Source organism: Myotis brandtii, unplaced genomic scaffold, assembly GCF_000412655.1.
Source record: "Myotis brandtii unplaced genomic scaffold, ASM41265v1 scaffold592, whole genome shotgun sequence".
Taxonomy (NCBI): Eukaryota; Metazoa; Chordata; class Mammalia; order Chiroptera; family Vespertilionidae; genus Myotis; species Myotis brandtii.
This window is the reverse complement of record NW_005370232.1, coordinates 226,107-283,733: the sequence shown is the minus strand read 5'-3', so window position 1 is coordinate 283,733 and position 57,627 is coordinate 226,107. Positions and strand designations below refer to the sequence as shown.

General features: G+C 39.0%; 1 protein-coding gene and 1 long non-coding RNA gene across 2 annotated transcripts; one reads left to right on the top strand and one right to left on the bottom strand.

Annotated features, from left to right (window-relative positions):
• The first annotated feature begins 24,073 nt into the window (after positions 1-24,073).
• Positions 24,074-24,509, top strand: LOC102257557 (protein S100-A7). Its single transcript, XM_005879336.2, has one exon. The coding sequence runs from the start codon at positions 24,141-24,143 to the stop codon at positions 24,444-24,446; it is 306 nt and encodes a 101-aa protein (XP_005879398.1). The 5' UTR covers positions 24,074-24,140; the 3' UTR covers positions 24,447-24,509.
• A 6,520-nt stretch (positions 24,510-31,029) lies between these two features.
• On the bottom strand, positions 31,030-35,230 carry LOC106728337. The gene is made up of 3 exons (XR_001364637.1): positions 35,220-35,230; positions 34,288-34,289; positions 31,030-31,114 (listed from the first exon to the last, which is right to left on the bottom strand). It is a non-coding gene; the product is annotated as an uncharacterized LOC106728337 (long non-coding RNA).
• Between the last annotated feature and the right edge of the window lie 22,397 nt (positions 35,231-57,627).

Here is a 57,627-nt window from a genome sequence, read left to right as displayed (position 1 = left end):
GGCCTTCACCATCCCAAGTGACTTTTAAAAAAATCAGGTGCCTATACTTGTATATAAGGGTTTCTGGTACCAATAATTAACCAATCAGATGCAACCTTATTATGCAACATGACAATTAGATGTAACTCTATTATATGACCTATATATTTATGGTTCAAAACAGGGCATTCACACTGTATTGCTATTATTGTGTTAGGTGTTGTCATTTTTTTTTTTTTATGATTTGACTATCTAAGGCAGCAATTTTCAACTAGTATACCCCAAGAATCTTTAAAACATGTATTACCTGACTATTTTGTCAGGGCCACTGACCTCTTTTCCCTTAGATTGTAAGATAAACAAAATAACCACAGCCACCACAACAATAGCTGTCTGGTGGGAATGAATAAAAATTATACCTATTTTTTTTGTCAGATTGGCAAAAATATAGTATATTTTTTGGTGTGCCACAGAATTTTAGTAATTATTTTATGTGTGTCATGAGGTGAAAAGGATTGAAAATTGCTGATCCAAGGGAAAAGAGTTCAGTGACCCTGACCAGATAGTTAGATATTGCATGTTTAAAAAATTCTTATGGCGCACTGGTTGAAAATCGCAGATTTATAACAATAAAAGCAAAATACATTTTTAAATCTTTACTTCCCAAGTTTTCCACAACAAACATGAATTATTGGTACAAAAAGAGAGAGAGAAACATACTGCCGAAGAATTTCTACTGCAGGTGTTTTTAGTTTCTGCTGTGTTTTTGTTTGTTGTTTGTTTGTTTAGTGTTATTATTAAAAGAGTATAAATTACTTCCCAGTGACTTTTCCAGCTTAATAAGGGATCCTAGGAATTTCAGTTCTGGGTGAAGACAATAAGCATAAAATCCAAGATTCATGTGAGTTTTCCCTAGACTATGAGTATAAAATGTAGTCAGTCTGGCAGGCAAAGTGCAGCACAGAAGGATGTTTATACAGGAAACCATCAGTTCTCTGCATTTGGGGCTGCCTAAGACACAGTGGGTTGTAGTATTACATCATAGGTCCATCTTTGAGTGAATATGATTACACTGTAGGTGATACATATGCTTTAAACATAATTCTCTTCACACTCCAACTTATTAAGAAATAAACTTTTAATTTGGAATAATTATAGGTGTACAGCAAAGCTCCAAAAATAGAGAGTTCCTATGTACTTGTTACTCAGTTTCTCCAGATGTTAACATCTTACGTAACTCTGTACATTTGTGATGATTAAGAACTTAACTTTATTATATTACTATTAACTAAACTACAGCCTTCATTTGGATTTCACCAGTTTTCCTATTAATGTTCATTTTCTTTTCCAGGATCCAATCCAGTATATCATATTGCATCTAAAACGCTAACTTTAAAAAAAAAATTAAGAGCAGAGTTAGGACAATAAAGACAGACCTAATGGATAGCAATTCATATTTAGGATCAGGAAGAGAAATTGAAATGGCACAGATGTAAGCCTTGGGAAAACCTTGACTTCAAAGATGTAGCCATCATTTTGTTGTCCTTCAAGCAATTTGTGTTTCTGATGCTACTGTCAGGTCATGTGGTAGTTTTCTTTATTATAGGAATTTAGCAAGGTTTCTTCTTTTGTATTTTTACTTTTTTCGTATTTTTTTAAATTAAATTTATTGGGGTGACAAATAAGCAATTTGTGTTTCTGATGCTACTGTCAGGTCATGTGGTAATTTTCTTTATTATAGGAATTTAGCAAGGTTTCTTTTTTTGTATTTTTACTTTTTCGTATTTTTTAATTAAATTTATTGGGGTGACAAATGTTTATAAAATTATATAGATTTCAGGTGCACAATTCTATAATGCATCATCTGTATATTGTATGGTGTGTTCACCACCCCAAGTCAAGTCTCCTTCCATCACCATTTATCCTCCCTTTACCCTCTTCTTCTTCCCCCACCCCATTTCCTTCTGATAATCACTATACTGTGGTCTATGTCTATGAGTGTTGTTTTTTTTCTTATTCCCTTCACTTTTTTCACCCAATTTCGCAACCCCCCTTCCCTCTGACAGCTAACAAAGGTTCTTATAAGTCAAAAAGATTGAAAGCCTGTTAACTGTGATATACTCCTGAACTTAAGTGAAGGACCGTACCTCAGAGATTGATCAGTATCATCTAAATAAAAATTAGTATATAATATTCTCAGGTATTGTTATCATCATACATAGATAGTACCTTATGCATCTCATCTTATTCCAGTTTAGCCCTTATTCCCTGACCTGTAGCTACAGTAAGCATCACAATGTTTCTTTAATTCATTCACTCATCTAAAACAGGTATTGAGGATCTCTGTGTGCTAAGCATTGGGCTGAGCTATGTGGATCCAACAGTCTTTTGGTTGAACCCAGACAAGATAACCAGGCTTTACTATGCAGTGGGTAGGGGCTGATGGAGTGCTGGGAAAGAAGCAGAGAAGACATGAATGAGGCAGAGGAAACCCCTGCAAAGGACATGAAAGCATGGAGTTACATGTTCTTTTGAGTGTTCAGGCCCTGCCTAGGAGATGAGAGAGGAACTGGAACTGGAAGTGTGGGTGGGGGCTCAGAGTGACAAAGGCCTCCGATGCCAGCCTCAGGGTCTAAATTCCTCCTGAAGAAGACAGGACATCAGTGATCAGATTTTGGTTTGGAAAGGTCCGGAGAATGGATTGCTGGAGGAAAGAATTTGAGGCAGAAAAACCAGAGGGAGTTTGAGGGAAACTATGGTTCACTCAAGAAACCAGAAAGACCTCCTTCCTCTTATTTACTTGGCCAACAACTAAATCACCTATGTCGGAGAAAGATAAATATCACATGATCTCACTCATTTGTGGGATATAATGAACAACATAAACTGATAAACAAAAATAGAGGCAGAGTCATAGAAGCATCGAACAGACCGTCCAATCCTGCGGTTGGCAAACCACGGCTCGCGAGCCACACGCAGCTCTTTGGCCCCTTCAATGTGGCTCTTCCACAAAATACCACGTGCAGCGCATACGTACAGTGCGATTGAAACTTCGTGGCCCATGCACAGAAGTCAGTATTTTGTGGAAGAGCCACACTGAAGGGGCCAAAGAGCCACATGTGGCTCGCGAGCCGCGGTTTGCTGAGCCGCAGTTTGCCGACCACTCTAAGAGGGAAGGCAGAGGAGGGAAGGGGAGGGTAAGAGATCAACCAAAGGACTTGCATGCATGCATAAGAGCATAACCAATGGACACAGGCAGTAGGGAGAATGAGGGCATGTGCTGGGGGGTGGAAGCATCTGGGGAGAGGTCAATGGGGAGAGGGAAGAGACTTGTGTAATACTTTAAACAATAAAAAATTTAAAAAGAAGAAATGCTACTTCCTCTGAAAAGCCTTTCTTTTCTCCTCAGACACACCTAGTCACTCCCATAGTTCTTTGTTCATATCTCAATTAGTATTATTTATCAGGGAATGTTGTAAGGATTGTTTTGGTGTCTATCTTCCTACTACAATGAGCTTCTCTAGAAGGTCAGGGCCTGTGTCTTATTAATCTTGGAATCTTCAGCATTTAGGGCAGTGCCTGACACAGAGTATGTGCTTAAATATTTAATGAATGAGAGACAGGATGAATATTTGTCAAACGTGGATGTAACGCATGAGAAAGTTAACCTTTCCCCCCAAACTGAACATTCACTATTAGCCACATTAATTTTTGCAAAATTCCATGCACAATCATTTAATTATTTCAATTGAGGAAATAAGGAAATGAGACTCAATTAAAGAAGAAATTGTAGGTCTTCAAGCAATTGATATAGATTGGAATTGGTTATGACTAGATAATCAAAATTTGTGAGTTAGTAAAAATGAGAAATGTTTATGGATGAAAACTTGTTGCAGAATATATTATAACAATGATATTGTGTGATTTACCTCAACTATATTATGTGGACAGAAAATTTTTTTTAGTTCTGAGGGTTATCCATTAGGGTCAAAGTCTCTGTTGCTGCTGGGTGTTAATTAATTATCTGGGAAAATAACTGAGTTTAGTCTATTTGGATTTTTGTTGCCTAATTTATAAATAGTCACGTGAACCACGGGTCACAAAAGCAAATGGCTATAGGGGCCAGGCAAGTAGCAGAGTGAACAAAGGTGACTGGTATAATAAACCAGGATGTTGGAAAGACTTGTGAATGAGAATCGTGCCTAACGTATCTCAAAGTGACAGCCCTAACTCTGATTCAACAGATTGCTGATATGCAGAAACTTGGGGTCAGTTTCTAATTTTTTTTTATGAGAAGCCAAATATCTAGGTTTTTATGGAAACTTATCTACTGATGGGCACTTGGGCTATTTCCAGATCTTGGCTATTGTCAATAATGCTACAATGAACATAAGTGTGTTCGAATTAGTGTTGATATATATAAAACACATAGACATAGACAACAGTGGGGTGATTGACAGGGGGAAAAGGGGTGAGGTCTAGTTGGAGGTCTGACAAAGTTGGGGGGAAATGGGGATGGAAAGAGACTTTGCTTGGGATGATGGGCACACAGTGCAGTGTGCAGATGGTATTTTATTGAGTTGTACCCTTGAAACCTGTATGGTTTTTGTGTACCAATGTCACCCCAATACATTTACTTTAAAAATTGATGCTGTATGGGTGAATCCGCTTCCAGCAATGACAGCCTAGGTTGTTTTGAACTAACAGAGAGGCTAGAGAAGCTGGACTTAGTATTAAAAAACGTTTAAAAAATGTAAAATCATGCCAAGCCAGCAAAGCTGTGAAGAATTGTGAGGTCAAGATCTGGGAGAGAATGAAAGTCCCTAGAGGTGAACCTGGAATTTGGGTCCACTTTTCTCCTAAAGGTGTTGGCTGATTCTGAAGGCTGTCGCCCAGAGGATGAAAACTGAGAGAGCTTTGGACAGACTCATGGAGGTGGGACACTGAAAATTGGAACTGAGTGTTTGCCAAGGTGTAAGGCAGTCAGTTTGGCCATGGAAGGGTTATACTGAGCAGAAACAGTGAACTGGAAATAGACCAATTCTCACAGGCCTGAAACCCAACAGCAGATGATCTCCATTTTCTGATTCAGTTAAGGCATTTAGGGGTTATAGTGCCCCTAACCTAGCTGCCTGATCAAAGTCTACCTACATTCTCTCTGGAGGAATATAGAATTACTAGAGGCCCAACGCACGAAATTTATGCAAGAGTAGACCTTCCTTCTCCAGCTGCCAGTACCGGCTTCCCTCTCAGCCCTGGCTTCATCTGGAAGGTCGTCTGGTCTAATTAGCATATTATGCTTTTATTATTATAGATACAGTCTCTTGACAATTTTCATATAATGTCTGATGATCAATAATAATCAGGAAAGCAAGGAGATAGGATGCAACCAAAGCCCAAAAGAAAAACCGACAAGAGAAAGACTCACAGGTGATCCAGATAATGAAGTTTTCAGACACAGACTTAAAAACCACCACCACTTATATTTAAAATATATCAAAGGCAAGATGGAAAATGTTGACAGAGAACTAGAAACAATAATAATTATCCAAAAGAAATTTACAGAATTAAAACTATGTGGGCCATAAAAAAAACCCCCAATAACACACACATATATAGGATATCAGATTTTGAGCATTGCTCTAAACATTCTGAATGCAGGTGTAGCATAATGACGCCAGTGCAATAAATTGAAGATTGCCCTCATTTATAAGATAGCATAAAACATTTAGCAAAAGTAATGAATTCTTACTTTGTGGTCCACAAAGGATAGCAAAGATTATAGATATCAAAAAAAGTTGAGAGAATTGATGAGGTTCAATTAGCTTCAACAATGAGTTGGACCTTCAGTAACTCTTACAAGTATGAATTAACCAATCAAGATCTCCAATCCAACAATCATACGTGAAAAATTTTGATAGGGAAATGCTGAGAGATAGTATAGTAGGTCTACAGAATCAAATACATCCAGGTTTGAAACCTGGGTCTGCTTTTAGTGGGTCGGTGAGTTTGGACCAGTTACCAAACTCTCTGAACATCAGAGAGTTAAAAAATATGGATAATTGATTTGTTGAAGCTGTTAAAATTAGAAAATGGCACATAAAATTCCTGAGCCCAGTAGATCCATAGAGTAGGCATGGTAGTTCACTCATAGAGTTGTTGGCACAGAGAGGGTTTCCACCCAATGTTCTTTCCTCTGTGGAGCACCTAGAGCCCTTTGCACCCTGGTGCCTCCAATCACATGCATTTCCTCATCCTATCCTTTTATTCGTTCCTCTTACTTTATCTTGAGAGAGAGACAGAGAGTCTATTTCATGTAATTAATTACCACCATCTGGTATTAATATATTTTAATATGTTATCTGGCATATATTTACATATATATATGATAGTGAGTATACTTTAAAACAGCATTGATTTAAATTTATTCTGAAAGGATAAAAAATGACCTTTTTACTTTTCTCACAATATGTCCAGTATAAAATATCAGTATGAATTGTCTGTTCAAACTGAAAAGAGAGCGGGTTACAGCTTCATAATTGTGTGGCTCATGGCCTCCCTTGTGATAAGCAAGACGGCTTAGCAGAGTCCTCAGTCCTCAGCAAGGCCCCCAACTGCTTCAGTCAATGCACAGAATGCTGGCAGAGGAAACACTTAAATTCATTATCTGAAACCTTTAGTTTTTTATCATTTTTACACCTTCTTCTTCTAAGTGTAAATTTCTATTATACCTTACCATATTGAAAGACAAATATCATGAGTTATGCAAGATTCAAAAATATAATGTCTATATTCCAAATTATTTTTAAATACCCATAATAGGGGAAATGCTATTTGATAAGAGACTTTCAGTAAACCAAAGAAACATATTAGAGAACAATTTTTATATAAAAAATACATTATATGAGCACTTTTTATTTTCAGTATATGTACTTCAACCATTAGTACTTAGGAGAATTTTAATGTGTTCTTTCTTTTATATGAAAAAGATATTGAACCTTTCTTCTTTACTTAAAACTATGTAAACATTTTGTATATGATCTCTTTTTATGTGTTTTTGGCCTCAATTTTAACCTCTCCTTATTATAAAGATGGTTTTCCTACAGATTAACATAAAAATGGGCATATTCTTAAAGAATGGATTTTGTATTATTTTCTGCACTAAGATAACAGTTTCTCTTACAACATGCTTTCTAAAGGTCAGGGTAAATTCTGTTGAACAATGAAATTTTTTGTTAAGCAAACAAACTATATACAGGATGTCCCCCAAAATGTAGACACACTTTAATAGCTGATAGCTCTAGATTCTATTACATTTTGAAAATGAAATGTATTTTTAATAAACACTGTATATACACTGTGTATACATTTTTGGGGACACCCTAAATATATATAAATAAATTCAGAAGAAAAATATTCTTTTACTACCTCTTGCTAGTTCCTTATTGGAAATAAACTGTAATTCCGTAAGTATGCACTTGACGATTTATGAAAACCAGGCCCTGGGGGAGTCAGTGAGTGTGACAGTCCTTGCACTCAGGGTGCTCTTGGGGCCAGGTGCCCTGGGCCCTTCCAGTGAGCCGAGGGTGTTGGAGGCGGCATTCTCCCAGGTTACTTTGTTTGTGTTTTTCTTTTCCACCTCTCCTCCTACTCCTTCCCCTCCTCCTTCTTTTGAACAAACTTTCATTTTTAGAATAGTTTTATATTTGCAGAGTCATTGGCAACAGGACAGAGATATTCCATATACTGCACACCCAGCTTCCCTGTTATTTATATCTTACCTTGGTATAGTACAGTGATGGCGAACCTATGACACACGTGTCAGAGGTGACACGCGAACTCATTTTTTTGGTTGATTTTTCTTTGTTAAATGGCATTTAAATATATAAAATAAATATCAAAAATATAAATCTTTGTTTTACTATGGTTGCTAAGATAAAAAATTTCTATATGTGACATGGCACCAGAGTTAAGTTAGGGTTTTTCAAAATGCTGACATGCAGAGCTCAAAAGGTTCGCCATCACTGGTATATTTTTGATATTAATATCAAAAAATGAGTTCGAGTGTCACCTCTGACACGCGTGTCATAGGTTCGCCCTCACTGGTATATACAATTAAAAGTAATGAACCAATCCTGATGCATTGTTCTTAACTAAAGTCTACACTTTAGCCAGATTCCTTTAGCTTTCACCTAAAGTCCTTCAATATTTTAGAATCCCATTCAGAATCCCACATTACATGTAGTTGCCATGTCTCCTTAAGATTCCTCCAACAGTTTCTCAGACTCACCTTGTTTTTAATGATCTTTGATAGTTTTGAGGAGTGGTTTGTTTTGCTTTAAAAAAAGACAAAAGGACTTGATCATAGGATGATAATTATACCTCGTGATTATTTGTGTAGTTGAGGCAGGACTCCCGCCAACTAGATAACCCTGTGGTGAGGGCTGGGCAGTTTCTTCCTTCAGCTCCTGAGCCCTTCAACAGTGCCCTCCTAGGCTCTTCTCTCAGCCGCTCAGGGCACCTCCAGGCAGCAGCTGTATTTCAGACCACTTTCCTGACTCTGGGCAGTGAGGTTTGGCCTCTCCAGCCCTTTTCTGGTCTACCTCATTTGGATTCTAAATATTTCTTTATGCCTAAAGTTCTAATCAACTCCTTGTGACTAGCAATGAAGTCCAAATTTTTATCAGTAGATCTTGTGCCTCCTTACTCAAGGGCAGTGAGAACTCAAGTCAAAACCACAACTGCCTGGTCTCTGCTTCCTGGAGTGCAAGGAGAGGAGTTGTTTGCATTCCATCCTTCTTCCAGAAAAAAAGAAAAAGAAAAAAAAGACAAAACAGTTGAGTTTACATTTAGGAATAGATTAAATGTTCATATTCCACTAGACATACTCACAAAAGCAGAATTAGCCTTGTTAACAAAATGCTGGAAGAGCACAAAGAAGGGAGAAACTAAATCTATTGCTTAAGAAAAGGAAGAGGGGCAAGAAAGAGACCAGCAGAGACTAGAAAGCTTCTCATAGGTAATATCTGAACTGTGTCTTCAATAATGTGTGATGGGTAGTGCCAGCATCTCAGACAGAAGTAATGAACTGAGCAAAGACATGGGGGCATGAAATAGCATAATGTTTAAGGAACTGCAAGTCATTCTGAACTGGTGCAGAGGGAATACGAGGGGGTTGTGGGATTGAGAATGGAAAGGTAAGTAGAAATCCATCAGATTGGGAATGTTGGATGCTGTGAGGTTAGATCACCTTGCTGGCAGAGCAGTAGGGTTTAAGATCTAGACCAGAAAGTCTAGAAGGTCCTAGGATAAGAAGGTAAGGAGTTCATGCGCTCAAGGAAGATGTCTATCATCCCAAATGGACCATTCGGTAAAATGGTAAAAGAGCACATTTAAATCTTGACTTTAAGTGTTCCTGGCTTGCTGAGCCTGTGGGTTAACTAGGAGTTGGCAATGTAAGATTTAAGACTAGGTTTTTGGAGACCTTAAAACATTGGCTGCCTGGACTGAGATGCTCCTTGGTCAAAGAGAAGTCCAGGAGGCTATTTGCCCTCTAGTGGCAACCACAAAGCATTTTCTGCTTTGCTAGACATAGGACTAGAATGTACAGTACAGAACAGATCAACTCAGGAAGTTAGGGCTCACTATAGCATACTTTTTGAGCTATTTGAATTAGTACCTAGATTTGAATATCTAGCTTAATACACAAATCTAATGTGAATTAGTTAAAACAGAAAAAAGGTAATGTTTAACAATAAAAATCCATCATACAAAATACTAGGTTATTATCACTCTTATTGACATTACGTACTACAGCTTTTCAAAATTATGCTTGATAGAAATGTCGCATTGTATTATAAATCATATCTTTAAGATTTTAAGTATAGTATTTAATTATTATTAATGTACAATATAGGAAAATATTTGGAGGTAGAGGGATAAGTTTTAGGCTCTCTGATCTGTTCATTTAGATTTTACACTTGCCATCTAAAGAACTTGGCTACACAATGTAGCATTATAGAGTTTCCAGTTCATTTCTTTTTCTTTTCCATATAAATGGTTTATATCCTATTGATGAATCAGTTTTTAATTTTTAAAATGTTCAGTCTTCTGAGAAGAAATGTTTTCTCCTGCCTTTGCTAAAGGCATTTTACAGAAACATATCATTATTTATTTATAAGGGTAAGTCTCCAGAATAAGGTAACATTACCACTGGCCTACTATTGCCTGTACACACATCAATGCATTCATAATTGATGGAATAGTCTACACTAGTGTTGCAGCTGGAACAAACTTGAGGTCAGATCTCTGAGAGAGCAAATGTCATTATATTTATTAAGAAATAAATAAGGGCACATGTTTAAAATTATCTAAAGGAGACCTATATATCAGATGGCTAGGGGGGAAGAGAATGAGGTGTGGGAAAGAGGAGAGAAAGCAAACTAAGGAAAACTAGTCTAGAAGAATATTTTGAATCATGCCTTGCTAAGAAAGTGGGTTTTGTTTTCTTTCTGACTTGTCTCTCTTGTTGGGGCAGGTTAATGATTGACCACTATGTAGCCTTTCTTCCCCCCTGGCAGTTGGGCCATCAAAGAAACTGAAAGTCTTTGAGAAACAATGGGAGTAAATTGCTTTAGGAAATTCTGATCTGATGAACATCAAACAGGCAGGTGAGGTTTTTCCTGGAATGCTTCTGCACAGGTTTCCTTCTCTGGGAAGTGAAAGTATCTCACTAGGGAGTTCTCCATCCAATGGATGATGAATGATGAGGATGTAGAGTGATTGACATAGAAAGAAATTCACTCCATGTGGCTAAGGGGAGGGAGAGGGTTACAAATTGCATAGTATAATGCCATTTTTATACAAAAATATATATTTGTGGATAGAAAGCAATCTGGATTTGCTCTAAATGCTAATAGGAATTTTCTCAGGTTAGTGGAATTGTGGATAATCTTAGCCCTTGCCAACCCTTTTCCAGTTATCTATGTTTTTAAAAATAATTTTTAAAAAAGGATACAAATGTTTTCTTAGAAAAGATAGCTATATTGTAGGTAGCTAATACATTTATGTATGTATATATGATTGATTTGAGTTTTAAACTTAATATCATGCTAGAGCTAAAAAAAATCAATGCTAGTCTGACTTTAGAGTGGTATAAACTTTTTGAATGTGTTAAAGTAAACAAACAAAAATATTGATTTATTTTATCCTATAATTTTAAAAGCCTCTATAGGGTTTAAAGTGGAAATACTGTTTAAATAAGGATTAAAGACACATATCAACCTCAGATAAAATATTTACAATATACAGGACCAATTAAAAATGTTTAGCACGGCACCTGAAACAAGGTAGGGGTTTAATAAATATAAGCCATTATAATTTATATTAAGAAATATAATCTATTTTATTGCATATCTGTAAGAAGAACAAAAATTACTCAAAATTGGACAATCAAAATGAACTAACAAGTTCCTGATCATGCAATAGCTAATAAGCACATGGAATCAAGTACAAATCAATAGTTATAGACATGCTTGTTAAAATTATACATGTATATACAATTTATGAATATATGTCATTCATTACCTATCACATGAACAAAAATTATTAAAAAAAGAAAAAAGATAGTTTTCAGTACTGGCAAGTTTTCAGATAAATAGATACGTATAGGATATGCAAGTGAGAAAATGAATCAGTACAAACTTTGTAGATGGTCATTGGTCAGTAAATATAAAAATCTTAATACAGGGTGTTCCAAACATGTATACATACTGTAACACCTGATAGCTCAATTTGAAAATGAAATGTATTTTAATAAACACTGCCTTTATAATTATTCCAAGTGTGTGTATACATTTTTTAGACCCAATATTTGTATCTTTCAACCCCACAATCCCATGCCTAGAAATTTATCTTAAAGAAACAGCCAGGAATACTAACATATATTCTTTAAAGACACAGTAATTTCACTTGTAGCGATTTAGCCTACAAATAAACTCTCACGTGTGTAAAATGACACAGTAGTGGGGTTATTTTGCCAGGTTTGTAATAAGAGATTAGAAGCAACCTAGGTCACCATCACTAGATATTGTGGAAGAATAACAAAGTGAAAAGGAATATGGCCATATAGGGGGAAATTTAATATTTTTAAATTTAAAAATATATGAAATAGTGTACAAATGAGGAAAATAGGAATTTATTTCTATTTGTTTGTATAGTATCTATTTAAAAAATGCTCTGAAAGGGTACCCAAGAAATTCATAACAGTGACTTCTGTAAGGTGTGAGTGGATTAGGCAGATAGATATAGGACAAGAATGAGAGGAAGAATATTCTCTTTTATTTAATTTTTGAACACGTGAATACATTCTTTTTTAACTAAATGAGTGAATTGGATTTTTAAAAAGTCACAGAATGCAGCTATTAGTGTATGTTAGTGTATAAGCCAAGTACCTCTTATTTTATTGATTTTTAAATTTTATTCTGATCCATGCATCCTTTATCCCATGACCAACTGCTGAGCCGCATCCAAGCAACAGTACCCGAAGTACCTTTTAAAAATCCAAACTGAATAAATACAATACCTGAAATTAACTGTGCTTATCTTTCCTCTTTGAGGACAGGAAAAATCCTTTTCTTCTCTTGGCATCCTCACATGAAAAAATACCTGACACATAATAGATAATTCAATTAATTTTAGAGAAATTAACAAATCAATAAAGGTTTAAAAGTTGTTAGTCACCAAGGAAAATGTCACAAGGAATTCTCACTTCTAGGAGATTTATTTTCAACAAAAAGTAAAAATATTTTTGATAGAAGACTGAAAATAAGTTCCAAGGGCCCAAATAGCTATTGTAAAGTACTTACCTCTTTTATCAGCTATGATCCTAAAGAGGCTGTTCATATAGATTATTAAAGCCAAAATAAAATCAACTAAAATAACTGCAAGGCAATACACTGCCCCACTATGGTACCACATAGGTTCATAAACCACGTTTATCATTTCCATTCAATAATGAGACCAATCTTTTTTCCTTTTCTTGCCAATGAGGGATATTAGGATATGTTCACAACTCAGCCAGGACAGTTAATGAGGGATGGAGGACAATGAGCTTAGAATATGTCTATACACCATCAAAATCCCCCACAAAGCATACCACATATTAAAAATGATCTAGTGCTAGTGTAATAGTTAACACTAGGGGAAATGTTCGGGGGCAGAAATGCAGTCTATGGAATGAGCAGGTGACTATATATTAGATTAGTGATTCTCAACACTGGCTGCACATTATAATCAACTGGGGAGCTTTAAAAAATACTGATGCCAGGGCTGCACTCCCAGAGAGTCTGATTAAATTTGTGTGGAGCACAGCCATTCCTTTTTTTTTTTTTTTTTTTTAAAGACCACAACTGGGGAGCTTTAAAAAATACTGATGCCAGGGCTGCACTCCCAGAGAGTCTGATTAAATTTGTGTGGAGCACAGCCATTTTTTTTTTTTTTTTTTTTTTTTTTAAAGCACCTGAGGTGATGCTGATGTGGAGTCAGGGTTGAAAAACATTGCATTTGAATATGAGAACGATGGAGGGAATTATTTTACAGGAAAGGATGACTTAATCAACTTGCTCCACCCATTATAATGTATTCAGAAACAAATTTTTTTTAGATTAAACCCTTCCCTTTATTTTCTCATCTCCCGAACCCAGACTTTATCCAAAACTCCATGTCTGGACTATTAAGTTATCTCCTATAAGTCTGTCTCTCTTGCTTTCACTCTTACTTCATATTTCCACCTTGCATAACAATAACAAATGTTTTTCCTTATATCAACAACTCTGCTATCTACAGAATGTATGCGATCTAAATTTCTCAGCATGGCTTCCACTCTGAGCTCTCACATCACCTAATGAAATCATTTTGCTGTTTAGTTTATTCACCTACATCGAATTAATTGGGATTGATAACTTCTAAAGTACTTTTCAGCTCTAAAGTTTTAAGTTCTCTGGTTCATAGTCATACCACCCACGCCACCTGTAAAGATCCAATCTTCCACTGCCCTACTTACTTCCTGCTCTTTTCCCCCTCCAGTGCTGTTTCCTCTCCTGAAAGTGTTTTCTTTCCCCTCAGCCTAGTAGATCCTCAGTCACCTGCCTCAAGTACACCTCCTCTAGAGGCTTTCAGGAAATGACATCACTTTACATCCATCATATTCTTACTTTAAGATCTCTTTATTACTTTGTAGTGTAGATTCTCACTCAAAGTTTGGTCTGGGGACCAGCATCACTTGTATGCTTGTTATGCATCCATAATCCCAGCCTTCACCCAAGTCTGCATTTCAACCACATGCACATTGAGTGGCAATGGCTTATAACAGATGATTAGCATCTTCTTTTGTTTTCTAGGTAAGAATCCTATCTTTTAACTTTAACAAAAATTCAACTAAAATTTTTAGAATTTACTATTCGCATAGCAGGTATCCCTGAACTGTGTGTTGAATGAATGAATGAATAATTATTGTATTTACCAAATACAATTATAGGAATAGTAAACTCAAAATGTATTATTAAAAGTTGATAAATAGAATGATCGGCTTATGGAACTTTAGGGGTCTTAAGAGAATATCTCACTAAGTCTCCTTTTGCAAATGAAGAAAAGGGAGGCCATGAAAGGGAATTGACAACAGCAGGGAAGGCAAATTTAACATCTATAATCTTCAGGCTACATACTCTCCAGTGTTCCAGCTTCAGTAACAATGTATCACCAATCTTGAACACCGCCAAAAAAACAAGCGAGCACCCAAAATAGATGTGTAGGGACTCACAAGCCTTTACGCAAAGACTATTCCTCATATTTTAGAATCCTTAACTCTGTGTCTGAGAGCGCGCTAAAAGCTGGGGTACTGAAATGACCATGACCTAGTGCTTAGCTTTCTGGAGATTACAGTCTAACGGACAGCAAGGCAGGGCAGAGAAAAACAAAACAGCAAAGCAAAGGCACTGAAAAATTGAAGCCCCTTGGATTCATTTACCTAGATCCTCAAAAGCACTGTAGTACAGCACAATGGAACAATGGAATAATAAAATGCCCGAATCATGAATTTGGTACATTTCTTTCTTTCTTTCTTTTTTCTGTTTTGAGCTCTTTCAAGCCCTCTGATTTCGTGTGTGTGTGTGTGTGTGTGTGATACCAGCACAATGCAGGGCACACAGTGAGGCCGCAATGAATTAATTTAACACTTTCAAAGTCCAACTTATCTGCAGAAACAAGTGTTGTTTTCCCTTTCTTCTTGAGTCAGTGGCCTGGTCGCAGTGAGTGGAAAGCAAATCCTCCCTAACTGAAGCCGGCCCAGCTCCGGGGCCTCCCTGCCTCCCTCCGTGGGGCAGCGGGCAGAAGGCAGGCTCCCCCCTCCGCTGGCGCCGGCCGGGCGGTCGCCCTGACAACGCAGACGCCAGCCGGCACAATGACTTCCAGCTGGAGCGGCCAAGCCTGCCGAGCGCTTTCTCGCTCGCGCTGAGTTTAAGATCTCGGGGTGGGTTTCTTTCTTTCTTCCCCCTCCCTCCCCTCTCTTTTTCCGGCTCCTGTGGGTTCCCCCCGCCGGGAAATGAACTCTCTCTAGTTTTCTAGGGCTTTGGTCCCAGTCTCTTGTGAAGCGCGCTTGTAAGGCGCCCTTCCTCTGTCGCTGGCTCCCGGGGCTCTGTGTTTTGCTGGGCAGCATCCCACGCTGGGCTCGGCAGGCCTGCTGGCGGTTGGGTTCAGCCCTTACAGCGCTAACACCTGCAGAGTTGAGGCTGCTGCCAAAAGGCGTAAAGCAAAAGAGGAAAAATTCATTGCCGTAATAGTGAAAATGGTAAACCTCAGCTGTCTTAGAGAAGAATGTCTGAGTAGGTGTTGATTACCTCCCACAATCACAAAACTTTCTTTAAAAGAATTTGCACCATCCCTCTTAAAACGCGGTGGTTCTTATTTTGTTTTGTTTTTTACGACAGTTAGGAACTTAATGCTTCTAAATGGATAAATATTTCCAGAACAGAAAATAAATCTGGGAAGTTGTGTTGTAAATTAGAATAGAGTGTGTGAGGATCATATTGGGACGGAGGGAGGAGGAATGGAAGGGGAGGGCAAAGGAGGGAGGAAAGGGAAAGGAAAAGGAGGAGGGTGAGGGGGGAAGAGAAGAGATGGTACAGTTTTGGAAGTTTCTTCCCAGTAGGGCAAATAATTCAACACACAACACATTCCCACCCTCACTCCAATCAGATAAGAATCTTGAAGCCCTGAAGGGTGGGCTGGAGGAAGGGCGAGTAGACATTGCTGTTGACTAGAGTTGGGTGGGAGGTAATTGCTTATGCTTCATCTTACATTTTTGCCAAATCTCTTGCTTCAAAACAGCTGCATTTTTGGATGTAAGTTCACAACTGAGAACTAAGCGAAACCCACCCATGGATAGCATAAATCTGCATTGTTGAAGCTGCTCATCTGCAGGATCAATGAGCCCAGATGATGCAAACTCCCTTCCAGCTCTTGCAAAAATACCTCCAATAAAAACAAGCACTTTGGCCCCTTTCTACTAGTCCAGATTTCAGCATATTCTTTTGTGCTTTGTTATTTATTGTTTATAAATTTGGTCCTATCCTCAAACAGGTTTACAACCCTTTGAAGGCAGAGAAAGACTCTTCCCTAAACTTTAAATCTTCTGGTCCATCTGAATAGATGCACAGTGAGTATCAATTGATGATGGTACTAAGGAATGATTAATAACCACACAAGACATTTAGTTGGTCAAATTATCATTTATTGGCTCATAATAATCCTTGGCTTCTATGTTTTCAACACACTAGAATAGTTTTATACGAAGAGACCTTCCTAGGTAGTAGTTGATCATTAATAAAAGTAACTAATATATTAGGATACAGTCCATGGTCAAGATAGAAATATTTACTGTTCACATATTTCCCAGGGTTAAGCCTGGTAGTAGTCAGCAGTTTGTTAAAATAAACAAAACAAAACAAAAAACAAAAAACCTTGAATTCACTTTGTTACCTATAAAAAATGAGGACTCAGTGAAACATTAATTTTCTAAAACTGCTACATATTTAAGTGTGATTGTAATTGCTCCTTAGCATTTTAAAATTATAACATTGATACCAAATGCATTAGACTCCAAAGAACAGTCTATCAAGGTTGGCATTTTTATTTAAAATGGTCTATAACATAATGATGACTGATTATCCCATCCACATTGTTTAAATTCACATAAATGCCAGGTTTCACCATTAGGGTGAAAAAATACTCAAGAAACCTAAACCAGATTTGATTTGAATGTTCAGTTTTACTCTTCTTTTCTACCTTTCACTACACTTGCAGGTATGCTACTCAATAATGGTGTTGCTGGAGAAATCAGTGAGTCCAATTTCCCCCAACACTAGTGGGAGTAGCATGGATCTTATGATATCTTTAGAAAAGGAATTTTCTAAGACTTGCATAGGAGAGTGAATGGTTTTATTGGCGTGGGATTATATTTCTCGGATTTCTAAGTCCCATTGTCCTTAAGCCAGTCATGGAAAATACATAGCTGGGGCTCCAGCAGAATCAAATACAGGGCCAGTGTCCAGAGTGCCCATTCCATGGTGGTTTGAGTCTGGTACAGCATTAGGCTATTCACAGTCCATTCATCCACTGTGTGGAGTCCACATGGCTATGGGCCAGGTGGACAAGTGCAGAGAGTGCGAGCCCCTCAGGGGCTAGCAGCAAGAGACAGAGAGCCCAGAGAGCAAAAAGGGGCAAACTTCCTTTGTTCTGAGGTTAAGAATATCTGATTTCTTTCTTTTTTTTTTTTTAAATATTTCTTTATTGATTTTTTACAGAGAGAGAGGGAGAGAGATAGAGAGTTAGAAACATCGATGAGAGAGAAACATCGATCAGCTGCCTCCTGCACATCTCCTACCGGGGATGTGCCCGCAACCCAGGTACATGCCCTTGACCGGAATTGAACCTGGGACCTGGGACCTTTCAGTCTGCAGGCCGACGCTCTATCCACCGAGCCAAACCGGTTTTGGCGAATCTCTGATTTCTTGCCCTTGCAGTGGCCACACCTATTCTGGCCACCGACTTGCTCCCAGGTGTGACTAACAGATAGGCATCTTCCTACATCACCCAGACCTTACTGGGCATGTGTCTGTTGTCTAGGCCCTTTCCCCAGCAATCTGTGGGGAACAGACTTGGAGAATGTTAACTGCAGCTTTCTGGCAAAGCTGTGCAAATGGCATGCCTATATTATCTAATCTCCCCTTTGCTCCTTTCCTGTTAAATAATAACCAGGTTATTAATGGTACCAAGAGCACTAGCCACCAGGGGTTTGGAACCCAAGCTGTACTTTAGAAGTATCCTGTGAAATTTTTAAAAATGCAGTTGGCTAGGTTCCTTCCCTAGAGATTTATATTTACCTGGTCTGGGGTGTGGCCAGGGCATCTATTTTTTTTTTTTTTACTTTTTAATTTGAATTGTAGATTCACAGGAAGTTGCAAGCTAGTAGAAAGGTTCCATATATCCTTCACTTTGTATCCACTATTGGTTACATTATACATAGCTATAGTACAATAAAATCAGGACACTGACATTGGTATAAAGTGTTCTTGTAATTCTGTCATCTTATCGTCTATATATTTCTTGAAACCACTGCCACAATGAAGGCACAGAACGATTCCAGCACCACAAAGATCTTCCCTATGTAATCTCTTTATAGTCATCACCTCCCCCTCCACACACAACATCCTAACCCTTGGCAACCACTAATTTATTCTCCACTTCTATTTGTCATTTTGAGGCTGTTATGTAAATTGCTTCTTCCAAGCTTGTAATCTCCTGATTGGCTTTTTTCACTTAGCATAATGCCCTTGAAATCCATACAAGTTTTTTCATGTATCAATAGTTTATTCCTTTTTGTTACTGAGGAGTATTTTATCCTATGAATGTACAACAATTTAATTATTCACCAATAGTAGGGCATGGTGGTTGGTTGTTTCCCTTTTGATGGCTATTGCAAATAAAGCTGCTATGAACATTCCTGTACAGGTTTTTGTGTAGATATAAGTTTTTATTTCTCTGGATGAATGCTCAGGAGTGTGATTGCTAGCTCATATGGTAAGTATATGATTATTTTTTAGGAAACTGTCGAACTATTTTCTACTGTACTTGCTGTACTATTTTACTTTCCCAACAGCAATGCAGGAGAGAGCCAGTTTCTACCATTCTTGCCAACATTTTTTTAATTTTAATTGTTCTGATAGGTGTGTAGGGGTATCTCACCATGGTATTATTAATTTGCATTTTCCTCCTGATGTTGAACATCTTTTCCTGCCATTCACATATCCTCTTATTTGCCATTCATATATCCTCTTCAGTGAAATATCTCTTCATGTCTTTTGCCCATTTTCTTATTGGATAATTTTTTTGTTACTGTTGGGTTTTGAGTTCATATGAATTTTAGATATGAGTCCTTTATCAGACATGAGATTTGCAAGTAATTCACCCCAGTCTTTTCATCCTTTTAACAGGATATTTTGGAGAGCAAAGTTTTTAATTTTGATGAAGTCCAATTATTATCATTGGAGTGCCCTCTGAGTCCCCAGCTGTTACCAGTGGAAGTAGAATTCTTGGGGTGCTGGTGGGAAAATAATTTCCAGGGGCCCCCATGGGAGAATGAGGTTTTGTGGAAAGCTTTACTGATGATGTAAAATTAAGGGATTTCTCCTCCAAGGTCTTACCACCCTCCATCCCGCCAAGCAAAAAGCCCCATCTTGTCTTCAGCGGGGCTAGGATTAAAGCCACTGCCCAGAGCCCCCATTCCATATTACAGCACAGCCCCATCCAGCTTCTGACTAGCTGTAGCCCATGTGTGGGGGTTCTGCATGGCCATGCGGCTGCTAAGGCCCTGGCAGGCTAGCACACAGGTGAGTGAGGGTTACCATGGAACAAGCCAGAAACAGGAGAGAGAGAGAGAGAGAGAGAGAGAGAGAGAGAGAGAGAGAGAGATCTTTTGTCTGGGCATTATAACCAGGAGCTTAATTCATTAACCTTCAGGATTTCATGGGCTTGCAGTGGCTCTTCCCCTCTAGCCAGTTATCTTTTCCCCAGGTTTGACTGACAGGCAAGCACCTTTCCTATGTCATGCCAACTTCAGTGTGCATGCACCATCTCCCCCTTTGCTTTCTTCTTCTTATTAATATAAATAAACTAGCTAATTATAACAATAACATAATTGTTCCATTTTTTTCTTTTATGGATCAGTCTTTTGGTGTCATGTCTAAGAACTCTTTACTAAATCCTAGGTTCTACAGATTTTCTCCTATATATTTTTTCTAAATGTTTTATAGTTTTATATTTAAGATTATGACCCATTTTAAGTTAATTTTTATATAAGTGTGAAGTTTAGAGCATAGGTTTTATTGCCTATGAATATCCTAATTTGTTGATAAAGACTGTTCTTCCTCCATTGAATTGCTTTTGTACCTTTGCAAGTATCAGTTGGTAGTACTTGTAGGGGTCTATTTCTGGCTTCTCTATTTTGTTCTGTTGATCTGTATATCCATCTCTCTACAAGTACCACACTGTCTTGGTAACTGTGACTATCAAATAAGCCTCGAAACTGAGTAGACTGATACTTCCAATATTTTTTATACATTTTTAAGTTATTCTAGTTCCATTCCATACAAATTTTGGAATAATCTTAATATCTAGTCACAATAAACCTTGCTGGGATTTTGATAGGAATTGTGTTAAAACTGAATATCAATTTGAGAAGATTGACATCTTTATTATGTATGAACATAGTATATATCTCCACTTATTTAGATCGTTACTTGATTTCTTTCATTTGCATTTTGTAGTTCTAGCATACAAGTTCTGAGCATGTTTAGTTAGACTTATACCCTAAGTGTTTCACTTTGTAGAGCAATTGCATGTGGTATTATATTTTATTTCTGTTTACATGTGCTCTCTGCTAGTATATAGAGAGATAGCTAATTTTTATATGTTGAGCTTGTATTCTGTGACCTTGATATACTCACTTATTTGTTCTTCCAGTATTATGTTGATTAACAATGATGAGATGGGACATTCTTACTTTGTTCCTGATATTAGAGGGAAAGCATTTGGTCTTTCATCATTAAGTATGACGTTACTTATAGATTTATTTATTTTTTTTATCCATTTGAAGAAGTTCCCCTTATGCCTAGTTTTCTGAGAGTTTTTTTTTTATCATGAATGGATATTGAATTTTGTCAAGTGCTTTTTCTGCATCAATTGATAGAATGATATGATTTTTCTTCCTAAGCCTGTTAATATGGTAGATTATATTGATTGATTTTTTTAATGTTGAACTAGCCTTGTATCCAGGAATAAACACCAGTAGATCATGATATCTTATCCTGTGCTGACATAGTGTTAAAATCTATGTGCTAAGATTTTGTTAAGGATTGTTACTTTATATTTATAAGAGATATTAGACTGTAGTTTTTCTTTTATCTTTCTGTATTCTCTTTGTCTGATTTTGATGTCAGGATAATATTGGCTTTCTGATATTAATGAAAAAGTGTTCCTCCCTCTTCTATTTTAGGGAAGAGAATATGTTAATTTTGGTGTTAATTTTTCTTTAAATGTTTGGTAGAATTCTATAGTAGAGATTAGAGATTTATTTTTCTGAAGTTTTAAATTTATATATCTACTTTTCTTAATAGTTACAGGGCTACTGAAATATTTGAGTTGAAGTACTTTGTGATCTTCGAAGAATTGGTTCATTTTATCTAAGTTTTCAAATTTATGTGTTTGATATTTTCTTACTTTCCTTTGATGTCTGTAGGGTCTGTAGTGATATCAGATATTAAAGCTTCATTCCTAATATTATTAATTTGTGTATTCTCTCTTTTTTCTTTCAGTCTTGCTAGAGATTGGTCAATTTGATTGATGTTTTTTCAAAAAACCATCTTATGTTTTATGAATCTTCTTTACTTTTCTGTTTTCAATTTCATTGATTTCTACTCTTATATTTACAATTTCTCTCTGTTTTCACTGCATTCCAAAAATTTAATATGTTGTATTTTCATTCAGTTAAATGTATTTTTTAATCCCAGTCCTTTAATTTCGATTGAGATTTCCTCATTGACCCATGGATTATTTAGAAGTGTGTTATTTCGTTTCTAAGTGTTTATTTTCCTGTTATCTTTCTGCCCATGACTTCTGGTTTGATTTTTATTATGGTCAGAGAATGCACTGTCCAATTTAATTCTTTAAAATTCTCTGAGATTTGTTTTATGGCTCTAGATCCTATGGTGTATGTTCTGTGTTTGCTTGAAAAGAGTGCTGCTGTTGTTGGGTGGAGTGTTCCATAAGTGTCAATTAGCTTCTGCTAGGTGATGATACTGTTGACTTCTTTAATATCTTTGCTGATTTTCTGTCCAGTTGTTCAAGCAATTATTGAGAGAGGAGGGTTGAAGTCCCTCTGTAATTGTGGATTTGTCTGTTTTTCCTTTCTTTTTTAAAAATATATTTTTATTGATTTCAGAGAGATCACTAAAAGGGAGAGAGGGAGAGAAAGATAGAAACATCAATGATGAGAGAGAATCATTGATCAGCTGCCTCCTGCAAGCCCCACACTGCGGATCAAGCCCGCAATCCAGGCATGTGCCCTGACGGAGAATTGAACCATGACCTCCTGGTTCCTAGGTTGACACTCAGCCACTGAGCCATGCCAGCAGGGCTGTTTTTCCTTTCAGTTGTAACAGTTTTGCTTCACATACTTTACAGCTCTGTTGGTTGGTTCATACTCATTTAAAATTGCTGTGTCTCACCCAGCCAGCATGGCTTAGTGGTTGAGCATCGATCTATAAACCAGGAGGTCATGGTTCTATTCCCAGTTAGGGCACATGCCTGGGTTTCAGGCTCAATCCTCAGTGTGGAGTGTGCAGGAGGCAGCCAATCAATGATTCTCTCTCATCATTGATGTTTCTGTCTCTCTCTCCCTTTCCCTTACTCTCTGAAATCAATAAAAATACATTTCTCTTGACCTTTTTTAAAATGACTGGAACAACACACCTGGGAATGCCAAAAATAATGGGAAACTAAGCATTCAATATTACAAGATGGTTACAAATTTTTTTAAAAAAAAATTTGATTTGCTAATCTTTGCACTGTAACTGCAGAGCTACAAGGTAGAATAGACAGTAGAACCAGGGGCCTAAAAAGATTGCAGGCAAGTCAGAATTTCAGTAAATACCCAAAGTGCATCTCTTATCATTTATTACATAGCTCTGGGGCACTTAAGCACTATTATCAGTGCTGGCAATTGATGAATGTAAAACTCAATATATATTTCCCCCCTGTAGTGTTTTAAAACTTTTGGTTCTGAAAAATACCTTTTGCCCTATCTCTCTGTCTCATTCTCTCTCTATCTCTCTCTCTCTGTTTTTCTACTAAATCTAGGCAGCAAGGAAGCATTCTTTCTTTTCTGTAATTTAAAAACTTTTTGTCAGGTTTAAATTACTTGGGGGGGGGAAATCTGAATATTGACTCCTGACAAAGCAGAAGTCCATAATCCATCCATTTTATAAACATTTATGCCAACCAAATTCCTTTCATGTCTCCCTATTAGCATGTTCACATTCACTCCTAGGACTGTATCTCCAGAAGCGCGGGAGGGTATCTTAGCCGATGGTTAGTTTTGCACTGTGATGAAGAAAACCTGTCAGATGTGAACTGGGGCTACCAGTCTCATAACAGACCACTTACTCACATTAGACCAATGCTAAGAGTAAAGCAGAATGACAGGAAATGTGAATGATAAATTAACATATATGTAGATATACATGTATGTGTGTATTATATATACACATAAAACATAAGCAAATATAATATATGTATATATACAATAAGTATATATATTTCCCACTTTGCCCTGTGTCCCCACCTCCACACACCTTCATGGTGCGCTCTCATTCATTTGCTACCAGCACTAGTTCACATCCATGTCCCTTCGACTCAGTGAGAGACTCCCAACCACTGGGCTGGGGCTGAGTAGAAAGTTCTCCTACAGCCATGCATTTAAAAAAAGAAATAACCACACTCATCCTTCTCCTCAGTGACACTTTCTCAGCTCTGCTTCCTTGAAAACCAAGATGAGCCACACTCACGCTGAGAAGTATGTGATGACCATGATCGATCTGTTCCACAAATACAGCAAACCTGATGACATGATTGACCAGCCGGGCCTGCTGATGTTGCTGAAGGAGAATTTCCCTAACTTCGTCAAGGGCTGTGACAGACGGGGCAACAATTACTTGTCCCAAGTCTTTGAGGAAAAGGATCTGAACGAGGATAAGAAGATCCAGTTTTCGGAGTTTCTGTGCTTGTTGGGGGACATAGCCATGGACTACCACAGGCAGAGCCATGGAGCCGCGCCCTGTTCTGGGGGAAGACAGTGAGCGCGCCCAGCCCCAGGCTGCCAGAAACCACAAGAAATAAAGTGTCCCTTTTGCCCAGAAAAAGAAAAAAAAAGAAAAAAAAGGAAGAAATAAAGAAATAACCGTACAATCATTTGAAACAAAGCCAAGTATTACTTTTAAAAAGCTACCTGCTTTCAATTAAGCAGGAAATTATCTAAGAAGCCACTTAATTTGCTTTGGTTTGTAGTCCCACAACTGCTTTATGCTGAGTGGAGCATGAAATTAAATATGTAACAACTATTCTAATGGTAATGTTTCAGAATGCTAGCGTTGGAGAATCTTTGGTATTCTGAGGGGTAACAAATACAAAAACATACAAATCAAAGACTGGCTGCATTGGGTTTGAGAAAAACATAAACTATTATTAATGTCCTCTATGTATTTGTATATATAGTTATATATGTTATATATATATATTTTAAAACTATTAAGTTTAAAAATGATTTTCTATTATACATACAGGAAGGGTAGTCATACATGTAGGGAGAAATCTCTCTGACAATAAAATGCCCCCACCACCCCCAGCCATGGAAATTCTTACACTGTTTTCTTGGGTCCAACTGTAAAGTGGATTACTGAAGGATCTAGTAAAGGAGAAGGTCATAGTGAATTTTTAACATTTGTTGAATAAATGCTAATACTAATCCCTTGTTTGAGGTATTCATCTTTGTTAAGAGCCAAGAATACATACTGTTTGCAATGGAGAAAGTGTTTATGTAGACATATAAGGGCACTAGTTTATGCAGGAGATTTTAGAAGCATTACTAAAGTGACACTTCAATTCATACTTAACAATGTTGTAAATGCTACATGGTTCTCAGAGACTCCTATTTATTTAAACATTTTTTACAACTTTGAAACTATTTTTATACTAGATAAATCTTTTCAAACACTAATCATATTACATGTAAACGTTTAAAAAATCTCTGTATAAATGCAGATAAAAGCATCCTTGTCCTTTTGTAGTTTGTATTCCAAACAAATCCTTTCCTTTCTTTTTTTAATTTTTTTTTTTTAAAAAACTAGGTTAGACATCCTGCCAGGTTTACCAGGAAATTTTGACAAACAAATAGAAGAATTTGGGTATCTTTGTCCCCCATGTGTGAAGCAGGGCAAGGTTGAACTGAGGTAGCTTGCAAGGTTCCAAAGTTACTCTGGCACTCATTAATTTTATGCTAAAGATGCTTAAAATTCTAATTTCTATCATTGAGTCTAATAAGACTTGATGATATTGTTAAAAATATTTCTAGTTTTATAAATTATTATCTACAAAAATTCTCCGAGAAGCTACAAAAAAGATATCATGGCAATTTATGGACCTTTGGATATTTTTCTAGGACAAATAGTTTCCCTTCTTCTTCAGTTGTTCTTCAGCTTTTCTTGATCAGAGAAAGAGCATAGAGCTTAATCACATAGGATCCTTGTGCCAAAATCTGTGTGACCTGGAGAGAGATGCTTACCCTCTTTTTAAAAAAAAATATATATTTTTATTGATTTCAGAGAGGAAGGGAGAGGGAGATAGAAACATCAATGATGAGAGAGAATCAATGATTGGCTGCCTCCTGCACACCCCCTACTGGGGATCATGCCCACAATCCCAGCATGTGCCCTTGACCGGAATTGAACCTGGGACCCTTCAGTCCCCACGCTCTACCCACTGAGCCAAACCAGCCAGGGCAATACTTAACCTCTTTGAGTCAAAGTCCTATAAACTGTAACATTGTTTATGTATACAATGGGGATAATGATTATTGTTTATCAGAATTGTGAGGATTGCTTGTGTAAGATAAGAAAAGTATCCTTTAGAGTGACTAACACATAGTAGGGCCTTATTATCATGATTTAATTGGCTTCAATTAATTGGTGGATCATTTTAGCTTTCTTTTCTGTCTTCTGTCTGGCTGTGGCAGGTCAATGGCAAGCACTCCATGTATTTTATTTTATTTAGTTCTCCAAACACCCTGATGAGATAGGTCTTGTTATTATCCCATTTTCCAGCTGAGGACATCAGAACACAGAGACTGATGGTAGCTTACTCACCATTTCAGGAAGAAGCAGGTAAGGGTGGCACTTTGAGTTCAAGAGGACTTTTTGCCTGAAACTCAGCCAAAACTTTTCCCTATAATAAGATGTACATGCATTATTGTCAGCCTGCAAAACATTTATCCACTTTACTGTGTATCTTTTGTCATGAAACATTAGTGACAGAGTGAAGGATAATACTAGTTCTAACTCTATTCCCTGGGGCTTGAAGTAGACAGACTTTAGGACATGGAATTTGTTCTCAGAATGGCCAAATCTTTGCTATAAAAAAAGATATTATAGAATAGTTCAATTGCATTTATTAGACAAGCACCTAAAAACAAATTTTAATTAATTAACTTATTTATTTTAGAGTGTCAACGTAAGAAACATTCAAACCTATAGAGAATTTTTGTGCGTTTATTTGAGCCAAATTGTTGACAATTGCCAAGAAGTACAATCTTAATGGATTGAGATAATGCTGGAGAGAATGGCAGTTTTGCATCTTATCTTATACATTACAATAAAAAGGGAAGACATAAATGGGTTACATGAAATCCATTGGTGATTAGGGAGGCAGAAGAAAGCAAAGTGGGGTCGGGGTGGGGGAACCTCTGGGATTGGAAAAAAAGTACAATGATAGACATAGGCTTCCTTTACATAGGTTCCTTTACATAGGTGGGTACTGGATAGTTAACAGTCAACAATAACAATGAGAGGAGTTGTGGTCTCCATCCCGAGGGGTCTGGAAAAAAGGAAGTTCCCCTGAAATCCCAAAGGTATGTTATCTAGATGTGGAAAGACAATAGACAGACTCAATTAAGGTGAAAGTTGACCTTTGTCAGGGAAGCTTCTAGCATAGGACATGACCACCCACCATAAACTGCTTTTAGTTTAAAAGTTTTAATTTCAGATTATCCTATGTGGTTACTTTGGGTCTCTGAGTTTCTAAGTCAGCCACACAGGCCTCCTCTGAGCTTGTCAGGTTTAGTATGTGGCCCCTTATCGTCCGAGAGAGAGAGAGAGAGAGAGAGAGAGAGAGAAGGAGGAGGAGGAGGAGGAAGAGGAGGAGGAGGAGGAGGGAAGGAGAAGGAGGAGAGGAGGAGGGAGGAGGAGGGGGAAGGAGGAAGGAAGAAGGAAGAAGAAGAGATATTTGTTCCATTTATTTATGCATTCTTGCATGTGCCTTGACCAGAGATCGACCGAAACCTTGGAATATTGGTGAGACAGTCAGTAATCCAGGACAAGTGGAACAGGGAAACTGAGACAGATAGATGAATAAACTGACAGTTGTATTTTAGCTCCAGACCCAGAAAAACAGCAAAACCAGGTGGGCAACACCAGGTCCAGCTGCGATTACTGATGACACCCTGCCCTGACACTAACCAATCAGTGGAGACCACGACCCTGGAGGAGCACAGCTATAAAACTGATTAATATTCTGTTGAAACCTTCCCCTGAGACCTCCCCTAAGATTCCCTCCTGTGAGAAAGAGATAAAACATCAAAACAGAGGACCCACTCATGCTCTTCCTCTGGGGAGCAGCTCCCATCATCCCCTTCCCTCTCTTCTTCCCTCACTTTCCACCACAGGCATGCACCTCCTTATCTCGAAGGGAACCCACCAGACTTGCAGCTTGGGGGGCAATGGGCAGCGGCAGCTCATGGCAGACTAGTCCCCTGAGCCTGATCCCAAGGCCCCCCTTTCTCTGACTTCCCAGAGAGCGAGGGCAGCCCAGCCCGGGCTCTCCTGTTGCTTCTTCTATGCTACGCCCTTTCTTCTTTCACTGTCCCCAGCTTTAATAAACGTTCCCTCATAGTCGCCTGGACTGGTATTGTGAAATTTTTCCTGCACAAAGTCAAGAACCCACACACTATGAGCCAACCCTAGATAGACCTGCTCAGGGCCAGGTTCCCTTTCCTCGTAACATTGGGGATGATGCTCTAACCAACTGAGCTACCCAGCCAGGGAAAAAGACAAATTTAAAGATAAAAATAAATGCCTTTCTATAGCTGGGGGGGTGATTTATTTATACACAAGGGGGTTTACTTTTCCAATTAATGAGTGGGGCTTTATGCATTAATGTCCATTAGTGTTAATGAACAATGCGTATGTGGTTTAATAGATTGCTGTGCTAAACGCATGGTGCTCCCTGCTGATACCATTCTAGTAATATAGTTATTAACAGGAGAGGAGTAAAGGGGAAGACTAGATATAGGCACACCATTTATACAGCTTTGCCAAAAAGCTACATTTAACACTCTCCAAGTCTATTCCCTGCTAATTAATGGCAGGAGGGACCAGACAAAGCCAGTTTAGACGCATGCCCAGTAAGGTCTGAGTGACTTGGGAAGGTACTTGCCTATCAATCAAACCTGAGAGCGAGTCAGTGGCCAGAATGGATGTGAACACTGCAAGCACGCAACATTGAAATATGTAAACTTCCAAAGGAAATGCTCTCTCTCTCTCTCTCTTTCTCTCTCTCTCTCTCTCTCTCTCTCTCTCATACACACACACACACACACACACACACACACACACTCTTTTTTCTCCAACTAAGGAGATATGTAGGGTGATAGGCAGCAAAAATTATTGGTATACTAGTGGCCCGGTGCATGAAATTCGTGCATAAAGGGGGGGTTCCCTCAGCCCAGCCTGCACCCTCTCCAATTGGGGATCCCTTGGGGGATGTCCGACTGCCGGTTTAGGACATCCCTCTTGCAATCTGGGGCTGCTGGCTCCTAACCGCTCACCTGCCTGCCTGATCCCCCCTAACTGCCTCTGCCTACCTGCCTGATTGCCCCTAACTGCCCTTTCCTGCTGGCCTGATCTCGCCCCCAACTGCCCTCCCCTGCCAGCCTGGTTGCCCCCAACTGCCCTCCCCTGAAGACCCGGTTGCTCCCAATGGCCCTCCCCTGCCAGCCTGATCTTGCCTCCACTGCCCTCCCCTGCTGGCCTGGTTGCCCCCAACTGCCCTCCCCTGCCGGCCTGATCTCACCCCCAATGGCCCTCCCCTGCTGGCCTGATCTCGCCCCCAATGGCTCTCCCCTGCCAGCATGATCTCGCCCCCAATGGCCCTCCTCTGCTGGCCAATTTGGTTCTGATTGGTTGGTTTCTATGCCAGTCAGCGTCAAAAGCTCCGCCTCCTAGGCAGCCATTGGCTCCTCACAGCACCCAGATTTGGTTTTGGTTGGTCGGTTCTTATGCCAGTCAGCATCAAAAGCTTCACCTCCTAGACAGCCATTGGTTCTTCATAGCCCCCACATTTGGTTCTGATTGGTCGGTTCCTATGCCAGTCAGCTTCTCTGGGCCTATCAATGGGGTCTGATCAGAAAGGTGGGGCTGATCAGCAGCCCCGGTGGAGGCCTGGAGAGAAATGGAGGCATGGCTGCTGGCCAGACTGGGAGAGAAAGAAAGAGGCAAGTGCTGATCAAAAGCTGCCACAGAGGCAACAGATCAGTCCCTGCTTCTCTCTTCAGGCCTCTCTCTGGCCCTGATTCTCATCCCCCTCAGCAGTCAGTGTTGGGGCACCACGCCTGCAGCTGAAGCAGTCAGCGCTGGGTTGCCTGAGTGCAGGACTGACTTCCGGTTGGTCGAGCCTCAGTCATGACAGGTCATTACGGCCCAAGGTTTTTATATATTAGGATTCTATACACATATTTTATGTGTATGCCCGCAACTGCTTAAACTGCATTTCTAGAAGACAGTTATGATGCCAGTGCCAGCTTCTTAATGTAAAGTTACTGCCAGTGTTTGAATGCTGGCCTTTCCCTACTTAGCAAAGTCTACGCACACAGCGAATGAGCTAAAGTTCCTGAAAGGAAATTCTCTTGGGAAGTCACAAAAACAGTACATTATTTTAGGAAAAAATGAGAATGAATCACTAGTTTTCTTATCTAGCATTCTATAGTTAGAAAAACCTAGATTTAGTTCTCTGCTGTCTATAGTATGCTCCATTATGACTCAGTTTTGCTTATTTGTAAAACAGGTACAGGAATATCTGTCTCTTTGCAACTAATAGGAATCTATATATATAAAAGCCTAAGTGACCATTATGACCAGATGACCAGCTGGTAGCTATGACACCCACTGACCACCAAGGGGCAGACACTCAATGCAGGAGCTGCCCCCTGGTGTTTAGTGCGCTCCCACAGTCAACCTCCTGCAGTCCCTTCCCCCGGCTGGCCTGCTCTGATTGACCCCGTTTGGCCCCGATCGCTGGCCAGGCTGAGGGACCCTACCCATACACGAATTTGTGCACTGGGCCTCTAGTGTTGTATAAGATGAATGAAATATTGTAATGTTTAAAAGAATAGTATTTTTAACAAAGACATGCACTATGAAATATCACTAATCAACACCATTAAAATGATTGCATAAATCATAAAAAGAATATCTTGTTTAAAAGGCCCTCTAAGTAAATGTTGGTCTAGAGCAGCAGTTTACAACTTGGATGCCACAACACACTGGTGTGCCATAAGAATTTTTAAAACAGACAATACCTGTTTTAAAAGGGGTCAGAGACACTGATATATTTTCCCTTAAGATTGTCAAATAAAAAAAAAATGACAAGAGCCAACACAATGATAGCCATCCTGTGTGAATGCATCAAAATTATACCTATACTAGAGGCCCTGTGCATGAAATTCATGCACGGGAGGGGGGTACCCTCAGCCCAGTCTGCACCCTCTCCAATCCGGGACTCCTAGCCTTGCTGTGATAGGAGCCTGTGGGCCACAGGGGAGGGCCCGAGAGGTGCTCCATGCACTTCCTGGTGACCTTTTATTTGGTCGTTTTGGTCATTATGGCTATTGGCCTTTTATTATATAGGGATAGTACACAAACAAAAAAGTATCGTGAATAGCTGAAATTTTTCACAAAACATATGTATCCCTGTAATGCATTCAGATCAAGAACTAAACTATTTATTATCAGCACTTAGTTTTACATTTATGTCTTTGACACATCCTGAGATTTAAAAAAAATAAGGTGTAAGGTAGGAGTCAAGGATCATTCCCCCCCATATGTTTATTTAATAATTTTACTACATTTATTGAAAACATTTTCCTTTTCTAAATTAAAGGAATGCAGAATATTTACCAAAATCAATTTGACTCCATACATATGGGTCTATTTCTGCACTCTGTTCTGTCTTAATGGTGTCCTTTGATGAACGTATATTCTGGATGGTAATATATATGTTAAAATACATAAACATAACTTTATAGTTAGAGGTTATTGGTCCTATTAATGAGATTTTTGCTTACTCCAAGGTCATGAAGATATTCTCATGTATTTTCTTCTAAAAGCTTTTTTTAAAACGTTACCTTTCACATTTAGATCTACAGCCTCTCTGGGACAGATTTTTACATGTGTATGATGTGAGGTAAGAAAAAAGATTTACTTTTTGTTCATGCCTTATCCATTGACCTAGAACCATTTGCAGAAAAGTCTGTCATTTCCCCCCACTGCATTGCAGTGAGTAGCCCCTTTATCACAAGTCAAATGACCCCACATTTTATGTTTTTAGTTTCTGGACTCTGTTCTGGTCTCTTGATCAATATTACTCTATTTTTATGACAATCTATACTGTCTTAATGAACATAGCTTTATAATAAGTCTTGACATCTGGAGTGTGTCCAGCTTTCTTCTTGTTCAGGATTGTTGAGATGATTTTTAGCTTTTAACACTTCCACATAAATATCACATTTCATTTATCAGTTTCAACGCATATACAAAAATCTGCTAGAGATTTCATTAGAATTGTATCCACCTATTGTTAAGTTTGGGAGCATTGTTAGCTCCACAGTATCGAGCCTTTTGATTCATGAACATGGTAACCTTCCATTTGTGTTTAAGCACATCTCTTCATATAATTTTGTAGTTTTCCACACAGACATCATGCAAGTTTTTTAGGTTTATGCCTAGCATTGGATTTTTGAAATATTTATGATGATGTTTTCATTTGTTAACTTGACTAGACTACAGTCCCTCCTACACTGGTCTAGCTCTTCAATCAAATACTACTCTGGGTCTTGCTGTGAAGGTGTTTTGCATATATAATTAGTCACTCTCATCACTTTGACTTCAGTAAGGAAGACTGCCCTGGATAACCTGGGTGGACCTGACTGAACGAGTTGGAAGGCCTCAGAATCAGGGCTGAGGTTTTCTTTATAGTGAGAAGGAATTCTGTCGGTGGATAACAGCTTTGGCCCCAGCCTATGGAGTTTCATTTCGCTCATGATCCTTCCTGACTGCCCAGCCTACGGATGGGATGTTGGGATTGCTTAGTCACCCCCACAACTGTAAGCCAAATCCCTGTAACAAATTACTTAGCTACCTAGCTAGCTATCATCTAACTATTTATCTATCTATCTACCATCTATCTCCTATTGGTTCTACTTTTCTGACCCAAATTCAGATTTTGCTACTGGAAGTGGTTCTAGAAGAACAGAATCTTAAGGATGATTTCTCTGAATTGTTGCCAGGCAACCCATGGAATGGATTATATAGCAAAATAAATACTCTTTTTTTGTGTGTGCCTTTGGATGCCCCTAATCAAATACCACTACCTCAGAAATACTAAAAGGTTTTAATCAAGGTCACTAGATAGCACAGGGCAGAGTCAGGATTCAAACCCAGATCTATCAGACTAAGGTCTTAACAGCTATGCCATGCTGCCTTCCCAAAAGGCACTGGGGATTTCATTAGATAGAAATTAATGTTTTAATGCTCATACCCTATGTAACACTACATGTCTAAGCAAATGACTTTTTCTCATTTTGGTAGTCTTGATTACATGATTTGGGGGATGTTGGATAATGGGAAGAAATATAGTGGGTTCGACCAGCATTTTCTGATAAGGTTTGGAATATTTGGTTCTCTTCAGATCTTCATCTACTCCTTTCTTAGTGTCTTGTTTTCACTTTTCTGATGTCAAAGAGCATATTAATTGGCTCATATTCAAACGCCAAAGAAGCTTAAAAGCCAGAGAGAATGCATTTAAAAACAATTTGCTTGCTGTTCCAGCAGACTAATATTTATGAGTCTTCTCTTCTTAGAAGGCAGGATGAGCACTAGCTGCTCTAATGGACTTGATTCCCTTGGTCAGCACGGGCAGAAAGTATTTGCATAGAGATTTGCAGAAACAATACCTGCTGCATTTTAATTTTTATAGAGATTGAAAGAATGTGTGAGCTGAATGCACCCCATGTGAACTTCACAGCCCTAATCTCCAAGGGAACCAGGAACTTAATGATGCCTCAGCCAACTCGGAGCAAATGCACCCAGAGCAGACTGAGTCGGACCAGGCAAGCGGAGCACAGAGCTCAGTCCCCTGGAGAACTGTTATCTCTCTAATTCTACAGTGTGGGGTTTGGAGAGTCTGTTAGGGGGAAAAACAGCCTAAAGAAAAAAGAGGGAGCAAGAAATGGCAAAACTTTGAGTTCAACAGAAATTAAAGGTAAAATGTGTGGAGTAGAGAAAGAACCAAAGATGTGGCCAGGAGGGCTCAGGAAGAGCGACAGCTTGACTCTGCTTCTCTGTATGGCAACAGAAAGATTTCTGCTCTTTCACTGTGCCTTAGACATCAACCTGGGGTACGTTCTTGGGAGAAACATTTAAATAATTAATGCACTTTGTTTTGCTGACCTTGGAATTTGCAGAAGGCTGAGCGCATTTGTATTTTCATATCTCACACGAATCCAGCGAGATGGAGTTATGTCTATTTCCCAGACAAGCCGTGTTCAATGACTTGTCTGAGATCCCCCAGGAGCCTGAGAGTTACAGCTCTGTATACTTCTTAAGTAGTGTGTTGAAGAAATAATGACCCTTATATATTTCCAAAATCTATTTTGGGAGTCTCTTCATTTATCTGATTTCAAACAACATTTTGAAGTAGGCAAGGCAAGTGTTATGATGGTAAATGTGCCTCAATGAGGAAACTGAGGCTTGGAGAGGTGAGTGACACCACGATTCAGCCATGGAAGGCAGAAGCCTGGGGCCACCTCCATCTTTTTCCTTCTGTGTTCTGTGACCTTCACCTCCTTGCTCTTAACATAGTTCCTCTCCCAGGAATGTCCACCTGTAACTCCAACTCCTGAGCTACATATGGCTTCACCAGGAGAATGGAGGGAATCCCCTACCCTACAAGCCTTTGGGAGGAGGCACAAGGTCACCGCAGCCAAAGCTGAACCTGGTCTGGTACCTGCGGGGCTCACTTCAGCCTGAAGCTGCTAGAAAAGGAGCTTGCAGGATGCCCACCAGCTCAGAAAAAGAGACTCTGTTCCCACTGGACAAGAAAAACTGATTTGCAAATACTACATATTTGGTAGGTGTGTCTCACAGATTCACCAGGTGAAAGTAATCCAGCCATCATTGTCTTTGGTTCAGCCATTTCTCAGTTTGAGAGGCCCTCTGTCTCCTTCATTAACAAAGCCATCTGCTAAACAGTCTGCTGTTATATAAAATATCCACTGCATTTTGCTCTACCAATAGGCTACTGAGATGTAATAATAGCTGTCGTTGATTGAGCGCTTACAAAGAGAGGAAATGCTCTAATTACATTGCTTCACTAAAACCTCTGGGGTCATTACAAAATCACAAAAGGGAAAATGAACCTGGGCCAGGTAGATGGAGGTGCCTGGAGTTACCTGCTTAGCCATGAGCCGGCCAGGGCCTGGGTGTGCCATGTAGTGCTGTGCACGTTTGACTTTTCTTAATTCCATGTACTTTTTGTCAGGGCAGGAAGGAAGGTCATGTTATACTGTACTTGTTGCCCTCCTAAAGATGCTACTGTTGAACCTTCTCAGGGAAGGAGCTGAGTCCTGTTTCCTTTTATTGACCACCTGAGCAGGCACCGTGCACTTTATTGTTACCTCACACCCGAGGCTCTCCCAAGCTTATTAGACTGCATCCTAAGGTGAGGAAAGTTCTTTTTAAGCATTAGTGCTTAATGGACTCCAGCTCAAAGCAACTGAAACACCTACAGTGTGCCTAGCACTGTCTGGGCCCCGGGAAAATGAAAGCAAATTAAAGCTGACCCTATCTTCCAGGAGCTTTTAGCTTTGGAGAAAACATTACATTCAAATGAAGTAGATAGACATTTTTAGACAGACCCTACCTAGTGACAATAAATAGAATAAATAATGCAAATTATAGATATTTGAAATAATTTGACAAAATGTGCTGTGTAATGTAGAGCAATGATCATTCAGAAAAAAAGATGACAAGTAGGATTTGAATAGTACCAAGGAATATTTGATAACAACATTTACCCTGGTATTAATGATAACCTTGAAAGTTAATTTGTTCCATGAAAGACACGTTTAAAAAGTGTTTACATTGTCACGTAAATATTTTTGATATAGATTTAGAGAGGGGTGGTCAAGGAAGTCAATAATACAATTTAATAAATTCTGATAAAGTCAGATGAAAAATATCATTTCCAAATGTAAGTATTCCATGAACTAATATAAAACATTACTCCTTAGAATAGTTATTGGTAAATACCAAGAATTCATGTGGAGAAAAAGGAACCCTCGGGCACTGCTGGTGGGAATGCAGACTAGTGCAGTCACTGTGGAGAACAGTATGGAGTTTCCTCAAAAAACTAAAAATGGAACTCCCATTTGACCCAGTGATCCCACTTCAAGGAATATATCCCAAGAAACTAGAAACACCTATCAGAAAGGATATATGCACCACTATGTTCATATCAGCAAAATTCACCATAGCTAAGATTTGGAAACAGCCTAAGTGCCCATCAGCAGATGAATGGATTAAAAAACAGTGGTACATCTACACAATGGAATACTATGCTGCAGTAAAAAAGAAGGAGTTCTTACCATTTGCAACAGCATGGATGGAACTGGAGAGCATTATGCTAAGTGAAATAAGCCAGTCAGAGAAAGATAAATATCACATGATCTCACTCATTTATGGAATATAATGAACAACATAAACTGATGAACAAAAACAGATCCAGAGACAGAGAAGCATCGATCAGACCATCAAACCTCAGAGGGAGGGTGGAGGTAAGGGGGAGAGATCAACCAAAGGACTTGTATGCACCCATATAGGCCTAACCAATGGACACAGACAATAGGGGGGTGAGGGCATGAGTGGGGGGTGATCGGGGAGGTAATGGGGGGATAAGGACACATATGTAATACCTTAATCAATAAATTAAAAAAAGAATTCACCAAATGTTAGATATGTATGATCTCTTTGCTGAAGTGTCTATCTGCTGGAAAAAATCCACCAAAAGAAGCACTAAAATATGTTATATAATGCATACTGTTCTGTGATTGAATTAGATTCCATACAGTATATTACCTTTTCCATTTTGTATTTTTGTCAATACAAGTAAAGTGTCTTTGGAGGGATGCATAGTTTTGTAGGCCAGCTCAATAACTATACCCCCTCAGGTAATTACCGGTAGTTACTTCACAAATTCACACATTTAAAAAAGAACAGCTATCCTTTTAAGTAATTAAAAATGTTTTCTAAGTACTTGTTTATATTCAAAGTCTGTTATCTTGCATGAACATTCTCCAAAAACATGTACCGGGCATTTTTCTTATATTTTCGGTTGTCAATCTGAAATGTACTTAAAATTTCCCATAGCATCAGTTTTCTTTGTGAGCTTTTTCAACACATTTCATATGCTTTGATAACAGATAATGTCTTGTTCTGCAATTACTTTTAAGAAAATGACTTCTGTGGTTTTGTATCTTTAACTCATATTAAAAATACACTAATAAGCCTGTCACAGGAACTATCCGTGTGTCAAACTGAATGTAGCATTCGAAAAATTCATTTGCGTTGAGAAAGGTGTCATTCCTGAGCACTGCTGACATTAAGCTGTTGAATTACTTGACCAGGTAACATTCTCAGTAATGGTTGTTTTGCTCAAATGACTTGCATTTTGTGGAATCTGAGTTACTCTGAGGTCAGACCATCACTTGCAAGGTGAGGAAACATTTTTGAAAAGTTTCTCAGTACCATGAAAAACATGAACGGAATAGGTAGACATAGTGGAGTGGAACAAATTGCCTATCAGGACAAGTTTGCTAGCAGCCCGTTCCCTAGAAAGGCATCCATGTGTGTGATTTTCATTCCTTTCTGTATACTTAAAGCCAATATTATGAAAGGAGTGATTCTCATAAAAATTTGGAAATTACATATGTTAGTGCTTCTAGTTTTAAATTGTTTTTTAGTTTTCAATTACAATTGACATATAATATTATATTAGTTTCAGGTGTACACCCCAGTGATTGGACATCATATAGCTTACTAAGTGATCATCCCACTAAATCTCATACCCATCTGACACCATGCATATTGACTATATTCCCTATGCTGTACTTTACATCTCCATGACTATTCCATAACAACCAATTTGTACTTTTTAATCCCTTAGTGCTTCTTTTGTTGGATTCTTTTCCAGCAGATAGAAGCTACTAGTTTATTGAGATTTTATCCTGTAATTTGTTTAGGACGTATTTTCAGGTACATATTCTTTTTGTGGATCAGACATTGGCAGCTACAAGGCACTTAAATTATTATATTCTGATTATCAAAATTCAAGCCCTTGAAATAGGATAGTGAGCTAATAATGTATTCCACATTCCAACATCTCATTTGGTGATCAATGCAATCAGAATCAGTGATGATAACCTAACTATATACTTGTCAAAATAAACTTATTAAAAATACATTAGTACTAAATGAAATCTTGTATTGATTTGTCATTTGTTTTATTAATAGAAAACTTTACACCTGCTCTCAAATCATCTAATCAAAAAAATACCCGTTTCCCAGACAGATTGAAGTTCAATGATTAGTACAATTCCTCTGTGTGCATGGGAGAGAGGATACTAGCTCATCAGCATGCACCATTGGCAGGCTTACTTTCAGAAAAACAAAGAGGAGAGCAGCTATGGAAATCAATTGATATTCCCGCACAGGTTGGAGTTGATATGCAAATGGATAAACACAGTGTTTCCATTCTGAGCAAGCTACATAGAATAACGCCAGCAGGGGTTTGATACTGTATTTCCTTCTGTTTTAGCTCTGTTGTCATTTCAGAAGCTGTGAGACTAGGAATCTCTAAGAGAGACATTAAGGGACTCAAAACCCCAGTAGAGAACTATGTAACAATCAGCAATCATACAAACAACAACAACAACAACAGAGCATGTAACAATACAAGCAATACAAGGAGGTATTACAAAATGGCTTTACAAATTCGGGAGGATATTAGTTTAGTATGACTTTGCTATATCATGAGTAATATAATGCTTACAGATATTTTTAAATAGTGTATAAATTGAACTGATCTGGAGCTAGTTAGGTAATAGTTTTTGTTTTTAATTAATCTCTGTCTTACTCAATATCTCCCCCAGGAGTCTGATACATATTTGGGGAGGAAGGCTGGGGGAAGCTTATTTCTAAGGGTCCCTCACTAAAAAGTTAGTACAGAAAAATCCCCGCTTTATGTAGCTCTACTTTTTGGCACGTCTCTTCATTGAGTTTTAGAATTGCAGGAAAAACAGTCAGGAGTGAGTGAAATTAGAGCTTTAAGGCCATTATTTTACCAAATGGAAACAGGCCGATCAGATCCTGTCTCACCGTCCGATGAGCAGTCACCTTCCCCCACAGCTTCACCAGCCGTCCCCCAGGAGGAGGCAAACAGCCTCCCTGTGTTTAGAACCAGCCCTGACTTTAGAAAGTCAAGGTTCGGTTACATTAGATTTAACAAACCTAAAAGTTACACTTGCTGTTGGTACTCTGCCCTGGAACCCAGTTATGGATTTCTGGTTAGCTCCTGGTGCCCAAGTCTCACCTTGCTAATAATCCCTGTTATCACTGACTAGTAAAGAGATGGGCCCTATTATCTCTATAACCCAAAATGCACATATATGAAAAGGGAGGTATAAAACATACAGAAGAAGAACACAGGAGGTCCGGATGTCTCCTGGGTCCTTATCCATGGGCATCTGTGCTCAAAACATGTCCTCAACCCCAGGGAATGAATTTGGTTCTAGGTCCCAACTTCCAGTCAGCATCCTTATATTGTAGTTAATCTAATCTGCTCATCCTATATAATAAGGAGGTAATATGCAAATTGACCACCACACCAACACACAAGATGGCCCCCCCATGTGGTCAAAGATAGCCGCCACAAGATGGCCTGCAGGGGAGGGCAGTTGTGGGTGATCAGGCCTGCAGGGGAGGGCAGTTAGGGGAGACCAGGCCTGCAGGGGAGGGCAGTTGGGGCAATCAGGCTGGCAGGGGAGCATTTAGGCATCGATCAGGCTGGCAGGGGAGTGTTAGGGGCTGATCAGGCAGGCAGGAAGGCGAGTGGTTGGGAGCCAGCATTCCTGGATTGTGAGAGGGATCCCAGATTGGAGAGGGTGCAGGCTGGGCTGAGGGGCACACCCCTCCCCCCACGCACAAATTTCATGCACTGGGCCTCTAGTCTAATTATAAAAAACAAAGCAAGTACCAGTGCCAATTTCATTAAATTATATGGCATGGCCGTCTGAACATGAACCCCATACAGGACTTCACTCTAGTCCTCATGTATCTGTCCTTGAGCTTTTTGTTTTTTCTTACCCTGTTGAACCTGATGATGTATCAAAATGAAGTTTTGTATATGTACCTTAGAAAATAAATGGTAGTGATTGGATGGTTAGGGATGGTCTGTTCACTAGAATAAATACATTCAAGCCGGAATGATGTATTTGATGGGTTGGTCTCAATTTAGGAAACAGAAGGCCCTGAGCCTTCTCTCATGATCCTAAATTGGCCATTGCAGTGTCAAAATTCACAAGATACAGGGCCTTTTCAAAGGCAGAAAATGGGGCGTGGTGGGGGGTGAGAGAAAGCTTGCTTAAGCCTTTCCTTTGTTAAGTAGCTGGTGCAACTCCTTTGTGTTTGTGTCTGTGAGAAGCCCCAGCAGACATTCACTTAAGCTCATTGAACTGATCAGGATCACATGGCCAAACCTCTGCTCTAAAGGAGGCTAGAAAGCCAATATCCTGATTTTTGTCTTCATAGTAGGATGTAAGCAAGAGAAAGGAGTTAGGAATGGTTGTGGTGTCTGCAGCAGGTGGTCTTCTCATTTCTGCTTATTCAGCCTTCAAGACAGGCCCTCTGAACCTTTAGCTCTTAATATTAGTTCTTCATATTTACTCCCTTATGCTTTTGGTTATATTTTTCTGTGCATGTGTTTTGTTCCTTAGTATCCCTCCATCACCAATGGGGTAAAGTCCAAGTTCCAGATCACAGCACGGAGACCCTTTATGCCCAGCCCCTGCCACCTTCCCAGATACCTGAACTTCCATCGTCTTAAAGACACGGCTGTTCCACAACTCGGATTCTCTTATTGTTTTCTAACTGTGGCATATGGCCTCATGCCCATGTTGTCTCAAATACATGGTGTTTACTCACTAATCAAGATAATTTCTATCAATATCTTTTCCGGGAAGCTTCCCAAGGGCCATTCTCCTGATCAGTGCTGACCTGCTGCCTCATAATGGTTTTCTTACATGTCAGTGCGCTCCTACACTCAAGGATTTCTTGGTCTGTGGGACAGAGATATAGGAACAGTGCCTGGCACAGGGTAAGCATTTAATACTAGTAGGTGTGCAATGAAGGAGACTCTGGGAAGTTCGAGGGAAAAAACTACCTTTTAGGATTTCCTTGTTTTCCCCCACAAGAACCTAACACAGTTAATAATTAATAACCCAAAATCATTTGTTAGAACAAACTAATTTGACTAGTTAATTAATCAAATGAGGGAAAAATTTTTTAGCCCTATATTGATTGTGATTAATACTATTGTTAGCCTGTCATTTTATTGATTATATAAGACACCAGTTGCCCTATACAATAGATTGAACATGATAACTCTTTTCTTCTTCTCCCAAGTGTGTGCCTCTATGTGTGTGCTAGTGTGACTTTCTTATCTTTATTTTTCTTTCTTCTGATTTCCTCATCATCAAAGATGGTAGTTTTATATTCCTTATTGTTTGTTTGCTCATGTCTGATTATCATTATCACCGGGTATAAGACTTGTCTCTGACTCAGTGGAGCAGGAGCCGTCTTTATATCCAACAGCTGGGATAAGTCTACATATTCTAGCATGGAAGTCATTTAATATTCACAGCCCTCACCTCTGGCAGCAGCTATTGTTCACAATGCCATAAAGCTTGATTAGTCAAGGCATGAAGAATTCTTTTCCCCCCAAAGACTTCTCATTCTATTAAAAATGACAATACTGAATTTACATTGCTTATTACATACTAATATAGAGAGCAGAACATTCTCTGACTTGTTTACCCCTTTCCATAGGATTTGATATCTACAGAGTGTCTATAGAAGTTGACAGAGAGACTTATGGAGTAGTAAGTAGCAAGTCAGCTAACTTGCTGTGAAGTAAAAGAGTACCTTCAGTGTAACAGGGACCATCTAAATTGTGGCAGAAGTATTTATTGTGCATATTTATGCTTTCTGATTAAGATGTAACTGACATATAACATATTAGTTTCAGGTGTACAGCTTAATTATTTGTTATATGTATATATTGTAAAATCATTATTTATGCTTTCTGATTAAGATGTAACTGACATATAACATTGTATTAGTTTCAGGTGTACAGCATAATTATTTGTTATATGTATATATTGTAAAATCATTACCACAATACATGTAGTTAACATCCATCACCACACATAGTTAAAAAAATTTTTATGTCTGTGATGAGAACTTTTAAGATCTATTCTCTTAACAACTTTCAAATATACAATACAATATTGTTAACTATAGTCACCATGCTGTACATTACCACCCCAGGATTTATTTATTTTGTATCTGAAAGTTTGTGCCTTTTAGGATCTCCACTTATTCTTATATTTATTTTTGTATTCTCCATATACATACATTTTTATGTTTGAGCTACTGATGCATCTTGGGAATACAAGCCTGTGAAATTGGAATTACTTAGGCTGGCCATATTAGATGGTAAAAACAGCAACAAACCTATTCTGCCTGTTTGATTTACTCTGAGCTGTTTATAAAGCAAAATTGGGAAACCTGTGTTTTACTATTCTTACGCTTTCAGAAAACATTTAGTAGTTATTGCAAAAAAAACCCAACAGCAACATATCCTCTGGGAATTAGTCAAATGTAAGAATGAAGCCAGATACGGGTTACGTGATGTTGGGTATGTTGTTTAACTTTTACATCTATAACATAGGGCTAATCTATATATATAAAAGCCTAAGCGACCAAATGACCTAATGACTGGTCGACTGAAAGACCAGTCGCTATGATGTGTACTAACCACCAGGGGGCAGACATTCAACACAGGAGCTGCCCCCTGGTGGTCAGTGCACTCCCACAACCAACCTCCCTTGCTCCCTCCTCCTGGCCCGCCAACCTCCCGATCGGCCCCAATCGCTGGCCAGGCCAAGGGACCCCACCCGTGCATGAATTCGTGCACCAGGCCTCTAGTATTTCTTATATTAAGGGTGGTATGGGTGGTGCAGTCACTGGTGGCCATTACTGTTAGTATTATTACACTGTTACTGCTTCTAATGACCTTCTCTAAGAACTGCCTGAGAAAAGGCCCACTCCTTGCTCACACAGAGCTTTCACTTGACTAGTGGTGGAAAACCATAAAGAACTAATTATACCACAGGCAGCATAATTTTAGGTCAATAATGAAAGTATAAAGAAAACATTGTGAGATTAGAAAATGGGTAAATTTGGACTACACGAAGACATCAGAAAAAGCTTCATGAGGAGGAGTCTGTGCCGTTCCTTTGGAAATGAGCAGGACCTTACTAGGTAAAGAGGAAAGGGGCTGATTTTCATGACCAGACCCCAGCCTGCTCTTTCTGTAACCTGTGTGCTCACAATGGTTTCTACCGCATTCCCCCTCCTCTCTATGAAAATGATATGCTATTGTCTGTGGGGGAGACACTCTCTATGACTGTATTTGTGTGTAACTCCTGTGTGGAAGGCACGTGGAAGGTCATATGGTGATAAGGCACTACTGCATTATGTCCTGTTCATAAAGGTCAGAATCCTACTGGATTTGAGTGAGAACCAGACGTCTTGAAAGGAGTGTCTCAGGCTGGACAGCCAGAAGCCAGAGAGTTAAGTCCAGGTGGGCTGCGGGATGTCTCTCTTGGCCTGACCCGTGAAGTGAGCTGGACAGTGGAAGGGTGGTTCCCTTTGGAAGGCAGCGGCACTGTACCCACAGAGCTAGATTGGCCGTGGGGAGTTAGGAAACCCAGGCGACGTAGAGTTGAGGGGTCCTTTGGTGCTCTGGATGAGCCGGCCCTCGATGTGAGTCAGCTGTACTTTGTAGGGCCAAGCACACCTGGGTTTGAATTCCAGCTGGGTCATTTACCAACAGTTGATCTTGGGCAAGTTACTAAATCCTCTGAGTCTCGTTGCACCTCTTATAAAGCATGAATGATAAAATCTTTATATGATTGATGTGAGGATACAGTGAAATAGCTCCTAGACATGGAAAGCTCCTAGACAGAGTCATAGAGTGTCAGTGCCCCTTTCTCCTTCCCTTGCTTGTTTTCTCCATTTGCTGTGCCCCTGCCAGCATTGTACTTTAATCCAGAATAAAGACTTAAGTATTCCAGTCAGTATCAGCTAAGCTAAGAGACACTAAGAAAAGAGTTTTTAGCCAGGAATGACCCAGAATATTAAAGGGAGAGCATGCATTCCTGGGGGTCAGCCTGGGGTGGCTATGGTAACCAAAAGGAGAGAGCCCCAAAGAGATTAAACACTGGTAAAGGGGGAGGGAGGTGAGGGAGAATCATACCCTGAGCAGCCAACCTTGCTCACTAGGAAACTGCCCTGCCGGTGCAAAATGTTAATGGCTCTGCGTTTTACTAGCAGAGGGCATACATACTGTATCTTATGTAAAATGAAGTAAACATACAGCTTCTCCTAATGGCATTTTGAAATGAAAACTTTTGCCCCCCATGAATATTATATTTTCATTTAGCCCCTCCTCCATGTCTACTATGTAAAACAAACAAACAAAATCAGAAGAGAAAAAAAAATACGCCTGGCTATGTGGTTACTTTCATTACAGTGAATCTGTCTGCTTCTGTGTGATTGAGATGCAATCCGTTTCTGCTACACCTCTCATTTACTCCCAGGAAACAGTCCCAGTTGTCTAAAGAGTCAACACCTTCTGACAGGCACCATCTGGCCAGCCATTCATTGCCTCCCACAATGCCGCTCATGAATTTGCCGCTACCCATGCCCAGTGACACTGTGGAGAGCTGATGTAGTTTAAAGCAATATTGTTTTCCTCTTTGGGTCACCCAGGGATCACCAAGCATGAGTTCTATAGGCAATGTCCTACCTGGATTTAATACTTGAGGACATTTTGGAAATTTAAAGTTGAGGATTATAAATAGCAAAAGAATAAATGTTTTAACTTGTAAGTGAATCATAAATTATGAAATATTTTTTGCTTGGTTTGAGGATGGAAAACAATGTAGAAAATTACCCCTTGGGAATACGTTTTTTGAGTGGTGACTAACAAATGGAGAGACATGATCTAGATTTATTTATTGGGTTGCATCTGAAAATCCCTTCTGCTTTCTTGCTGTATTAATTACTTTTATTATTTAATCCGTTTTTCTTGTTTCATATCACTATACCCAAAAGTCACATGGACTAGTAGAAAGAAGAGAGAATCTGAAGACAATGCAAGAATGTAAGTAACAACTTGTACTATTTCTATTTACATGACCTTGTACTGTAGCTTCCGAATATTTTTTTTATTTGGTTTTATAATTGACAATGGGACAAAAGTCTCAAACCAACTCTCCCAATCTCACATAGTCGCTAAAGGTACAGTTTCTATAAATGTCAGATAAAATAATGCATGTGAAAAAGTATATACTTCTCCATTGAGCATGTACTTTGAGTTATGCAATATTATACCAAAATATAAAGTATTAAACTTGCTCACAAGGAGCTTGCAGTCTAGTGGAGAGATGGATACAAAAAGAAAAAACTATGACAAACCATTACGATTTCTAAAATCAAGGTCTGAGGAACCATGATAACACTAGAGGAGCCCAACAGAGGAGACAGGGTATTTTGGGCAGAGGGACCAGCATGTGGAAAAACAGAGGTGAGAGGCAGAGAAAAGGCAAGACCTGACATAATAAGAGTAATTCACTGCAACTGGGAAACTGAGGCAAGAAGAGGTTAAGCAACGTGGCTAAGGTCACATAGCTGACAAGAAGCAAATCATCCAATCTTCTGACTTCTTTATTAAGATCAAACTGCCTACCTACAGTTGGGGACAGCATTTATTCAGCTGATTTTGTGCAAACTCTGTATACATGACCAGTTTTTGTTTGCTATGGAAAGCCATGTGGGCAATGGAAAGTGTTGCAGAGTTTTAAACAGGGGATGGAGATGACTAGAAACTCCATGAAATACTCTGTCAGGGGAGGTGGGAGGAATGATAGAGCAGACTGAGCCCAGATATCAGAAGCTCACTCGGGAGTCTATAGGAATAGACTCATGCTGGAGATGATGAGAAAAAAGTAGAATAGCAACAGTGAAGGTGAAGAGGAGCGGAACCATCAGAAAAACCAAGTGTGGAATACCAAGGCTTGTGGGCATCAGAGTTAAATTAATTCAAAAGATCAGATAAATGTTCCAATCTGTTTCAGGCTCACGTGTTTCAGGTTCATTTTTTCCCCTTCAAGTTTTCCTAAAAGTAAGGTCTTCTTACCCATTTTGTGAGTTATTTGACCCAATGTGAGTCTTGGAAGGATTCTTCTGAAATGTTTCTGATGCCAAAAATGTTCCCAATAGCATCACATTTCTAGAATAATTCTTCTTCCAAACTTTGAGCTCTGTGAAGGCAGAAACCAGCCCTACTTACCAACCCTGTAGTATCCCTAGTACATGTTTGTCACAGAATTGATGGTCAATAACTACTTGCTGGATGTATTGATTTATGATAAGTTATGCAGTGCCATGCACACAAGGTGCCCTGAGAGGTAAGAAAATAGATAGATCTAGATAGTAAAGTAAATAAGTTCCATCAATGTAAGCAATTTCAGTAATGGTAATTACAATAATAATAACAATAATAATGGAAAACATTTGTTGCATTCTTGTTAGTACCACACACTGTGATAAATGCACTTTGCAATATCTGATTTAATTCTTATAGCAATGCTTTGTGGGTGCTGTTTTTATTCTCATTTTGCAGATGAGGAAAATGGACCTTAGAAATTATACATCCTGGGTTATTATTTAGGGGCAAAAACCCACATTCTAAATTATGCTGGATTTAATGCCCCACTGAATAAAGAAAGTTCTGTGAAAGGTGACTATTTAAATAGGTTAATTCTTTATTTTATCCTTACATTTTTATGACTTTTATACCTGGATTATTCCACATCACTTCTCACTATATGCACCTAGATTTTACAGGCATAGATGCTATGTAGTCATGGTGTTGAAGTGAATGGGCTGAGCGGTTAGCATATGACGTGAAATACCAATACATTTAACATAGACCTATGAGCATCTTTTCCTTTCTTTGTGAATTATCTCCTTCCTAATGAATTTATTCATTATTCATTACAAACAGGGTACTATGACAAAAGCAAACCTCATATACATATAGCAGTGCAGATATAATGTTTGCTCAGCTTTTTGGTCTCTGATGCATAGCTGTATGTATCATGTAGCTTCCACTGTGAGCTAGTGTTTGAATAGGGCTTTACTTTTTTTTTAATCCTCACCCAAAAAGGATATTTTTTCCATTGATTTGATTTCTCCCCCACCCCCCACCCCCCAAACAAAACAAAATAACACCCTAGAGGACATTTTTCTATTGAGAGAGAGAGAGAGACATTGACGTGAGAAAGACACATGATTGGTTGCCTCCCTCACGTGGGGAAGTATGTGCCCTTGACCAGTAATCTAAGCCAGGATCCTTTGGTCCTCAGGCTGGCCCACGCTCTAACCACTGAGAAACCAGCCAGGGCTAAATATAGCTCTACTTTTTTAAAAAATATATATATATGGTATTGATTTTTTACAGAGAGGAAGGGAGAGGGATAGAGAGTTAGAAACATCGATCAGCTGCCTCCTGCACACTCCCTACTGGGGATGTGCCCACAACCAAGGTACATGCCCTTGACCAGAATCGAACCCGGGACCCTTGAGTCCGCAGGCTGACGCTCTATCCACGGAGCCAAACCGGTTAGGGCTAGCTCTACTTTTTAAAGGTTAAAACTGCAATACAGGTTTCCCTCACTATCCAAAATAGTGTTCCTATGAAACCTTTCGTAAACTGAAATGGCATGAAGCAAAGAAGCAATTACCTTTGGACATATCTTGCTAATGCGCAGAATAAATGGAGATGAAGCACGGATGCCCACAGACACAATTCAGAGCTATGGTGGCTTGATGCTGAGGTGTTGAGTGTGGTCCCTGGGAAGGAGTGTGGCGGTGTGGCTCTCGCTCCTGGGGTGAGAGTGTCTCCACAACAGCGCACTGCAAGACAAATACGGAATGGTACTTTGGCTTTGTTCTATTTTTAGTAAGAGTGAAAATCCTGTCGGATTTCTTTGGCTTAGCAAAACCAGGCACTAATATAGTCTTTTGACTTTTCACTTTTTTGTGTAGGTTTTTAATATTTATAAATTAAGAATTGGGGAGGGGATACGATATTTCAAACCAACATTATTAGACAATAGAATCTCCTAATGTAGGTCTTTTGTAAAAGCGAAGTGGCATATGAGAATTATTTACAAAGCAGGGGATACCTGTATACATTAATAGCCGATTTCGGTAATGTGCTCCAATTTCACTAATACTATGGCTAGGCTTTAAAAAATAAAGGAAAAACTTTTTACAATAACTTGCGCTCAGAATTCAAGATGTCTATTTGTGATACCAATTCCCCTTGTGCCTTGGACTTTTTTTTTTTTTCATTTCACCTCCAAAATTACACTGAAAACATCTGCTACGGCCTTATTTAAACAGCTAGTTAATGCTTTATAAAGCTCAGAGGTGCGTCCATCTGTTCCAGGAGCATTCTCTTTTCTCAAGAGCTCTATCATATATTCTACCTGTCTGACAGCTGGTTTTTCTTCAAAACTCTTAATTTCTATTTATGAATAGTCCATAGTAGAGAATCTTATATTAAAGTTTAGAACTGATTTTTCTTCCTCTTGCTTGGTTAAGATCAAGTTATTTCCTTCTTTTTTTAAATATATGTTTTTATTGATTTCAGGGAGAGGAAGGGAGAGGGATAGAGAGATAGAAACATCAATGATGAGAGAGAATCATGGATCGGCTGCTTCCTGGACGCCCCCACTGGGGATCAAGCCTGCAACCTGAGCATGTACCCTGACTGGGAATCGAATTGTGACCTCCTGGTTCATATGTCCATGCTCAACCACTGAGCCACGCCGGCTGGGCAAGTTATTTCCTTCTTTTTCAAGTCTTACTTTAATCTTTCACATTTGTTTTAGTTTCCAGAGCCAAGATGTCTTTCCTCTCATCGTCATAACCAAAGAGAAGTCAGGATATAGTTCTGATGGATTTAATCTCCAGCATCTTGCTCCTTGAGCCCCTCCAGGCTCCACCACAGTGTATAGGACCCAATGCAAATGCTCACATCTGCTCCTCAGGAACGTTTATGCGCCCCTTACCAGAGCATGCAGGCTGATTGTGGGACCACCTCAATCTTCCCTCTTCGGACTGTTTCATCTTTCTCCTTGATGAGGAGGAACCAATCCTCTGCATTTCCTGACTGAGCAAAACCCATTTCCAGATAATCAACTGGTCCTATGGAAGCCCCTGTTGAGCCTGAGATGCCAGAGGAGGCTCTTTCTTCCCCTCCACCCCTTTTTTGAGTGGGCACACTCAAGGCATAACAACTGCTGTGTCTACATAATCACTTCACTATTTCTCTTTCCATCCGCCAGAGGAGGCTCTTTCTTCCCCTCCACCCCTTTTTTTGGGTGGGCACACTCAAGGCATAACAACTGCTGTGTCCACATAATCACTTCATTATTTCTCTTTCCATCTCCTATGTCCATTCTTTTGAATTTTCAAAATAAGTAAAAGGACTCAGGAGTTACATAACCAATTCTGAGATTTTTTTTTTTGTAAACTGTGCATGTGGGGTTCTGTTTTATATTATGTTGGGTATCTGAGCCCTAGTGCATTGATTTTTTTTTTTTTTGTAAACTGTGCATGTGGGGATCTGTTTTATATTATGTTGGGTATCTGAGCCCTTGTGCATTGGCACCTCACTTGAAAGAGAGATACGATGAGTTCTGATCTAACTTCCAGTTACACTTTCCTCATTGCACAATTTTGTTACATGACGGCAATTCAGATGTAGTCACGTGCATTCTGCCCTTATTACAGAAAATCCGATGCCATCCTGCAGATATTTATTCCTTACATAATCAAAGATTAATATACCCCAATGGCTGTTTGTTGTTTGTTCATTTGTTTTGGGGGAGTGCCCACCAAGATCTAACAACCATCTCATTCTTCCACATGGTCCTGTTACCCAGGACCCTCACATTGCCTTTCCTGAAGAGCTTCCCAGGACTCCGGAATACTCTTTGTCCCACATGCCCATTCGTGTTTTTTCTAATCATAAGAAGGTTCTCATTGTGTCATTGTTATAGTTGTTTTCATCTGTGAGGAAACTAAGAATTAAATTCACATTTACACTGATTTCTTTTTTTCTGATGTGAGAATCCCAATTCCCTCAACGTCCTCTATATTTGTCATGTATCACTCTCCTGATTTTCTTGCATGTTCTCTAAGAGGCAGCTACACACTTAGTCTTCTTTCTTTTGCCCTATCAACAGAAGAGGCTGCTGGAAGGAGGAGGTACCTCACACATTTCACACTGACTCAAACCTTAGAGAAGTTTAGCTTTGGCTGAACTTGGGAACTTAAGAAAAGGCTTATCTCACTCAAGATTGCCTGAGAACCAGTTATGTCCCTTGGTGTCTGATTCCTTCTCAAAATAGAGCTCTTGTGTCTCAGAAACTAAGCATAGTTTTCCATTTGGTTCTCAACCAAAGAAAATACTGTCAGTTCCAGTGAGTCAAATACAAGACTCTCTGTGCCAGTCCATTAAAAGAAAAATCACCAATTGATGACAGTAGACAAACCCATAGTGAAAAAAAAAGTGTGGTGTTACTTCACATTGAAGTAGGCATGGCTATTTTTGTTTATCACAAAGAAATTAAAAGCAAAATGACTCCCCATACTGTTGTATGTACATACACAATGGGAGCTCTATTTCTTCATAAACTGGTATGCCAAGAGAGCTAGTTGAAAAGGAAGGGCTAGTAACAGAACTTGAACATTATGCCGACACTTCCTGTCCTCTGGGACATTCTTGCTCAGTGGATTGGGAATTTTGTAGTTGTTTCTGCTTCTGATGATCCCTGCAATTGTAGGCAGGTGTTTCTTTGTGGCCCCATTATTTCACTATGAAGTGAATGGGACCCGCAGGACTGTTGGAGAGTTTGTTAGTGAAATGGAGATATTGTTGAGCAAGGTGTCTGCTAGAAGTGAAGCAAGTCTACGTTTCATGTTTTTAAAAGGAGGCCCATGGATGGCCATCTCTAGAGAGAACTGTGGAGGAGATACATGGTTTTCTTGATCATCCTCTTTTGTTGACCTTTGGAGCTTTATGTTCTTTTGGTTCTCAGTCAGCTCTGAGACTTATTTTAATTTCTCCTCTCAGTTAAAGAACCAGCGGAGGGCAATCTCCTCTGAATGTTAGCCAATACCAACATTGGATAGCCCTCTAAATAGCATTAAAGTTTTATTGTCAGCTCTTGCTAAAGAGCTAAATCCAAAGATGGGAATTTCCAGTGATAGAATTTCAGTTCCAAGTGAAAAGGGAATCATTTCCCATTGTCTCAAACTCATAGTTGACCACTTACTCCATCCACTATTAAGGAAGTCTCAGATCCAAGAATATATTGCAAGATGGTAATGATTTCACAGGCAAGCACTGGCAAACTCTATAATAACCCTGTGGTCAAAATTAGAAACAGAGCTTCTAATTTGCTTCATGGGTTCGTGGGTCATCGTGGCTGGAATCTTTCCTGGAGATCCTTTAGAGTTTTACTTTATGTCTGTTTTCCTTGCAAAGCATGATGTACATTTCCTACTGCCTCTGGAGCTCTGGAGCATCTGGAACGTTTTCCTCTCCCTTCACAAATTGCTTTGAAGAAACTTAGTAGCAGTACCCAGGACATTTATTTTCCTGCAAAGCAGCTGGGAATGGACAAGAACAGAATGAACTTTCTCACATTTTCCAGTGAATCAAGTATTTCCATTTCACTTCTCCTTGCACTTTGAGCCATCATTTCTCCTATGAGATTTTTATAATACCAAATGCAAGGCACAATACCAAAGTTCATTATGCGTAAAAATATATATTACAAAATTACTCCTAACTTTGAGAATCATTAAGGCTTTTCCCATTATGTAGTGACTTTGTCTTATCTTCTTTATGTAGCCCCACCTAATAAATCCCCACCTTCTCTTCTCAGCTCCACAACCCAGAGCAATCACCTCCTAACATCTCTTACTCTCACTATCAAATACCTGGCACTTGATCACGTACTGGTCTATGTTAAGTTTGTGTTGTTACCTTCCTCACCATTTTACGTTGCATTGATTATGCATTGTAACTTCATGACATTTCAACAGGGATTTATTCTTCTGGTCAAACAAAAGTCTAACAACTATGGTACTTCAATCCTCTACTTGATTATAAACATTGGGCCAATCCCATATATGCATGTAGGTTCTTGTGGTTAGTTTCTTCAGCATCCCCAACAATCAATCATTAATGTTAACAAAGCAAAACATAGTTGCAGAAAAAGAGGATCTGGGGTACATCCAGCATACCGACACTGATCACATGCTTACTGGTACCCAATGTGGACATGGGTCACAGATGGACTACAACATGGCCCCATGGTGACCATTCCCACCTTCTCTTCTCAGCTCCACAGCCCAGAGCAATCACCTCCTAACATCTCTTACTCTCACTATCAAATACCTGGCACTTGAGCACGTACTGGTCTATGTTAAGTTTGTGTTGTTACCTTCCTCACCATTTTACGTTGCATTGATTATGCATTGTAACTTCATGACATTTCAACAGGGATTTATTCTTCTGGTCAAACAAAAGTCTAACAACTATGGTACTTCAATCCTCTACTTGATTATAAACATTGGGCCAATCCCATATATGCATGTAGTTTCTTCAGCATCCCCAACAATCAGTCATTAATTTTAACAAAGCAAAACATGGTTGCAGAAAAAGAGGATCTGGGGTACATCCAGCATACTGACACTGATCACATGCTTACTGGTACCCAATGTGGACATGGGTCACAGATGGACTACAACATGGCCCCATGGTGACCATTGTTTGGGACCTGATAGAGGATAACTGCAAACAGCAATATCAGAATAAATATTTTAAGGCCTCCTGGAGTATACTTTAAAATAATAAAGTATATAACTATAGAATGCTAGTCATAAACAATTAGAAATATCCAATTAGAAACAGTAACAGTATCTTTTAAAAAGAATTCATAAAAAACCCTAAATAAATCACTTCTCCTTGCTCAAGTCCAATCAAATTTACATGGATACATGTATAAATGAAAAACCAGTTATACTTTATTGTTTAGCTCCATATATAAATGTAAAGTGATGAATGTAATAAGGAAAATTACATATTTGCATATCATCTATTATTCATTGTCCACAGAGGATAAGAAATCTGTGTTACCCTCTATCATTCTCAACTTAATATTTAGTTCTCTTACTAGTAAATATCATCATAAGATATTTTTTATAATATCAAAAAGCGAGTCCAGAAACTTATTCATTGTATATCAAGAATGTGTTAGGCATTATATTATATAATTTCAACTCTCATTTTATCTTTGAAACCATAGTCTGAAATTAGGTAGTTACCGTTATTATTTTTAGAAGAGAAAAGCAAAGTCCAGAGAGGCTAAATAATTTATCTATAGCTACACTTAGGAATACTGGGACTAGGGTTCCGTGCCAGTTCTGTAAACTCCAGAATTTCCCATTACACCAAAATACAAAAACAGGAAACATTTTGGGAAATCACAAGTTTGCATAATGTCAGACTTAACAAAGACATTTCTAAGGTACAAAATATTCATTAATGGAAGCATTAATATTTAGTTAAATAAACAAATTGACATGTCTGTAACAGGTTATTTTTCTAAGCCTCGATGAACATTTACTGGTCTGGTATTTTATATCCTTTTATCTCCACTTTCCTACCCATCCCCTTTGCCCCACCAAAGCTATATAAACCTGCCCAATTTTCTATTCATGTTTGTCCCACTGAGAACCTCAGTAATCCTGGACCTGCTCCCCACATGCCTGTGGATCTGTTTTACATGAAAGATATAGTTCTTAAACATAGAACAGATTTATTCTGTGAAAAAAACTGAACTGGGGAGATTGCAGACTCAGAGAAATCAGGCATCACCATACATGAGGGTGGGGCAGTGGGTTGGAAAAAGGTCCTGCATAGCAATGCATAGGACACAGGGCTAGTGTCAGAGGCAGAGAGCCCAGGGCTCAGAAGAATCCTATGCTTGACTTAATGCTCTGCTGCTGCCATCTTGAAATTCTTAATAATTTTATCTTTGAACTTGTGTTTTGTAAGTGAAGTTCAATGGGATGATGGGACGTGAATGTGAGCAAAGGAGACACACATAATGTGTATGTCCACTGTTCTTTGCTGCCCTATTCAAGAACAGGGTTTGTGATGCCTCATGAGCACACAATTCCAGTGGACCCAGGTGTGTAGTAGGTTAGCAAGACTCAAAGTGAGTACAAGGCAAGCATCGTAGTCTGTGAGTTTCCTGAGGCACTGAAAGCCTCAAGGACCATGGTTTCTGTTCAAGTCAAAACTCTGAAATGCAGAAAAAGAGCCATTGCATTCTAAGAAACACGACCACCAAGGAGCCCTATCATGTCCTTTTAAAAAAAATTGTTTTAATTGATTTTAGAGAGGAAGGGAGAGGGAGAGAGAGATAGAAACATCAATGATGAAAGAGAATCATTGATTGGCTGCCTCCGGGCATGTGCCTTGACCAGGAATCTAACCATAACCTTCTGGTTCATAGGTCAATGCTCAACCATTGAGCCATGTTGTTGGGCTCATGTCCTTTCTTATTCCTGTTATTTTCCAAAATTAGCAAACTGTTTATAATGAAAATGGAGACATAGAAGGAAAGAAAGGGAAACTCATAATTCTTTTTACTTTCAAGTTCTAACTTACTCATCAGTTAGAAGGTAGAGAATGTTGGTAGAATGTGTGCCTATCAGGAAGTAAAATGAAAACAATTTTTTGTATGTGCAGCATTTCCATTGCTTTGGTAAGAATGGTATATATGTGCAAGTACAAGTTATGAAACAAAAATTATATAATTTCAGTGATTCTGCTTAAGAGTTAAATGTTCTTATATTTGCATTAAAAACTGGCATTGCACAATATAAAGATGGACAGTAACATTCATGCTAATAATGTAAAATTTAATTTGTTTTTACATAAAACAACTTTAAATAGCAACTAAAAAACACCATGACAAATCAGAAGAAAGATTGCAGAAAGAAAAAAAAGCTTTATAATTTAGTAACTTTAATGGCATTTTTCCTGCTTTGGGAACAAGGGGCCCACATTTACATTTGGCACTGGACCCTGCAATGGAGCCCGTCCTGGTGGGATGCCTTGCCTCTCTCCCTGAAGGCCAGTGGCCAGGAATATATCCCAGTGAGGGAGGCTGGTAGTTCCTACTCTGGAGACATTGACCAGCCCCAAGAAACGACCATGGACTTAGGAGTTCATCAATGTAGACTTTCCCCCAATCCACTCTAGAGAGAAACCTATGAGGATATGGGCCCTTCCACACACACTGGATTTCCCATTGGTGTTAGGTCCTCACTCCGTGAACAGACAACCAAAGGACCAGCAAACACCGGAGGAAAGCATTCAACTGGAAGGACAGCAGCCAGGTAAACATCAGATCCCCAGGAAAAACAGAGGGAATACTTAGAACAAATTACTGAAATTCTTGTACAATCAAGCATTTGGAAAAAATATCAATGATTAATATGCAGAAAGCTATGCAACTCTAAAAAAAAAGTGTGACAAAAATTGATGGTGTAGAAGAAAGATCCTCAGAAGTACTACATCACTACATCATCTTTTTCTTGACCTTATAAAGCTAATACTCTGTGGGGTTAAATGAAATTGTTCTATGACTGCATTTGGAGGATTGGGTGAGGAGAAGTAGAGTAGAGGAACTCATCATCTGGCATAAGAAGGAGTCAATAGATGATGTCTGACACTGATAAATCAGGGACTCACAGGGTAGCATATTATGGAGGAACATGGAGATAAACTGCACAAGAAATTGACAAAGAAGGGGAGCATGGCTAGAGGGTGGGAGGGGCTGAGACAGCAAGCAGAGGACAGTTGTTTTTCTTCATAAATGTTTTACCTCTATGTAATTTTTAAACTCTGTACATATATTGCATTGATAAATCTTTAGAGTAAAGGAAAAGAAATACCAGAAGATGAAAAGAAATGGATGTTAGTTATCTCACAGAACTTCCAGGAAGGCTGGGTAGCTAGCTATGTTTGGTGGTTGCGCAGGAACAAATGAAGTGTCCCGGTGAGGACGATGCTGGTACCTCTGTCAAACAGTGCAAGCCCCACTGGTCCTGCCTTAGTTGCTGCAGTGTCACAGGACATTATGGGTAGCGCACATTTTGCACTGTTCCCACATCTTTCTCTCATGGCTACCAGATCCTGGGTGTTGGCATCTGATTGGCTGAGAGTAGGTCACGTGTCCACAAATGACAACCAGTTTGGTGGAGATGAAAAAAAAAAAGACCTTTTCATGTTGGAATTGGCTGTTTCTAGGAAGGAGATTCAGATGTTGGACAGGGGAAAATAATGTTAAGTGTACACTATGGTTATTTTCTGATGAAAATACCGACTACTCACAAATATTTAATTTTTTCCTCTCTGTCAGTCAAATTTTTAGGGAACCTTAAGCTTTGAGGTTTTTAATATAGAGGAGGGTACTGATTGTCTATCTATCTATATACTTATCATCTATTATTTATCTCTATCATCTGTTTCTCTCTCCACCTATTATTTCCCTATCAGTGAATCTACATATCTCACACTAGGTTCAAGTATTGTCATTAGTAAAACAATGATATGACACAGCAGATTCTCTGGAAAAGTGTGTGGGTATGTGTGCGTCCAGTGGAGTAATTAGAAACACAATTTCCGAAGGAAACCAGAGGACTCTACAAATAAAAAACCTACAAACAGATAAAGATCATTATGCCCACAAAAGGAAAATATAAAATTCTCCGGAAGAAAACAGTGCCTTCTCCCACTTTCCCCTTCACTATGAGTAAGAAGAGTGAGCATCATTTTTCCAAATAATTCCAGTAACAAAGCGCAAAGATTGGGACATGCCAGGGACTTGCCTGTAATTTGTTAGGGAATGTATGTGATGTTCATTACAAGACCCTGGGGTACAGAAGAGGGCTCTGCATCAAGGAACATACAGAAGGAGAAATCAATGCAAGACCTGTCATTTTTTTCAACCAAATCACAGTTGGAAATTTGGTGACAGGAATTTCAGCTTTTATCTGCCATTTGTTGAGTTGGCTTGTTAATGTAAGTTCCTATTAACTAACTCTTATCCTAGTGATATTGGGCTTTCAAGGACACTAAGAGGGTTGACAGACATATTTGTTGCATATTTCATGTATTCTGAAGAGGCTTGGCATTGTGAGGAGCCAGGTTGGGAAGGGAAGGAATGGATATGCCAGCAAAATTGGTATTCTAGGAAAACAATCTGAGAAATGTGCTGCAAGGGGCTAGCCATGATGTTCTAGAATCTAGATGATGAGTGTGAAATATATGTGTGTGTGTGTGTGTGTGTGTGTGTGTGTGTGTGTGTGTGTGTAT

What these genes read in the sequence shown, in the direction of transcription:
- LOC102257557 (XM_005879336.2), top strand. Translation starts at nt 24,141, where the DNA reads ATGAGCCACACTCACGCTGAGAAGTATGTGATGACCATGATCGATCTG.